The sequence below is a fragment of the Miniopterus schreibersii genome (assembly GCF_964146895.1).
Source record: "Miniopterus schreibersii genome assembly, chromosome: 5".
NCBI classification, from domain to species: Eukaryota; Metazoa; Chordata; class Mammalia; order Chiroptera; family Miniopteridae; genus Miniopterus; species Miniopterus schreibersii.
This window is the reverse complement of record NC_138106.1, coordinates 86790604-86862692: the sequence shown is the minus strand read 5'-3', so window position 1 is coordinate 86862692 and position 72089 is coordinate 86790604. Positions and strand designations below refer to the sequence as shown.

General features: G+C 37.4%; 1 pseudogene across 1 annotated transcript; it reads right to left on the bottom strand.

Moving 5' to 3' along the window:
• Window positions 1–39426: 39426 nt before the first annotated feature.
• On the bottom strand, window positions 39427–40288 carry LOC308557443 (transcription elongation factor A protein 1 pseudogene; annotated as a pseudogene). Its single transcript has one exon. The product of its transcript is annotated as a transcription elongation factor A protein 1 pseudogene (transcript).
• Between the last annotated feature and the right edge of the window lie 31801 nt (window positions 40289–72089).

The window sequence follows — 72089 nt, the reverse complement described above, 5'->3', positions numbered from 1 at the left end:
TAATCTGTATAAAGTATTTAATGCAAAGACAAGAAAAACATTGCTCATATAGGTTAGCTATTATTTGTGTTACTACTACTAATATTTGAAGCTATAAAATAACTCCTTTATATTACATAACAAAACAATGTAATTATTATAGTAGGTATGTTGGTTAGTTAGTGGGTTGGCTGACAGTAAATACAGGGTGTTCCCCAAAAAGTATACACAGTTTGAATAATTATTATTCTCAGTGGGTTAAATCTGAAATGAAAGAAACATCAATTGAGCTATCAGCTGTTAAGTGTGTACACATTTTGGGGGGACACCCTGTAGTTTCTTGAAATCAGGAGCCATATTTTATTTTCCTTCATACATGCAACATTCAACAGAGCCCTGGGGCAGCACTAAGTAAGTGAATGGCTGGATGGAGAAATGTACAGATAAAGCTAAAATAGATACCAGACTTTTCAAAGTTGATGCCAAGTGTAATTAAATAGTAAATTTAATTTAGCACATACTCAAGTGTAAACTGTAGCTTTGTCTTTTTAATTTTAATGTTTTAAACATGTTCTGCAGGGAAATACATTGAGTAAAACAGTAAACCATAGTTTCTGTTATCATAAGGTTGATGTTATAAGGTACTTGCTTCATATAGAAATCTCTTCAAATGGCTCTTCTAATGAATTGCATGCCAGAATTTTCCATACTTGAGGCCTCCTAATTTATTAAAATTTTCCTTTTATTAGAGCAATTCTTTAATATAAAGTGATGTTAATCAACTCCTTATATAAGTATTATTAATGCCTGTATCATTGAAAATCAAATATATTATCCTAATTGTTTTCAATGATTAATTTTTCAAGACAGATGAACTTAAACTCAGTCTATTCTCATATTTTATTACACTAAAATAAAATAACATTTTGGGAAAAATTAAAGAAAAAAATCCACCACCCCACAGTTATTTTAAATCCTGTGTATTTCTTTTTTTTTGTCTCTAAGCAAAACAAAAGAGAGACATATAGAATCCTACTGTTTTATAACTTCTCCTACTAGTCCTAATCCATTGTTATATAGACACAAAGAATATTTATATTCTTTTTCCCCTAATCAAGCTTTCAAATATTTAAGTAACATAATTATATTCCTTGGTGGAGCTTCTCACATTCTGGTTAATAGTATCTGGTACAATTAGAGATTAGTCAAACGTGATTTCACAGCCATTCATACTCCAGGTTGATCTCCTTTGTAAATGATCTGGTTAATCAGCTATAAAGGCATTTTTCAAAAGGGAAGTGATGTCCAGATATAACCTGTTGGCCACAAAACTTGAGGGCATTACCTACATTTTTGTTAATATAACTGACATTTTTGTTTATTTTGGTCCTCAACTGACTTTTTGTTAAAGCTTTCCGATAGCTTCTTTTTTGTTGTTTTTTAAAATTTTTATACATAATTATCTGTCAATTTAGTTTTCCACCTCTATTTGGTGAAATAATATTTTTATTTTGTATGCCTAAATTCAGAACTATTTACTTAGCTTTATTATTTTTATAGTTTATATTTTAGCTACTATTTTATTTATTGATATTATGAAATCTTGATCTCTTTATTTTAGCAGCATTTTCTAATGTCTTTTCTCTATAATTTGATTAACATAATCTCCAAATGTGTTTATTCAAATAGCTAATTAAATATTTCTCTCTACAGCATTGAAGACAATAAATGAAATAACATTTGCTAATAGCACTCCATGAATTTATACCTCACACCTGTCAGAATGACTGCTATCAATAAATCAACAAACAACAAGTGCTGGCAAGGATGCGGAGAAAAGGGAACCATGGAACACCACTCATGGGAATGCAGGCTGGTGCAGCCACTGTGAAAATAATATAGAATTTCCTCAAAAAATTAAAAATGGAACTGCTTTTTGACTCAGCCATCCCCCTTCTGGGAATATATCCTAAGAAATCCAAAACACCAGCTAGAATATATGCAGCCCTATGTTCACAGCAGCGTTATTCACAATAGCTAAGATCTGGAAACTGCTCAAGTGTCCCTCAGTAGATGAGTGGATACAAAAGCTGTGGTATCCCTGGCTGGTTTGCTCAGTGGTTAGAGCGTTGGCCCTCTAGCTAAAGGGTCTGAGGTTGGATTCGGGTCAAAGGCACGTGTACTTCTGTGGCAGGCTTGATCCCTGCCCCTACTGGGGCATGTGCGGGAGGCAGTCAGTCGATGTGTCTCTCTCACATAGATGTTTCTCTCTCTCTTCCACTCTCTCTGAGAAGCAATGGAGAAAATGTCCTCAGTGAGGATTTAAAAAAAGAAACAAAGCTGTGGAACTTTGGCACAATGGAATAGTATGCAGCTGTATAAAAGAAGAAACTCTTACCCTTTGGGACAGCATGGATGGACCCGGAGAGCATTATGCTGAGTGAAATAAGCCAGGCAGAGAAAGATGATACCATTTGATCTCACTCATATGTGGAAGCTAATGAACAAAATAAACTGATGAACAAAATGAAACTGGAAGCATGGATACAGGGAACAGACTGGCCAGTGCCCGGGGGCAGGGGTTGGGGATGAAAGGGTTAGCTAAAGAACATACATGTATAACCCATGGACATGGACACTAGTTTGGTGAAGGCCAAGGGAGGGGGTAGTGGGGGTGGGTGGAGGTGGGGACGAGCAGGGACACCTGCAATAATGTCCACATTAAAAATATTTAATAGAAAAAGAAAGGAAAGAAAAACAAGTCAAAATATTTTGCCACAATAAAAAGAAATAATTAATTGAATGTCAACCATTTCACATGTGTTTATATCAATCGATACCTCAAATTGTGTTTTAGGTAATATTAAACCAGATTTTCAAGTAACAATAAGAAAAAAGATTATTTTGAAAGGCCATTTGATTGATGATATCTCTGATAGTTTTAAGTTTTTTTCCCCTTATTGACTTTTTGATTTGTAAACATTACTTAGATACTTAATTGAAAAATTAAAAATTATTATTATTGTAATATCTAGTTTTCAGGGTTGGGTGTGGAATTTAATAAAATAATAATTGTACCTCATTAGCACAATGTCTGGCATGTACTATATACTCAATAACTATTTGCTAATATTTGGATTATAGAACTTCTGGAATGAATATTGTTATATATTATTATTTCCTTCTTGTATTTTCCTAAATATAAATTTTCCAAAATAGAATATCAGTTTAAATATTATAAGTCCTTTAGTGATTTCTGATGTGTTATTAAAATGATTTCTAGAAACTGTATACAAACATTTACTGCTACTAAACTGTACTCTAATTTTCCTCTCTCAGGTATTACTTTCCAAATGTATTTGCTTATTTAATAAGTCAAATTTAAAATTTTAAATTTCTATTACACTTGAATTATCTTACGTCTTTGCATACCAAACACATGGAATCTCCTCTTATTTAAATCATAGATTCAAGACCATACGACCATTATCAGTTTGGGTCTTTGCATTTTTCTTCTTCCAGTTTTGCATTAGATTACTAAATACAAACAATCCCATGTGGCTTAATCTAACAAAAATTCTGCATTCATTTCTCAGGAACCTTTTCATTACTCTGTCAGTAACCTATATGGTTTGCTGAGCAGTCAACCTGGGACTTCACCAAGACAGGAGGTGACAAAAGATCTTGTGAATTTAGCTTAAATCAAAATGGCCTTATAAGAAGTGCTCAGCCTAAATAGCTAACTTAGCAATTACTTTAAGTTGAGCAGATTATTAAATCTAGTTTATTTAGGTCTCCAGTTTAATGTGAAGGTTAGTCAACAAGGAGTCGTTGAAAATCCAAACATACAATGAGCAAGAGAAACAGCATAGATTTCAGGGTAGAGCAGCAGATCTTATGCTCTCACTGCAGGTTGTTACCCATATCTTCATAATGCCCAGCAGTTTGTACAGATATCATGTTCTCTGCCATCCAATGTTTTATTTCCTTGGGTTCTAATTTAGAGCATGGCATTGACATGGGAAACACTTCAAGTCATCCTAAACTGCAAAGTTAACCTACTTCAACAGGGACAATAGGAACTCACACAGTATTTTAATCCAAATGCCTAATTATTTAATTATGAAGATCAAATGAAATATATGCCAGGTACCTATGCCATAGAAAGTTTTCCTTTACAGGAGCCAAGAAGTATCTTGCAATATGCTTGAAGTGAACTCTTTATGCCAGTTACCAAGCTTCTCCTTAGATTACTATTCCTGCTAATGACTCAAGGTAGTCTCATATTTTTAAAAAGATTTTTTTCTTTAGATTCCTAATTCAGAAATTCCTAGAAAATTATTTTAAAAATTTAAATTTGCTTTCTAAAATATGAATTTAGCAATGCCAAAAAAAACACTTTGTTTTCCAGTAAAAACTCTCACCTATTATTATTAAAATGTGTTAAATTATGTTAAAGTGTAATTGTTCTTAATATGTTGAATTCACAGGCATCATCTTGTACTAAATTCTGACTCCTAATTTATATAATCCTTCTACAACCAGAAGTATTCTTTTCAAAAATATAATTATTTATAAATTTGTTGGGAAAATATTTGCTTAATATTTTCAAAGTGTTTTTGCACTGTGTTTGGCCTACCTTAAGCACTCTAAGAGAGCAGGTATTACAGTTAGGTAGGTATTATAATATAGTACATATTATAAGGTAGGTATTATCATATAGTGAGGTTTATGCAATTATAAATATACATATTATATATTATTTCAAAACACTCTGAAAGAAAATATATACTTAAAAGAAACTGACTAATAAAGATCAGACTATTAATGTAAAATGCTTAAAAATATACCTTTTAGTGACTTGTTCATTTATAAACAAATTGCCAAAATACATTTATTATATTATATTATAGGTCAGACACAGTGTAGAGGGTAGAGGAATTTTTCAAATATATACATGTTACCAAAGAAGAAATTGTCTTGAGAATTAAAATTTAAGAAATATAAGAACAAAACGTCATATGCTCCCCATGAGAAAAGTAACCTACTATTTGTAATCCATAGTAAGAATAGACTAGAAGTAATGTTCAGAACATATAAATTGGTTGACTAATGCAATATATTCTATTCAAGGGGCTATGAGAAATTAAAAATATTGATCTTGTTTTGAATAGGAAATAATGTATTCTAAGTTGAAGATAACAGAGAACTCAGGAAACAGACTGTAATATAATATGTACAAGGTTAATTTGGTAGGTCAGAGAAAATTAAAACATTAAACTTTTACAAGGCAAATATTAAGAAAACAAATTTTGAATAAATAAACAAGGATAGATCAGTAGAATAAAATATTTATGAAAATGATAAATATCTAGCATAATGTTCTATGACAATTTTCAAGGTATTGCTTTTACCAATGTTTCATAAAAGAGTTTGGGGATGGGCTTCAGGCAAATTTTCCTTTGAAAAGCGACTCTTGCTTACTGCATTTTCCTAGTCTTCTAAGTATGTAATCATTCTTCACTAATTCTCTTTCATATGAATATACTTTATTTCATTTAAACTACTATCAATCTAGAAAATTGCTTCTAGAACAGTGGAATTAATATAATCTCAGATAGTCATACTCAATCTGAATTAACTCCCGGTCATCTAACTTAAGTTTCTTTTTTTTGTTCATTTTTCAACAACATGGAGGGCTGTTCATAAAAGAAAAAATAGGTAATGAACACAGAATTAAAAACTAAAATATAGAAATGCAGACCAAACATTATTTGAGAACTTATCACTGTGTGCTCCTGAATATGTCTCCACATTATTTTTTATTTGGATCAGCAATGTGGAGACTGTTTCATGTTGACCACATAGACCACATTTTCACGTGACAGTTAAGATAATTAAAGCAAGGCTTTATGTCTACGTTACTAGATAAATTTGTTATTCTTTTCATTGTTTCTACTTAGAGCTTTATTTTTCCCTCCTCTAAAACCCTGTGTATTTTCATTATCAAATTCCTAGTTATCAATTAAAATGATATAATTTTCCTAATCTAATTTCAGTTTCATTCTAAGATACATATAAGAGTCGAGCAGTTACAGCCCTGTTTCATATACGTGCAAAATGCGTGTATTTTGTAGACTAACCCCTACCAGGTGCATCATTGGTGGACACCTTCTCCCACTAGGGGCTCCCTCTTCATCTCCATGGTGGTTTCTGTTGCTGTGCAGAAGCCTTTTAGTTTGATGTAGCCCCACTTCTTTGCCAAGCACTTTTCTACATACTTTACAAAGAGTAACCAATACAATTTTTCTAAAGTTTTATCTGTACCTTTTAGGTGAGGAAATTGAAGCACAAAGTGGTTAAGTAACTTGTCAAGATGACTCAGCTGGGAAGAGCCCGTAGGCACAGTTCAGGGAGCTGGGAGCACACAGGTCCCATGCCGGGCTGGGGCCACATGACTGACACAGCATTCCCCTCCGGGATATGCCCTGGGGCTGCCCTCCCAAGCATCTAGGATGCTATTTTATTTTCCTATGTCTGCTCTAAACATGAACTTAGTAACTTACAGCATCAGAGAGTTGTTCTCTTAAAGTTCTAAACATCAGAAGTCTACCATCATGTTGCAAGTTGTGCTCCTTCTGGAAACTTCACAAAAACATCCATTTCCTTGCCTTTTTTTGCATCTAGATGCCTTTAATCTCTATCAGCCAATATCATTCTGAGCAAAATTACTCTGCTAGGCTGAATGCATTGTGTTTAATCCACTGTCTCTATACACAGGATAAAGGGTTTTAATAAAAGTCTCATGCTTAAGGCATCTCAAAAACAGTAATAGAGGAAACATATTCTACACAGTTCAAAATTACAAAGGCTATTAAAATAAATAAAATGACTATTTTAGAAAAAAATAAGCTTTATAAAAATAGCTAGATTTTGAGAATCATAAAAGAGGAAAAGTATTACACTTACTTTCTGGAATAGGAAAATGACAAATGAAATCCTCACAAAGCTGTTTTATCTGTGTTTAATAAAATAGAAAACAATGATTCACTGTAATCAACTTATTTATCTGTGACAGTATTTGATTTTAGATCCTTATGAATCTTATTAAATTTTAATCAAATTACTTAATATGTATAAGGGTTTCAAATTTATTATGAATCTAAGATGAAAATGAAAATACAATATTTACTTAGATATAATTTGGGGGAGATAAGCCCTTATGGGGAAAAATAAGGCTCTAAATCATTTAGCTATTAAGAAACCAATTTATATAAATGAAGTACAATGCAACCAAATACATAGCTTTATTAGCATATTTGATGCTCTCCATGTGTACACTTTATTACATCTGAACTTTTGGTTCTAAAAATAGTAAAATAAGTTTGTTATCCACAAGAGACTTAAGTGTGTCTACTTGGTATCTAAATTTCATTAGTACAAACACTGTAAAGAACATTAAAAATAATGCATTTAGTTTTCTTGTTTTTATATTTGAGAATTGTTAAAACCATCGATTTTTAAGCTCTGTGTGTTATCTGCATGCCAATGCTAAAAATAAAGACCTTGAAGTAACAGCATTTCTCGACTCATGCCCCTGCCATGAACACAGCCCAGATAGCCCACCTCTGAGGCCCTGCCCTGGACTTGTGCTGACCACCGCCCTGGACTTACTGCTGCCACTGTCACTTCCATCACCACTTCCACCGTGCTGCTCCCAGCCTCACAGCCCCACTGCAAGAGGTTGGGGCCAGGAACAGCACTGAAGGCTGGGGAGGAGGTCGGAGCCTCCCCGGCCCTGGGGGCTGCTAGAACTGGGGACTGGGGGGACTGAAGAGGCTGCAGATCTGTGGGTGAGACTGGAGTGCCTGGGAAGGAGACAGGTGGCCCAGACAGTGGAGATAGTGGAAGGGGTGCAGTGGTGGAGCCTGGGACTGAAACCCCGGAGGGAGTAGCTCTAGCGCCTCACCATGTCCAGCCTGGGAAGTTTGCCCTGATTTGCATCAGTGAAAATGGTCACACAGTAGAGCTCAGGGCCAGATTCCAGCAGAGGGGATTCAAAGACACACCCGGCATTGAATCTGGGAACCCTTATATTTCTTGGAGGAACTCATGCTGATGAGAAGGGCAGGGACTAGGTGGTAGGACCAGGAAGAGCATCAGAACTGCCTACCTGGAGTTCAGGATAGGTGCCCTCTCCCCTACCAAAAGAACAGCTGCTTTTGATCCACCCTTAGCCACTGGAAGCAAGAGGGAACATCTCTGGGCTCGAATTCTGTGCCCCTGCAGGTGGCTGCCAGGCAGTGCCAAAAAGCCAAGGAGAGCTGAGGTATTGGAAGGCGAGGAAGTACCTGCCCCTCTCCTAGAACCTATGGGCACCACCCCAACATGAGTCTGATCAAACCATCCTGGCCATGACCAGGATACCCTACAGTACCCAGTTGCATGAGGGAGGGAGAACAGCTCAGAACATGGATACTCAGGGTGGGAGACCTGAGGGAGTCCCAGCCTCTGGGCTAATGAGGCTCAGCCCACCAGTCTTCTTGGGGTTCTAACCTATTGGGCCTCCTGCAGGTTGCCCAGGGCCAGGCAGGGACAGTGATTCACATTGGCTTGCGCCAGAGCATCCCCTGGGAGGCCCAGGATAGACACACCAAAGGATAAGATTCAACAATATCATAGCAAAATCCAGGGAGCTCCACAAGAGCAGATGAAAAGGTTTTGGTATACGTGGGTGTGTATGTTCAGTGTTTTCCTCCTTTTTTCTATCTTCTATTTTTTCTTGTGTATCTCTTATTTCTCTTTCTTTATATCTGTGTATCTCTTATTTCCCTTTCCCTTTCTTTTTTGTTTCTCTCTTCTTCCTTTTATTGTTATTTTTTATTGTTATTTTATTTTAATCTTCTTTTTCTCTTTTCTTTTCCTGTTTTACTTTTCCTATTCTATATTTTAATATATTCATTGTTACTACTTTTTTTAAAATTTATCTTCAATGTTGAAAGTATTACAGATGTCTATCTTTATTTTCCTAATGGACCCATTCTACCCCCACCCCCTACCCCAGGCCTTCACCACACCATCGTCTGGTTATTACTACTTTTTAAAACCATTATTACTATTTCATTTATTTTCTTTTTCCTTTTTATCCCCTCTGAGTCTTTGGTATTATGTCTCCTAGTATTCTTTTTTTTTCCTTTGCTTTGCTTTCTTTTCTCCTTTTTAGTCATTCTTGTTGTTGCTGCTTTGTTTAGTTTTTTTCTTCATGTGGTGTTCAGCTTGGTCTTCTTTTGTCTTGTTTTGTTCTTTCAGCACCTGCCTAACAGCTGGCACAACAAAGCCTCAGCTGAGGTTCACAGTGAGCAAGTCAGAGAGGAGATCCCATCCACAAATGGGACAGCAACAATCAAGTCCCAATTACAACAAGAGAACCAAACAATGTAAACAAGGGTTACTCCTAGAGCATCCAGCCCGGAGATCAGAGACTGCACCACTGGGCCCCTCAGGACACTATCTACATAAGCCCATTCCACAAAGACTAGGAGGCATAGCAATTCTATTCCATACATATAAGCAAACACAGATGGCTAAAATGGGGAGACAAAGAAACAACCCCCAAATAAAAGAAAAGAAGGGATGGCCAGAATAAGCACTAAATGAAATTGAGACAAGCAACCTATCAGACATAGAATTCAAGGTAAGGGGTTATAAAGATGTTCAAGGAACTTAATGGGAACTACAAGAAACTTTGTGAGAACTACAATGGTATGAAATAAATAATAAAAACCATGAAAAGAACCAGTTGGAAATGAAGAATAACATATTTGACATCACAAACACACTGGAAAGAATTAAAAGTAGGTGGGATGAAGCAGAGGATCAAATCTGCAAACTGGAGGGCAAGGTAGAAATCAACACCCAATTAGAACAGAAAATAGAAAAAAAATTAAAAGCAGGAGGATAGCTTAAGGGAGCTTTGGGACAACGTGAAATGTAATAACATCAGCATCATAGGGGTACTAGAAGAAGAATAATGTGAGTACAGAGCAGATAACTTGTTTGATGAAATAATGACAGGGAACTTCCCTAACCTGGTGAAGGAAAAGGGCATACAGCTCAGGAGGCACAGAGTCCTAATCAAGATAAACCCAAAGAGGCACAAACCTAGACACACCATAATTGAAATCGCAAATGTCAAAGACAAAGAAACAACCTTAAAGGCAGCAAAAGAAAGACATACAGTTACCTACAAGGGAGTTCATATCAGACTATCAACCAATTTCTCAATAGAAACACTTCAGGCCAGAAGGGAGTGGTATAAGGTATTCAAATTAATGAAAAGCAAGAGCCTAAGATATTAGTTAAAATTTAAGGTGAAGTAAAGAGCTTCTCAGACTAAAAAAAAAAGGCTGAAAGCGTACATTACCACCAAACCAGCATTGCAAGAAATGTTATAGGTGCTGCTTTTAGAAGAAGAAAGAAGCGAGATAGGACCATAGAAATGAAGAAAATAAAAAGGCAATAAATAAGTACCTATAAATAATAGCCTTAAATGTAAGTGGATTAAATGCCCAATCAAAAGACATGGGGCAACTGAATGGATAAGAAAACAAGACCCAGATATATGCTATTTTCAAGAGACCCATCCCAGAACAAAAGATTCACACAGACTATAAGTGAAAAGATGGAAAAAATATTCATGCAAATGGCAATGAAGAAAAAACAAACAAAAAAAACAGGGGTAACAATATACTTATCTGACAAAATAAACTTCAAAACAAAAGCCATAAAAGAGACAAAGATGGCCACTACATAATACTAAAGGGACCAATCCAACAAGAAATTATTATCCTTGTAAACATATATTTACCCAATGCAGGAGCATCCAAATATATAAAAAAAACAACTCTCAATGAACTTTAAAGGAGAGACTGACAGCAATACAGGCATAGTAGGGGAGTTTAACACATCACTGATATCACTGGGTAGATCTTCCAAACAAAAAATCAACAGGGGCACAGTGGCCTAAATGAAACACTAAATCAGATGGACCTAATTGATATTTACAGAACATTTCACCCCAAAGCTGTAGAATATACATTCTTCTCAAGTTGCACATGGAACATTATCAAAGATAGACCGCACATTAGGACACAAAACAAGTATATATGAATTCAAGAAGATTGATGTCATACCAAGCATCTTCTCGGTTCATAATGGCATGAAACTAGAAATCAACTACAATAAAAAAATTCAAACACTGAAATATATGGAGGCTTAATAGCATTTAGGAAACAATGAATGGGTACCAATGAGATCAAGACAAAAATTAAAAAAAAACACACAACTTTCTGGAAACAAATGAAAATGAACACACAACAACCCCAAACCTATGCAACAAAATGAAAGCAGTCCTGAGAGGTAAGTTCATAGCATTACAGGCCTATCTCAAGTAATAAGAAAAAGCTGTAATAAGCTATCTAATCCTACAACGAATAGAATTAGAAAGATAACAGCAATAAAAACACAGAGGAAATAGAAGGAAGAAGATCATAAAGATCAGAGTGGAAATAAATGACATAGAAGCTAAAAAAAACCCCACAAAAAATCTATAAAATCAAGAGCTGGTTCTTTGAAAAGATAAACAAGATTGATGAACCCTTAGCCAGACTCATCAAGAACCAAAGAGACAGGACCCAAATAAATAAAATCAGAAATGAAAGAGGTGATATAACAACTGATACCACAGAAATACAAAGAATTATAGTAAAATACTATGAGTAACTATATGCCAACAAACTGGACAAATTCCTAGAAACATGCAGCCTTCCAAAATTTGATCAGGAAGAATCCAAAAACCTGAATAGGCCAATAACAACTAACAAAATTGAAGAAGTAATTAAAAAAAAAAACCAAAAAAAAAACCACAGTTAACAAATGTCATGGACCAGATGGCTTCACAGGGGAGTTTTACCAAACATTCAAAGAACTAACATCTACCCTCCTCACAGTATTCCAAAATGTTGAAGGGGAAGGAACACTTCCAAGCTCTTTTTATGAAGCCAGCTTTAGCCTAATTCCAAAACTGGTTAAAGACACTACAAAGAAAGAGAATTACAGGCCAATATCCCTGATGAACATAGATGCTAAAATCCTCAACAAAATATTAGCAACTTGGATCCAGCAATACTTAAAAAGATCACACTTCACAACCATGTGGATTTATTATGGGGATGCAAGGCTTCTATAGTATTTGCAAATCAATAAATGTGATACATCACATAAATAAAATTAAGGATAAAAATCACACGATCTTATCAATAGACACAGAAAAAGCATTCGACAAAGTCCAGGAGGTAAAAGACCTGTATGTAGAATAGGACAGTGAAAATGAAATAGTGGAAGATACAAAAAAGAGGAAGCATATACCCTGTTCCTGGGTTGGAAGAATTAACATCATATAGACTCAATACAATCCCTATTAAAATACCAAAAGCATAATTCACAGAACTATAACAAATACTCCAGGAAATTGATGTGGAACCAAAAAAAATCCCAAATAGCTGCAGCAAACTTGAGAAAGAAGAACAGTGTTGGAGGGACCGAAATACCAGATGTCAAACTATGCTACAAAGCCACTGTAATCAAAACAGACTGGTAATGGCACAATAGGCATACAGATCAACAGAACAGAACAGAGACCCCAGAAATCAACCCAAGACACTATGGTCAGTTACTATTTGACAAAGGAGGCAAAAACATACAATGGAATAAAGACAGTCTCTTCAATAAATGGTGTAGGGAAAACTAGGCAAGCACATGCAAAAAAATGAAACTAGACCACCAACTTAACACCATACACAAAAATAAACTCAAAATGGATAAAAGACTTAAATGTAGGTCACAAAACCATAAAAATCCTAGAAGAAAACAGGCAGTGAAATCTCAGAAATCTCACATAACAGAATTGTGGCCAAAATATCTCCGAGGGCAAGAGAAACAAAGGACAAAAAATAAACAAATGGGACTACATCAAACAAAAAGCTTCTGAACAGCAAGTGAAACCACCATCAAAATGAAAAGGGAGCTCACTTTATGGGAGAACATATTTGCTAATGATACATCTGATAAGAGGATAATTTCCAAAATATTTAACAAACTCATACAACTCAAATAAAGGAAGAAAAGAAAATTTTAAAAAAGAGTCAAATGACCTGAATACACACTTCTCCAAAGAGGACGTGCAGATGGCCAACAGACACATGAGAAAATGCTCAACATCACTAATCATCAGAGAGATGCAAGTTATCACCACAATGAGGTCTCACCTCACACCTGCCAGAATGGTGATTACCAGCAAATCAACAAACAAGTGCTGGTGAGGGTGTGGAGAAAGGGGAACCCTAGAGCACTGCTGGTGGGAATGCAGGCTGGGGCAGCCACTATGGAAAACAGTGTGGGGGTTCCTCAAAAATTAAAAATGAAACTTTCATTTGACCCAGTGATCCCACTTCTTGGAATATTCACTAAAAAATTCCCCAAACACCAATCAGAAAGAATATATGCCCCCTAAGTTCATAGCAGCATTATCTACAATAGGTAAGATCTGGAAACAGCCCAAGTCTCCATCAGTAGATGAGCGGATAAAAAACATGTGTGCATTTACACCATGGATACTATGCAGCTGTAAAAAAAGAAGGATCTCTTATCCTTTGAAATAGCAGAGATGTACCTGGAGATTATTATGCTAAGTGAAATAAGCCAGTCAGAGAAAGTTATATATCATATGATCTCACTTATTTGTGGAATCTAATGGACAAAATAAAAAGACCAACAAAATAAGTCCTGAGGAATGGAAGCATGGAACAGACTGACATATCTTGGGGGTGGGGAGGGGGCAAAAACATATAAACCAAAGAATTATGTACTTATATGCATAGCCCATGGACACAGACAATTGGTGGATGCCTGGGCGGGGGAGGGCCTGGATGGAGGGGGTTAAAGCAGGGAGAAACGGGGACATCTGCAATACTGTCACAAATAAAATATATATATACTTAAAAAAATAAAATGAGTTGCAAACTGGCAGCTCTTGGAAAATAATTTTTTTAAAAAATCAATAAATAATAGGAGTTTTTCTTAAAGCTGGAGTAATTTTGAACTTAGAAAGCTTACTTTGAAAATATTTAGTTTAAATATGTGCTTTCTCTAATGAACATAGATAAAAATACCTAAAAATTTATTTTACTATCAGTTTCCAAGCACCAGCCACTGCACAATACACAATTCCCAGGGTTAAGCCACATAATTATGTAAAATGTATTCAATGAATAAAAAGATTGCTTCTAAGATTTACATAATCAGCCCCCTCAGGTCATTTAAAATAAGGTTTGGTTGTTTATGAATACATTAGTTTCTACCATAATTCTGTTGTATACAAGAGATTAAAGTGCATTAATACACTAAAATTTTCTGTGTACTTGGCACATCAGTTAAACACATGTTTTATATAGATATAAAATAATTTCACATAAAGCAGCCAGTATTTTTTAAGTGTTTTCATTAGATAGGGATTAAAATGGAAATGCTAATACAATTTTTCAGGGATTTTATGGAAAATTGCTTTATAAGACCTGATCAATCTATATTTCCTTACACTCTTAGATGCATCTAAAAATGTTGCAGATTAACATTTTCTAAAGTAGCAACTATATTATTTTTATCCTTACGATTCTTATCTTTTCAGAATGTATTTGAGGTAAAAAACAAAACAAAAAGTGACACGAAAATTATGTAAGGAACTGGGACAATAAATGAGGGAATTTCTGATAAAATGTCACTGCATAATATATTTGTTTATAAAACAGAAAATATGAATAAACATTAATATATATTATATATTTAGCCAGAAGGTTGAGAAGAAATTTTGCTTAAGCAAAGTCAAAATAAGATACAAATAACTGATATTCTTTCAAATGGGAAATAAAGCCTATATTTAGGAGTTTTTTGAGCTTAAAAATTATTTTGGTTAGAGTTGCTGTCATTACATAAAATAGAATTACTTACAATAGTGTCGTGCTTGACATTAATAATGGTGTTGCAAGGGAGGAATACATACTTAACCAAGAAATGTTCTTGCCATCCTTAATGGGGCTGAAGAAGGCATATTTGGGCAGACAACTCAATTAATATGAGAGATTTTCTGCAAAGAGAGTGCTAAATACTCAAATTAGCTGTTAACGGTCAGTGAATCTCTGTCCCTGGAGGTTTTTTGTTTCATTTTGTTTTACTTATATACCATAGTACCATACATTTCAATATGTATAATTAAGTATGTCTCTAATGTCTTATTCCACATCCCAGCCACTGTCCAATACCCAATTTTCCAGGTCATTGCTGTAGCTTTCCTCCCTTATCAAATAGAATCAGACAGTGGCAATAATCTGACTGCATTCAACACAGAGCCTGCAGAAATATCTTTGCTTTCTGAACTGCCCTGTTGTCATCTTTTTTAGATTGCATCCAGTTTCATTAAGAAACTTAGCTGCAAGGTTTTATTCAGGATATGGGACAAAAACATCAAAAGCAAAACCCTGAAATTGTCTTGAGAGACTTCAATAACATCAGTTTGAATTTGTCCTACCACAAAGCAAAACTGATTCAAAGAAGACTATTGAAAAGAAGATTTGACAGGAAATTGTTTTTCCATGAAATACAACTTTCTTGGCATGCACAAGTCACGTAGCCTTTCTGAAGTGTATTTCCACCTAACATTAGGAATGAACACTATGTAAGGAAAAGATTTGTATAAAGTATAATGTATTCTTCTGACAGATCTCAGATAGCTATAGCCTTGAAGAGCTTGTGATGGCACTGAATTTAGCCTTCAGTCCTAATATTGCTGACTCCTTCCCTGTTCACACAAGTAAAAATCTGTAGAAGCCCCTACCCAACCCCTTACCTGCTCAAACCCCTTCCCTTCCCATTCTTTCTCAGGACACTCTCTTTCCTCTTTTCACTCTTCTCCTGGCTGCTCCCAATCACACTACTACAGTCTTGCTTTATTTTGGCAGAAATTTGAATCCAAAGTCCCAAACAACCCTGCCTGTTAATTGAATTATACACAAATCTTGGTTAAAAGCATCTTAAAATTAACAGGGTGTTAATTTCCACATATGACATATGGACCAGAAATTTTTTTCATTAAATCCGAAGTCTGTTAAATAGACATCCACAAAATCAAGAGTTTAGGAGAGTTTACTGTAATAGAATCTCATCATGGGGAGAAGCCACAGAACTCCTTCAGGCTGTTTGTGTCTGTATATACATATCTGTCTGTATCTATAGATATAGACAGATATAAATATATATATATATATATATATGTACACACAAATTTTATAGACTCTTTTAAAAAGATCAAGTAAGGATTGTTAACTTTGTTTTCCATACATCTGTAATGAATGTAGCATGTTTATACCGATTCAGTGTTTTGGAGACATTGACTAGGTTTTGTAGTTGCATCAGTTTATAGAGATGAACTCATTACCAGCTGTCATTCCCAGAGATAGAGTGTGGGGGTTTCAAGGTATAGAATAAGTAAATTTATTTTAGATTCGGAATCTCTGCCTGTCCTTAAGTCCTGGGAAGACCTTTTGTAAAAAGGGCCCCTTTCTCCTCTCTATAGATGCCAAACATTTAGTGGTCGCTGGAGCAGCTCATACCAATTCTCTAGAACCAACCATTAAGTTTTCAGGACTTTTGGGAGTCAGTTGTTAAACATTAACAGAAATTAAATTATACTAACTACAGTAAAATAAATTACTTTGAGAACATGGGCAATAAATACTCAAAACTTATCACTTCCTAATGACTGGATGACATTTTACTGTTAGGCATCCTGTGATATTATTAGTGCCTGGGGTATACTGTACAATGACTTGCTGCCCTGAATAGCTCCCAGCTCCGCATTCAGTGATGTCAGTGCTTAAAATCATCCATGGTGAGAGTATTTTAGTGGTGTGCTGGCAAATGTTTAGCAAGCATATCTTTATGAATGAATGAATATGACTATCATTGAAATAATTTCACCATATCCAAATACTCAATTTGAAAAATCCCATACTGTTATTTGAATATTTTTAATTAGCCCACAAGAAGAGTTCTGGCACTCATTTTATATGCATGGCAGTCTTAGAGTACACACAGCAAAAAGGAAAGCAGTGATTAACTGAGACAAAATGTGGCAGGTTTCTCAAAAAGTTAAAAATAGAACTACCTTATGATTCAGCAATTTCACTTCTGAGAATATATCCAAGAGAAATCAAAATTCTAACTCAAAAAATATATGCACCCGATGTTCATAGCAGCAGTGTTTACAGCAGCCAAAACATGGAAACAACCTTAGTGGCCATTGATGATTGATTAGATGGAACTTGTGGAATATATACAACAGAATATTATTAGCTATGAAAACTGAGGAAATATTTGCAAAAGTATGGATGGACCTTGAAGGCATTATGGTAAATAAAACAAATCAGGCAGAGAAAGACAGATAATGAATGATCTCACTTGTACGTGGAATCTGAAAAAAAACAAAAAACTAAACAAAAACACAAAAAAGAAATCACATTGTGGCCTGTAGATACTAGAGGTGAAATGTGGGTGTGGGGGGGATTAATGGAAGCTGGTTGAAAGGAAAAACCTGCAGTTATAAGATAAATAAGTACTAGAGATGTAATGTGTACAACATGACTGTAGCTAACACCATATGTTATATAAGAAAGTTGCTAAGAGAGTTGTCCTAAGAGTTCTCATTATGAGAATTTTTTTTCCTTTTTTATTGTATTTATATGAGATGATGAATAATAACTAAACCTATTGTGATAACCATTTCACAATATGTAAATCAAATCAAGTTATACAGTGAGACATGTCAATTTTTTCTCAACAAAATAAATCCAGTGACATATAAGCATGGAACAGACTAAAGAATCTCAGAGGGAAGGAGGGGCTGGGTGGGTGGGTGAGTGGGGAGAGATTAATCAAAGAATTTATATGCATATAGGCACAACGCAGGGACACAGACAGTAGTTCAGTGACAACCTGGGGGAGAGTGGGGGTGGGAGGGGGGCCAATGAGGAGAAAAAAGGGGACATCTATAATACTTTCAACAATAAAAATAAATTTTAAAAATTTAATAATAAAGAACTGTTTGATGCATTATATTCTTCACATTAATATCTTTTTTATATTTGCTTTAGCTATTTTGATTTATAATTTTAAAATTATATTGTAAATATCATGTCTTATGGATAATAGTAAAAGACATCTGTAAGTGTACAGGGGGAGCATTCCTGCTTTGCAGGGCAGTGGATTTGTGGTGCTGACATTCATGGTTCTATTCCCTTTGAAATTCTAAGGGTCAGAGCTCAAGCATTGCTGACCCTAGAAGATCGAGGTTTAGGTAATGATTTACAAATGAGGAAAATGAGCCACAGCAAACTTACATTTTATCGAACACTCTCACATTGCTAATAATTGTTGGAGCTTGAATGTTAGACTCAGTTTTCTAATTAAAAGTTCAATTATCTTTCCACCATAGTGCTTTGTATTTGACAAAGAGGACAATGGTAAAGATCATGGAAGAGACCATGTTAGAATCATTTATGGGAGATTACTGAGGAGAGAAAAACTTAGAGCGAGGTAGACGTGTACACACTCACACACTCACACACTCACACACACGCACAGCACAGGACTTCCCGAAGCAGAACCCAAGGCGCATGTATAACTTACAGTAGCACTCAAAACCAATTTCAGTGATAACATTCTGCACTGGGCTTTTGTCAGATTGAGAGCTAAGGTGCCTTTACTTTTCAGTTCTTTGCCAAGTCTGCCAAAGCTTTAAATAAAGGTCAGTAAAATTGAGTTAAACCTTTATTGGAACAAACCTGATTAGCATTTGTGCTGAATCATTGAGCTGAGAGTCTGAGTCACTGTTCAGCCAAGCAGCCGTCCCATCCAATGACGATTCCAATTCATTTCTGAAGGCCCAAAGCAGAGGCTAGCTAGAATCTCCTCACTCAGCACCCACTCTACTCAGCTTGTCGTTGGAGACAGAGACTTCTAAATCGCTGAAACCTACATTCCTGAGCTCCACGCGAGCCATGGTTCTGGGTGCAAAATGGTTTATCAATTAGAGTCCATGTTCGGAGAGCTGGAAAGCAGAAGTGATGTACAGTCTACTTTTCTATCAGTTCTTTTCTGGTGGTAAACACAATGGTTGAAATATGAAGTATCTCTTTAGTAGCTTCCACTGTCCGTTCTTCAGCTACTGTAGTGTCAAAGAACAAACAAACAAACAGCAAAACAGTGACAGCTTCTTGAACTGATGACTAACTCCCTAGATGGCGGCTCTAATGGCCTGCTCCCCAGTTTTCCTTGTGCGTCCTGCAGTCACAGCAGCAGCTGGTGCTTCCTGAATTTCAGCACAGCTTTCTCTGTAACAGCAGCTTCAGTGGCTGCAGGGTAGCTCCTAACAAAACTAAGAAATTATCAGTGGGTCAGTTATTTTTTTCTCATGTCATTCCTGAAGGCTCTGTTTAAGGTTCTCACAATGATATATTAAGCTCTTATAAACTGCTTTGTGTTTTCTCTTTTTGGCCTTGGCCTTGAGTGATAAAATTTTTCTGTAGATATGCTAGAAGCAGGAATATTATAAAACATAGAATAAGTAAAAAGAATTACTTTAAAATGATATTTTTTAATGATTTTAAAGTTTTATTTATTAACTGATTTTTGGAGAGGAAGGGAGAGAGAGAGAGACTGAGAAACATGATTTGGTGTCCCACTTATTTATGTATTCATTGGCTGGTTCTTATATGTACCCTGACCAGGGACCAAACCAGCAACCTTGGCATATCGGGACAGTGCTCTAACCAACTGAGCTACCCAACCAGGACCTAAAATACTATATTTTTAAACTGGTTTGTATAGTTTGCCAACACATGGCAAAATAGCTCATGCCCTCTTGATCATTAAAACCACAGATTGTCAATGATTTGGTTTGCCCCTGTGGATTTTTTGATTCACTTCCAATGGCAAGTAGCAGGACATTTTTGCTCTAGAGGGTTAATTCAAATTTTGGAAATTATATTTTATAACTGAGGAAAAATCTCTACTAAATTGTGTTGTAAATACTATGTGTACAGTAAATTTCAAAGGGGAATAAGAATAGGTTAGAGTAAATGTGGAAGGCATTAAGAAAGAAATAATTGGCTTTGAAATTATTTGTACTTATTAACAAAAACAAAAGGACTTTTTATTGGCCATTGAAAACTTATAAAAAATGTGCAGATCATTTATTTAAAAGCAATTTACAATATGTAATTTCTATTTCATTTCTGAACACATTTTATGACTCATGCTCATTTTTTTATTCATTCTTTCTTCTAATTTATGCTATTAATCTTTTTATATTTTACAACCTTAAATTCAAAAAGAATTGTGTAAAACACTATCTTTTGAGAAACACAACCTTTGATATGCTTATGAATTCATAGACGAACCCTAAAATAACTTTCCATTTTATTGCTATTATCATAAATAGTACAGAGTACCAAAAATTCTGTGTATAAAAAAACTGTAAAGTATTTCAGAGAATAAAACCCTCCATGACAAAATGAGCTTTATGAAGGGTCATCATGCTATAATACTGCTATGCCTTAACTTCATCCTATAAAGAAATGTTATTCTTGTAAACCCAAACTTCTCTAAAAAGGCCTATTCATTAAAAAGGAAAAACATTGTGTTGTACTTCTGGAGGGTTCTGTGGCTTCAATGGTTTGAAAAAGAAAGAAAAACATAAAAAGCTAAACATGGACCGAAACCTTACAAGCAAAAAAGCATTATTTTGATAGAAATAGTTTCTCTGTGCTTCTCTAGATCTTCACACAGTTCTACCAGAGCAATTATCACATTGTGTTGAAATAATATTTTTTTCTTAAGCATTTATTTTTCTTTCCAATTTAGTAGACTGTGGGCTCCAGGAAGATAGAGGTTCTACCTTTTTCAGCATTACAAAATTTAGCACAGGGTTTGCTCTGGTTATTTTTCTTGAACACTTTGCTCTACCACTCTAGATAATATCCACAAATATCATCGAGCTTCAATTTCTGATAGGTTAATTGTCCACTTTACCTTATCAATCATCAATTGAGTATATTGCAATGCAAATGTGTAATCCAATCACCCACAAACAAAAATATCTTTGCCTTATATTACTTTCCTCACTAATGAATTGGAGAATGCTTTCTCACTATCCATAGGCCAAAAGTAACCCCATTACATATCAATTGTTTTAGTCTTATCACTTAGCTCTTTAAAAAGTTATATTTATTACAAGCTATGAAATCTATACAATGGAATATCATTTTCTCACTCTCAGTTAAGAGAGTGCTATAAAATAAACTATTGCATAAATTTCAAACATTAAAGAAAATATAAGGATTTCTGGGAAGAGTATAATGATACCTAGACCAACCTGAAAATGTCATAAATATTACTTGGGCAGTTTAATGACACCAAATTGTTGTCTGATACTGTAAAATGTCTGCGAGCATGAATCTTAACAATTTTAACGTATTTTTCTAAGTTGCACGGCCATAAAACTTCAACCTAATTTATTGTTGTAGAAGGATCATCACCTGTGTCTTAATCATATTTAAGATCAGACATACATCCAGTCAGAGCGAAGCTGTGAAAAGCAACACTCCTGGGAGGACCTACCACTGAAATTCTACTTCAGAACTGAACTTGATAGTTTGGTGTTACTTGTTCTCACAATAGAGTTGCATGATGGGCCTCTTGCTTTCACAGCTTGAAGGTTGAGTTTCTAGACTAAGGCAGAGCAAGATCCTTTTATAAGTGCCGTCCACAATGGTGGCATAACAGCTTTCAAGGTGAGAAAACTCACTTCCTACTTGTAAGGAAACTAATGGAATATCATAGGGATTCACCCAGGAGTGGGTGTATTAAACTAAAGATTAATCTACAGAAATAGAAACATTTTATATTTTATATCTTTCTCATGTTGAATATTTTCATAATAACCTTGCCTGTCCCTCCTGAAATGCAAATACTTTCAAACCTCCTCATTATGATAGCTCTTGAGCTCTGTTACAAAACACGGCCAATAAAGATTATCTATTAACTTCCTTGGGAAAGCCATTCATAGTTGATGTCTGCAGATGAATATCAATGATGCTGAGAAGGAGCATCGGCCTCCATAACTCTTCTACCAAGGCAGTTTTATGTGTCTTCTCTTCACTAATTATCATTTTGGAAAGCTTTCAAGTGATATCTCTTATTACAGTAGAATAGTGTTCTGATAAAGTTCTGATAAGTGTGTCCTTAATACTTGAGTTCTAAGATGCTAGGCCACAGCAAACAAAGTCAAGTTTACAAATGTATACATACCCAGTTGAAGGACTATTGAAATACCTTAGAAGCAAGAAATCCACTACCCATGGAAATTTTTTGTTGATATAAAATATGCTTTAAAAAGTCAAATTTTCATATTGATGCCAACATATTACTTTTTTTGAGGATATTTTATCCTTTAATGTTCAGATCTTCATGCACCTGGTGTTTATAAATATGCAAGAGGTGACTATATGTGAAATGAGCTTTTGATATTAGATTAAAATTAAACATGAGTCTAAGGAAAAGCTTAATCAGTTATCTTATTTTAACTTTTGGGAAATAATATATTTGAGCCATGAATTAAAGTAATACTTAACTTTTTCCAAAATTTGTAAGACATGGCTTCTTTGTCTTTCCATAGCATTTACTTCCCCATATCTTATATCTTCAAAATTTATATCCATCTTCTTGAAAAAATGTATCTTTATTGTTGAAAGTATTACTGACGTCCCCTTTCCCCCTCATTGATCCCCTCTACCCGGCATCTGCACTTGCACACACACCCCTTCAGGCCTTCTCCATACAATTGTTTGTGTCAATGGGTTATGCATATATGTTTATAAGTTCTTTGATTAATCTCTCCCCACCCACTCTCTCACCCCCACCTTCCCTCTGGGGTTCATCTATCTTTGTCTGAATTTTTTTGGCAACTTCATTATGTGTCAAATAAGTCTAATATAAATAGATCGGTTTATAGCATATTTCATTCTTTTAGTTGGTTGTTGCTGATGTATCAAGAAATTTTTAGATATATCTGATTTGTCACTATTTTAGTTTCTCTGATGCCCACATGTAGCCTCTATTAAGCCATGCTGTGTAGCTTATCCATTTATAATCTAACTATTAGTAGAATATGCACATCTTTGACAACTATACTGAATTCAGCCATCTGAGAGCCACTTAATGACATGTCATGGAATGCTTCATGAATTAATGAGGTCATTTCTTGTTTTTATTTCATCATAATGATGTATTATAACAATTTATGTTAGATCATTAAAAGTGTTGTAACAGATTCAACTTTAAATCTCAAGTCTGTTAAAATACCACGTAAGAAGAATAAACTGGCAGAACGTTTCATCTTGAAAAATACAACATGAAATGTGGACTGTGTCAAGATTCAGTCACAGGTTGATTGTTATAAAGGCCAACTGTATCCTAGGAAGTAGTCAGGTACATAAGCAAAAGTTTGATTCCTCTTTTAAATCTTTTAATTTATAGAGGAATGACTTTATATATTGATAAAGTTTTCATAAATTCTTGTGGTAACATTGTAAAGAAAACTATCCCTTTTCAAAACAGACTTTCTATATAAAAGGGAGTAACAGCACAATGTTACTTTTCTTTTCACATTTTTTGTCTTCTGTGTGCCGTTACTGATATCTTGAAGTGTCAGGTGCCTTCTCTGTATTCATCTTAATAAAACCAAGTAGGAATTTACATACCAAGACTTACAGAAATAGAGTCAATATGTGCTGTCACAAGAAGAAGCAAAATTACAAATGTCTAAAATAATTCATACTACTTACATTTAAAAACTGAAAAGCTATACAATTTATATTTACATAAATTATAAAATAATACCCCCAAATAACAAGATAATGGGTATATATGCTGAGCTTTGTGTGTGTGTGTTTTAGACATCCTTTGGTGTGATTGCTTTATTTCATTATACATTTTAAATGGAAATTAAAATTAGAAACTTGTATTAGTGGTACCTAATATCTACGATTGATGCTGGTGCCTTCACTTGGTCATGGATGGTCTTCAAGCAGCCTTGGGATAGAATAGCTTTGCTAAAATCAGAGGGGTGTTAATTTCCATTGCAAAATGTTAGCCTGTTTTTCATTTCCTTTTGGGCCCTGGACAGCACTGCCCTTAGAGTCCAGAGTTCTAGTCCCGACTGCCCGAGGGGACTTAGGCTTCCTCTCTTCCACGACTTCCGCCGCCACCATGGGGTTGGAGCCACCACCATCTCTCACTGGATTTCTGCACTAGCTCCTCAAGCTTCTTCTACTTGTCATCCTCTTGATTTTGTTCACAAACCAGAAAACAAATAATAGTTTTAAACCTGAAAGTATTATGTGACGACTCTGTTCAAAACACCCCAGTGTTTTTTCGTGTTGTTTGTTTGGGCTGTTCTATCTGCCTGGAATGTGCTTCTATATCCAATTGGCTCAGTCCTTTGCCTTGTCAATTCTTTGCTCCATCTCACAATCACAATGACATCTAGCCTTGTAACAGAATTTATAATCTGAACCCCATCCTCATGCCCAGAACCATCGATTTCCTGTATCCTGAGGACTATTTTTCCTCTCAGAGCATTTATTGCCTCCTAATTTACTACATAGTATACTTATGTATATGCTCCCCTCTAACAGCTATGAGTCTGTTTTCTGTATCTGAGTCTATTTCCATTTCATTTGCTTATTTATTTTGTTCATTAGATTCTGTTATTGCCGTAATTAGCTAGTTTATTAATATTAATAACAGAAAGAGAACAAAAGAGGGACCAAACATTATAAGCATGATCATCTAGGCTGCTTCACCAGGAAGCTACAAATTCACACTCCTCAGGAAATTCATTTCCTGCAGACCACTGGGGAAGGGATCGAACAAAAGAGGGTAGGGACCCATGCACAGTATGAGTGGGGGTGACACAGGGGAGGTGCTTGCCTGTCAGTCTAGCTTGAAAAACAATTAATTGGCTAAGGGTGTAGACCCCTATGCAAGCCTGTGAAAATTTGAGAATACATAATGCCCAGACAAAGGAGCTTTCTTTCTTCTTGCTCTCTCTTGTCTTCTGACTCACACTCACCTGCCATGTGGCCTTCAGTAGCCACATGACCCATGGCTATGTGAACCACACACAGAATGGACCACAGCTGGGAATACAAGCTAAACTAGCCACATGCTGGACTAGACTGGACTTTAATATGGAGCAGGAATTCTGGGCAATGGTCTTAATTTTAGCCCAGCTGAAACCAAGATTAGACGTTTTCCATGGCAGAACAGAGAGAAATGCAACATTGGACACCCAGGGGTTTAATCCCAGGGAAATAATTATCACTAATCTTTCTATGCGAGACTCAGGAAACAGATGGGGACACAAAGGGCATCTGACCAATAACAATTCCACATATAATAAAATCATATGGTATTTCTCTTTCTCTAACTGGTTTATTTCACTTAGCTTAATAATCTCCAGGTCCATCAATGCTGTTGCAGAGGGTAAAATTGTCTTCCTTTTAGTGGCAGAGTAGCACTCCATTGTGTAAATTTACCACAGCTTTTTTATCCACTCATTGACTGATGGGCACTTGGGTAGCTTCCACATATTGACTATTGTAAATAACGCTGCAATGAACATAGGGGTCCATATGTCTCTTCATATCAGTATTATGGGGTTTTTTTGGATATATCCCTAGAAATGAAATTGCTGTTTCATTTTTAAAATTTTTGAGGAAACTCCATACTGTTTTCCACTGTGGCTTCACCAATCTGCATTCTCACAAACAGTGCATGAGGGTTCCCTTTACTCTGCATTCACACCAACACTTGTTTATTGATTTATCAATAGCCATTCTGACATGTGTGAAGTGATATTTCACTGTCATTTTATTTTGCACTTCTCTGATGTTAGTGACATTGAGCATCTTTTCATATATCAATTGGCCATCTGTATGTTCTCTTTGTAGAAGTATCTATTCAAGTCCTTTGCCCATTTCTTAATTAGATTACTTATCTTTTTGTGTTGAACTATATAAGTGTAACAGGATATAGAGTATTAAAAAAACAAAAAACAAAACCCCACTTTTAAATAACTAACCAAGAATTAAAATAAGAATATTCTAACAAAACTTATAGTATAAAATATTAATAGTTTCATAATTAAGCATGTTATAGGCAGCAGCAGTTCCAGATCCCCTTTTTGCTGGCCTCAACTACAGGAGTATAGCAGATGCCTGTGGCTGGACAGGCTTGCAACATCCTGTCCCCAGAAATCAAAACACCCACAGAGAGAGAAAAATGCCACATGCTGTCACACATGAAAGAGAACATTGAAACCAACCAATAGCTGGAATGTAAAACTGAATGTTGCCAGAATTCCTTAGTTCCCCTCTTCCCATGATGCAGCTATAAAAGGCTCTTTGTGTACCCTGAGATGTTAAGATGGTTGCCATCTTCACAGGTTGTCAGCACCTGAATAAATCATTTTCCTTCCATCAGCACCCCTGCTCTGTGTTTGGCCTCACAGTGGCAGGCAAAAGAACGAGTGTCATTTATGCCAGTTTCAGTTTTTGCAATGCAGCCAAGAGAGCCAAGCAGAAGCCCCTCTTCCCCTCATAAGTCCATGGACTTTGAAGGGGGTCCCCTTGGCTACATCCTGGGAATGAGACATCCTGGGAATCCCTAGCAGCTACTGAATTATTTTACTTGAGGAATGTGCCTTACTCTCTCCTGGTGGAGGTTGCTTGCTACATCCAGCTGAAGGAAGGATATGGGTTGTTGGTGGACTGACAAGTCCAAGCTAGGTGCAAGCTGTATGCATGACAAGGGGCCTGTTGTCCCGCCATCTAGGTTCTTTGAACCATCAGGATCTCAGAAGAGATCAATGGGTATCACTATGTGGAAAACAAGGCTAAGTAATCAAGATAATTTCTAGCACCCCAGGGGGGGTTTGGTATGATATGCCCATTTCTGTATTCAGTTATGGGAGCTCTTGTTTGTCTGTTGTGTTCTGTTCTGTTTGAGAGCTCTTTGGGAGCTCTAGTTTGTCTGAAATGAAACTTTGGTTACAGATGTCCTTTACTCACCTTCTTATCTTCTGGGAACTTGATTTGCTCTTTGCTGTTTTATGCACTCCATCTCTGTCGTGTGGGTTTTGTGCCATTTAGACCTTGTGAAAGTCATTGGCTGCACTGATTGATGGGAGATAAGATTCTAGGGCTAGTGTCCCAGTTCCTCCTTTGGAGAGTATTTGTTTGTTTGCTTTAGATGTTGTTTTTATGTTTTGAAATAAGATAAGATCTCTTATATGCAAGTTTTCATGTTGTTGTCATAAGACCTCTACTCAGAAATATCTAAAGTGATGATTCAAAGATGGGAGAAATATCTCACTCCCCTCCCAGACAGTGAAACTCAGGAAAAAGAAAAGAATGATGAAGAAATATGTTTCTTAAAATGTATTTGCCATTCCAAGAAATGTTAATTACATAATTTTCACTAAAAAGATCAAGGTTTCTAAAAGTTAAGAATTCTAATTAAGTTGGAAAGAAACTGTATGATTTTAGTAATATAGAATTGAAAATAGGTTGTTCTGAAGTTGGTTATTTCTAATTAAGTTCAAAATAAACAAACTCCAAGAGACTAGGAAAGTTGCAGAAGGTTCGTACAAGTTGCCAAAGGTCTTTGTAAATTTAGAGAGGATTATATAAGGGAAAGAAACACAAAGGTAACATAAATGAGCTGAATAACGAATTTAATTATATAAATGAACTTAAATATCAAAAGTAAGATAATGCAGAATGTGTTTGGTTCTTTTCAGCATGTTAAAATGGGGAAAAGTTTTTTTTTCCTTCATCTGTCTAGAGAACAAAGATCCAATATAGTATTAAAATAGTTATGTCATATTGTATTGATCAGGTACTTGATACTTAAAAACCCATCTTTTTAATTCTAAGAATGAAAGTTTTGCTTGACTGCATTTATATTTTATACCATTTATTGTCACTTTAGATAAATATTTTAATATTGTTTCATAATGATATATAATCTTTTAGTCAAATATTTTGACAATCTTTTCAGGGTTTAAAATTTTTATTATTAATTTTAGAGAGCAAGGAAGAGAGAGAGAGAGCTATCAATGTCAGACAGAACCATCAAACAGCTGCCTCATGCACACCCCCTAAGGGGGATCGAGCCCACAACCCGGGCATGTGCCCTGACCAGGAACCACACTGGTGACCTTTTGGTGCATGGGGCAATGCTCAACCAACTGAGCCACAGCGGCCAGGGTCCAGGATTTAAATTTTAAGAATTTTTTTTTTTTTTTTTACCTAGAATTAGCTTTGTGTCTTTCTGGTGGGCCCCTGGAATGTCTCCAGTATTTCTCTTTATGAATAAGAAATTTTGAATTGAAGAGATCTATTTGATATGCCTGAAAATACATAGGCTGCTTTGTCAAATAAAGGAATAATAACTATATTCTATTTATATGCATATATTAAAATAAATATTCTAGATATTATATATAAATATCCAAGAGTCTACAAAGTTTTAATATACTTTCATTTATAACCTTAATTGTTATATTAAGATATTCTTACAGCCAAGCAGGAATGGATCAGTGGTTAATCATCAACCTATGATCCAGAAGATCACAGTTCCAGTCAGGGCACATGTCCGGGTTGCAGGCTTGATCCCCAGTGCAGCGCATGCAGGAGGTAACCGATCAATGACTCTCTCTCATCATTGATATCTCTATCAATTTCTATCTCTATCCCTCTTCCTTCCTCTCTCTGAAATCAATAAAGATATATTTTTTAAAAAGATATTATTACAGAAAAGAAAATTCCTTTGTGAATTGCATTATAATCAGATATATAACCATGTAAATTTAAGGTTACTTTTGTCATTTAAAGGCAGTCATTGTTTTGCTCTGATAAATTTGTATATATTCTACATCTTTAGAGAGATCCACAGAAAAAACTCTGACTTAATTTAAATTACATATCTCTAAGAATAAATTTTCAGATCATACCATTAAACTGGGTGAAGATTCCTAGAACTCTACGGAATATCTGGATTTATAGAAGTGCTGGAGGATAATTAGGATAGACAAAAATTAATTATGAGACTAAGTGAACTGAAAATGATTGTAGTTTTTGTAACTTACCATTGAAAGTATTGCTCATTTTTTTTTATCTTTTGTTTTTCAGACATAAAGAAACATATTTCTCTTAAAACAATTTGGTAAATTATACTTTCAAAAGCAGTATTTAGGCATTTATATATTTTTCTCTACCTGATTGTTCCAGAATTTGGAAACTCTTAATATTATTGTCCTCATGGCAATGTGTTTGTTTGCATAAATCTATTAAGAATCTGCTTGCTTCATAACAGGACACATAAAGCCAGTTTACAATCATGGTTTTATTAACCAAGACTTTGACTGGAATGTCATGTCTGAGAGAGACATACCTGGGCTCTGGATGTCACCAGAAAACTTTAAGGGATGAAGATTGAATTTGAAGCTGATAAAAGCCCCTTGGAGAAATAATCTGGCACCTTGCTTATTTATATGGTTCACGGCAGTCTTTCCAGATAAGGAGTGTAGGTTACTTTCCTGGGAGATAGCAAAGGAATAACCTGAAGACATTTGGGGGACCTTGAGAACTTGAGGAACTCACCTAATGTCATAAGTATTGCAAGCAAAGCCTGATGGCAATTGGGTGGCTTGGCTTGTGTCCTGTGGGACTAATTAAAGCTCAGTCTATAGATTCTTTGTAAAATTCCAGCAAAGCAGATTTAAGAAAGCTTATGTAATCAACTGTTATTCCTGTTGTGTGCATGCAAATAACCAGACCGAATTGAAGCTGGACTTAATGCAGTAAACATTGGTATTAATTGGGCCCTTTAATAAAAATATGTGTAGTTTTAGGGGTAGAAAAATTATGTTTCAATAAACATAATACACAGTTATGGACATCAGACTATAATTCAGTTAATTGTCTTCAAACTTTTATTTTTCACTTATGGATAGAACTGAATCCTGATCTTTCTAGTTTTCCCTAATAATACTATGATTTGTAACAGTTTGTCATCACCAGGTTACAAATCCAACTCGTACTCAGGGATTACCACTTCTAGGCACCATCACCACCTTCTCCTGTGTCCAGGCCTCATTGACCCTCTAACAGAAAACAAGAATCTCTTAGCCTGAAAGAAAATGTTGTCTCTCTTCACCAAGAAGCAGCTAAAGAAGAGACACTGCACCCCTTTTCCATGAAACAATTCAGAACCAAGATCCATGAAGGGAAAATATAATAGACAGTTAGACAGATAAGATCAAAGTAAGGACGATAGGCCAGATCTCGAAGGTCACCAAGGCAGAGAACCTCTAGTGCCTATGTGAGATGGAAATAGAAAAACAGGAAAAAAACTCATTGCTGTCTCCCCACAGGAGCACTGGGTACAATTGACAGTAGGGAACAAATTGATTGATTTCTCAATTAATATTAGAACCACTTATTTGATTTTAAATAGAAGAATAACTAAAATAATTCAGGGAACTGTCGAGGTAGTAGGAGTTAATGGATAGATGCAACAAAAAGGGCCTTTCTCCCATCCCTAGAATGTGAATTAGGAGATGTATTATACCAACACCTTGGCTCGGGTAGAGAAAAGCATCACTAATATTAGACAACAAGCTGCCTGGTTACAACAAAACTTAGACCATCACACTCCCCAACTTGAGGGGATGGTTACAGGAATTACTGATTGATTCTCTTCCTATTTTCCTGGATACCAAATAGCAATAAATCTGTATTAAATCTATAATAAATCTACTTTGCTACTGATAAAAGCCTTTTATTTCACAGCAAATTAGAAGAATATACCTTTACTAAGCACCACAGAAATGGAGCAATAATTGGCAGTGGGGATTGTAACAGGATACATGCTATAAAAACTTCACATTTAAATAACTAACTTACAAAGAATTAAAAATAAGAATATACTAACAAAACTTATAGTCTAAAATATTAATAGTTTCACATTTAAGCATGTTAGGGGCAGCAGTTATAGTTTCCCTTTTTGCTGGCCATGACTACAGGAGTGCAGCAGATGCCAATGGCTGGTTAGGCCTAAACATCCTGACCTCAGACATCAGCAATATAACTGACAGAAAAAACACCAGACACTGACATGCATGAAAGAGAACATTGACACCACCTAATAACTAGAATGTGAAACTGCATTTTGACAGAATTCCTTAGCTCCCCTCTTCCCATGACCTCCCTATAAAAGCCCTTTGTCTACCCTGAGATGTTAAGATGGTTGTTAAGGCATGAGCCTGCCATCTTCACAGGTTGTCAGCACCCGAATAAATAACTTTCCTTCCATCAGCAACTGTGTCATGTGTTTGGCTTTGCAGTGGCAGGCAAAAGAACCTGAGAGTTGTTTGGACCAGTGTCATAAGTTCTTTATAAATTTTGGATGTTAACTCCTTATCAGATGTGTCAGACCTTTATAGTCAATTAATATGTTTGACAAAGGAGGCAAAAACATACAATGGGTAACGATAGGCTATTCAATAAATGATGCTGGGAAAACTGGACAGATACATGCAAAAATATGAATGACCATTTTCTTACAGGTTACTATCTTCATTTTGCCTTTGACTAAAAATTTTTTAATGGATAACTCAAGGTGGATTTCCAAATTAATCTGGAGTTGATAATGACTTATGACATTAAAAAGTCTATAACCTACGTATAACAAAAATACAGCTCAATTAAATATTCCTCCAGTGTTTAAGTTGGTACCTTGATCTCATGAATATTCTGTTAAGAAAGCTTATTTACAAACAAATTGCTTGACTACCAAAGAGACTCAATCAGCAATTCTAATTTGCAATTCAATGATTTGCAAAAAAAAACTCACTAGAACTTTTCAAAGTAACAAATGTTTAATCACTTTACCTTGTAAGGGTGTGTAGCATTTTCTAAATTTTAAGAAGTTTATAAAAATGAGAATTTTAATTCCTATACTGTATCAGTCAACAGAGAAAACATGAACATCAAGCTAATGAAGTTCATTTACATACATGAAACATTTTTTAAGAAGTATATATTGTCATGAAGAATTTGCCTTTTTACTATTTTTTATTTCTAATGTATCCTAATACTATACAATTTCAATGAGAAACAAACTAAAATTATATATGCTTTTTTGTTTGTATTTGTATGTTTATATATTCATATATATGCAAATATATAAACTTTTGTGAAATACTGGGATTCTTCTGCTCTCTCTAATTTTTAAAGAGTATGACTCTAGAGTTGTCTTAACAACTTAAAAAGTTTCCTATAACTTTTGAGTTTAAAAGATTGAATTAAGAAGATTCTAGATTACTAAGATTACTAGAAATAATGTTAATATATCTAAGAAATGAAAATATTTCTCTATAACCCTGTCCCTGTGTCAATTCTCTTCCTGACCAAATAGTCGATTAATATGAAATTATTATAGAACCATGAACTATTAAATATACGGAAGAGCATTCACTTGCTTAGCAAGTATTTGGGGACTTTAAAATTAAAGATTGTTGTAAAATTGTGTCATAGAGATTAACTTCCTTTGGAGAAATTCTCCTCCCTTCCCATTAAACTTCTATCAAAGGGCTTCAGTTAATTAGTGAGGATTCCTCTGTTGTTCCACTGTTACACTTCAACCCAAGTCAGAATTTAAATTTACATTTATAAAAGCAGACTTTCTTATGGCATTACCACTTCTTTAAGGAGATAATTGAAAACAAATAATGTTTTTCTGTCTTTAAAATGAGGCTCATCCATCCATTCACAAATAATGTGGTGTTGCTACCCCTTTCCCTCTTCTATGATGCAGTTTTTAGCTTCTAGCTTTCAAATTTCTGTCACCATATGATTTACATTTACTCAGTCATATCTTCTGGATCATGACTATCCAACAGTCCTGGTGACAATCGATGCGTTAGAAAGTCCCACTTCCTCTGACAGTCATGCTGGCTGATTTCCACAGAATCTTCCTCAGCCAGCAGGGGGCACTGTGCCCCACCAGGGCAGGCCTTCCCTTCTTGGAGAAGGGTGTGCTCACCTCAGCTGGGGTTTATGTTTGTAAACAATATGCCTGCGTTCAGTTGTATAACATTTATCAGTTTCAAAGAGCTTCCATATGAATGCGTATGCTGTGTTAAGTTTCTGGAACAAGGCATGATATAACAAATGAAATAAATATGATTTTTTTCCATTTTACCTTCCCAATGGGTCTGGCAAAAATGCAGGGCAGGTATTAACTTTTCCACTGAATACATGAAAAGCTTGAGGGACAAAGATGTTACAGGAATTTCCCCAAGGTTAAATAAGTAAACAGCGGAGCTCAGATGAGCATATCTTCTGAACCACAGGCAAGACCCTAGCCTCTCTTTGCTTCTGCTGTCTCAAAATGGACATAGTCGTGAAGAATTAAAAGCTCCTGAAGTCAAGGGCATGGAATCCTGCTCTGATGCTGTTGGACTTCCCTGGTTGTGTTAATTTGGGAAAATCACTGAGCTACTTGGTGACTCTATGCTTTCTGTAAATAGAGATCATTTTATTGTGAATTTTATGGAATAGTGCTTAACCATTGTTAAGTATATATATGAATTAGCAATAATAACCCTGGCCCACCTGTTGTAAGGTATTTGTTTTCTAGGTAAAATATGTGAGAAACAACAGTAAAGGAAAACCTGAGTCACTGCAGCGCTGGTGAAGCCCCGAGCAGATCCTGCCTGGGACAGCCATGGACGGTCCAGGGTGCAGCCCGGCAGAGTCAGGGGAGCAGGGCAGGGCAAAGGCGATGTCTCAGAGGAAAAGGACACTGAGAAGGCATCAGGTGTCGTAGGTACCCTCTGCCCCGAAGCAGATAAGGGAGACGACAAGGGAGGGGCAGTGGACACTGAAAGGTCACCTCCATGAGTGATAGACAAACAAGGAGTATCTCTGGGTGTGGAGCAAAATAGGTGTGTTTCTGAATCCAGAATTAGGCTGGTTTACAAACCCAGACAGATGCACCCCCCTCCCCCAGGAGGAAAGATACAGAGGATCTGCCTCCAAAGAACCGCCCAGAAGAGGCTTGCTTCCCGCACTCTCTTGGCTCCCAGGATGGAGGGAAGGTGGGGCCGAGCCTAGCATGGTGGTAGCCTTCCCCCAAACATGCTGCTGAGAAAATAAATCACTCTACAAACCCTAGGACCAAAAAGCAAGCAACAAACCATCGATATATCTGCTGAGAAGAACAAGAGATTTCAAAAAAACAAGGAAGAAAAAAAAGCAGAAACCCCACAATAACAAAAAGACAATGTTTGAACTATAGATGTACTGAGAAAATGCGTCACAGGAAACTAAACTGAATTCTTACGTAGAAAAGCCAAAAGCACACGTAACTTCCGCACAGACAGGAATGCTGGAACTTGTGTTGCTGTGATGCGCCAGACAAGCAAGACCCTCGGAATGAGACATGTCCTTACATTCTCCTGAGTGTCCCGTGCAACAGGGCACAGGGCCTTTATTTCACCAACGAGATGGGAAATAGAGGAATTCTGTTGTCTCCCGTCATGAAAGAACCGGGAATGGATCCCAAGCAGTGGGACTTCAATTTCTCAGCAGAAAATCACACACGTGGCAGCAGAACACAATCCCCTCATTAATGTGGGTATCAAACGAATATTGAATTTGCTTGTAAAGCAAAATATAAAACTAAAGAGCATCTGATAACACTAATGGAAATAATGATAGCTTCATCTCCTCCCCAGTATAATAAATATATTAAAATACAATTTTCAGAAAAGGTAAAATCACAGCTGTCATGAAAACATAAAATGCAGCCACATCAAAAATTGTATTCGCTCATTAAGCCATTGGTAAGATGTGTAAAATGGCTGAGATCATTTGAGAAACTAGGTGCATACAGGCAATTTATCCAAAACTTATGATACAATTGCCAGGTTAGGTTATTCTTAAAGTGGCTCATATCTGATGGAACCCGCCGTAAACCGCACCGTCTGGACTGAGCCTGTCCCCTGCAGAGGGGTGAGCTGCTCGCCCCTGGACACATCCCTCCGGCTGCCCCTCGCCCTTCCCTCGTGGATCTGAACGTCGCCAGGCCCATGAGAGGTCAAGGCCACGCTGCAGTCACCGAGCGCTCAGTAATCCCTTCACCTGTTTCCCATATTCAGCAAATATTCTGGCAGATTCATGTAAACACTTGCTACTTGCTAATTAGGAGCATTTTTTTCTCTTGGTCACTCAGGGCCGTCTCTGCCACCTGTTCAGTCCTGGAGACAGGCAGAAAATGATTCACTGTTGGCCACTTGCTTTTTAATCACGCATTGTTTCGGTCACATTGTATGTGCCACTTACTGGACTGAAGGGTCTCTCCTTTACATTTTCCCTGAGAGCATCTGACTTGTTGCCTTGATCCGTGTGCAAGCTGCTCTAATTATTAAGTACAAAGGAAGTATCTAAATCTAAATTAAAATAAAATAAATAAAAACGAACAAATAAAACAATATACACAAGATCTTTTCCAAAACTTCTGTGACCTGCCCAGAGCCCTTCCGTGGGTCACTGTCACTGCCTTTGGCCTTCTCCAGGGAGCTGCGGGCGGCAGCGATCGCCCCTGGAAGCGCCCGGCCGGCTCTACTTCAGGGCCATGTCCACAGTCAGCCACAGTTTCAGTTCCTCCTACTTCCTCAAAATCTCTTACCTCTTTATTCTTCTTACATTTTCTCAAATATGTCATTTTTTTTCAAAATTTTGAAGGCTAATGGGCTAGAACCCCCCTGTACTTATGCAGTTCTGTCTTTTTTCCACCACATTCTCATTTACTCTCTGCTCAAAATTGTTCCAATGTCTCTCCATGTGAAGATGGTCCAGTTGTCCTAGTCAGTGTTCCCATTGCACTGTCACAGCCTTAAGGAACCTCTGTTTAAAAAGTATTACTTTCTTTTTCATTATAATTAGTTGCTTGTCTTAAATACATAGTACATGTTTCCATGCCCTTTGTACAAAATATGTAGTCAATATAAAGTGAATAAATGAATTAATCAATGAATGAGTGCAGATAGAATATTTGGTTAAAAAGACACATCTGCAGATTACCATAATCGTACTAGTAAATTAAATGGGTGAATTGTGCAGAGGTGTAGGTAAGGCATTTATATAAGACTTGTATGTTATAAAGTTCCAAACCCTTTTATTGTCAAGGTGCTGTTCAGGGATGACCTCCTTCATGAAGTCTTCTCTCCTTTGCCAAGGGAAACCGTCTTGTACCCTGGGGACCATGGGGTGGGTAGAGGAATGTGAGATGCTGGAACAGTGGTGAGAAAAAAAACCTGGAATAGAAAATACAGTGGTTTGTTTAGTAGAATTACTAACAGAATTTTTACTCAAGTCAAAAATTTCCAGTGTCAGTTGGGCACATTGGTCATACTCAGAATAGCTTAACTCAATTCCAAAAAGGAATGTTTTCTCAAAAATCTCATAGTTCCTATGATAAATTGCCTGTAATAAGAGATTTTACATTTAATCCAGGAGTCATCCTTGTGAATCAGTGAGTCACAATGTGAAAGAAACGATGTCTATGAATAATCCCCCCTCCCCTGCAAAGAAAAAAATCTGCATGTCTCATACTTGGCAAAGGTCGATGATGTTTACATGACCCTAAACAGGTGATTTTAGAAGATAGCTTTCTGCTAGAATTTCCAAGACAACATCTTCCCATTAAATAGTATGCAAATTATATCAATTATGATAATTAATTTCAAATGCATATTTTCTGCTGAGAAAACTTTCATTCAAACAAATGTCTTTTCCATGCCATTGGAATTACAAGCTACAGACAAGTCTAGTAATTTACTAAGAGCCTTTTATTCAGATTCAAGTGCTTGAGCCCCAGCTGGTTGTCAGAAAGATGTAACAAATACTTCCATGGAAAAGTCTTCAAGTTCCAGGGCTGCTGTTAAATGTATCAGTAAGAACTTATCATCTGATAAGCAAACCTGCCTCCCTGAGAAACTGAAACGCTGGGACCTGAAGCCTTCATGCAAACTAGCAAATCCTCAATGTGCACAGTAGAGCCTCAGGCCAGGGGGCTTGTTTATGTTTCATCCAGGAAAATCCCAGGCTCAGTTCACACCAGGCACAGGAACCCCTTTTATCTATTTGCATGAGGTGACATTTTGGTGAATTATTTGCAGTTCCCACCCCATTTTATTTAGGCTGCTGTCATTCACTTTTCAATTAAGCATACAATCTCAAAAGTTTTCCTTAAAGAGCTGGTAGAAATTTATGATGGAAGCAGAAGACATGGACCCAAGAAAGGGCCCCAAACCATGATGAGTTCAACTAATGAAAATGGATTTTGTAATTTCTGTCTCAGGCTGTGTACTTCAATCTTCCCAGAGTTCCTAGAAGAAATTGTTCTTAGGGCAGTTCACACACACACACACACACACACACACACACACACACACACGTCTTCTAGTATGCCCTTGATCTTATTAGAGTATAACTAGCAGAATCTAAGATGACTAAGACGGAAGCCGACTTCATGCTAGTGGATCACACTGCCAAGGGGTCACCAGTGGACACTGGTGAGTGGGGCCATTTTCAGTTTCCTGCCTTCATACCTGGAAGGTGAACCCTGGTTCTGGATAAAACAACACCATGTATTTACAACATGTTTCCTTAGTCTAATTTGAACCTATGCTGCATCCTGGAGGACATTACTCCATGCCACATAAACTACATGGCTGGAAAAAAACACCACCAAGAGCTAAAATTAAACACTGTTTTCTTAATGTAAGAGATTTATTCATTTTGGCCTAAGGAAGCTTGTAAAAGTATGACTACCAGTTGTCTTTGCATTACAAAATGCATATTAACAATCCAGCCATGTCCTTTTTTACTATTAAGAAAACTTTAGAACCTGGTGTTCCTGACATCACAGAAAAAGAAATCTCTCCTATTGTAATGTACACCAGTGCTAAAGCCCTACAGAAAACAGAAATGTTGTTCAGCTTTCAGTAGTAGCCTTGCTAGAGAGACTGTATTTACAATTCTCAGGTTTTCCTAGGGAAACAAAAGTTAAGCCATTATTTCAAAACAAGAAAAGGAAAATAGTATTCATTCTAGCTTTTGGATTTTATGTCTATATACCCAAATTTCAAATGATGTTATTACTTCGAGGACAATATCATCTTTTTAAATTGATATGTATAACAGATATAAAAAGGTTCCTGTTTTTATTCTTGACACAAAAATAGAGGAATTGTTCTTTCAATTAATTTTTTTTCATGTTTGCAAAAGTAAAATCTATTGAGGAGAAGTAATAAACATGTATAAGAAATTACAAGAAATGATGATGAGGGTTAATTACAAATACAAAATAATATCTAATTACCCCAGACTTGTGAATATAATAATTAAAAATACTTTCATTTCCACCCGGTCGGGCGTGGCTCAGTGGTTGAGCTTCGACCTGGAATCCAGGTGATCAGGGTTCGATTCCCAGTCAGGGCACATGCCTGGGTTGCAGGCTAGATCAATGACTCTCTCATCATTGATGTTTCTTTCTCTCTCTCTCCTTCTCCTTTCCTCTCTCTGAAATCAATAAAGATATATATATAAAAAAATAAAATAAAATAAACTTTCATTTCCTAGTTCAAATATTATGTACAATTTAGATAAACTGGTCAAGTATACACCACATTTAATAAACTTATAATTATATTACCTCTCTCCTCCTTTAATACTTCCAGGTACATGCCAATAAGGGGAAAAAATGTAATTTTCATTTATGTATTAACTGAGAAGAATAACATTTCTGCTGTGTTTGTTTCAGACTGTAAAAAAGTTAAGGTAATTTTCCTTTAAGAAGTAAAAAAAGGTAAAAATAAATCGCCAAAAGTTTAATATCAATTACTTATAAAAATGAAAAAAAATTGAAACAGATACCATACAATTATTATGTAGTCTCCCTACTAATCTGAAACTACAGAGGGCATTTATGGAAGGACGCTATGTCAAACACAAAGACTAACCCAAGGCATGCATGTTCTTTAAAAATCTGATTTGCAGAAAAACTAGTTCCTTGGGGTAGTTTTAAAGCTAGTTACAAAATCCATTTTCTCAGTGGTCCAGAGGTTTTGCCAATTCTTCTGAATCAACAGAACTTCCATCAGTTTCCACATTCATTGCAGACAACAAATATTGTCATCAGTTCATCAGCACTAGATGACAGGTACTAGAGTTTGTACCTGTGTGTAAGTACAATTCTTTTTACATTTGCCACACGTGAATAAGCCAGTCTGGGCTCTGCCTGTCTTGGCCATCTGATGTTCTCTGATGGCTTTTTTGGTCAAGTTTTTGCGCATCTCTCTGAGCTCATCACTAGCCATTTCCTCTGCCGTCATTCTAACAAAAGTCAGGAGGAATATTCCCACACAGTACACTTCTCCTTAAACTTGGATTCTTTGCATCCTTAAGATTTGATATTCTACTTTGTGTTCTGTTTTTGTATTTTATGTCTGTATTCCTTATTTCTTGATATATAGCTTCCTCAGTCTGAGGCCCTAATTCTTCCTCAGCAGCTCCAGTAGCTTTGTCGTCATCTCCTGTTCCAAGAGCTGCAGCAAGCACATTCCTCCCCTTGAACCCTGCAGAACCAGAAGCGCTTGGTGCCCGAGGAGATGACAGGTAAGTGCTCGAGCTTTCCTCTCCTTCTTTCTGCTGCTTTCATTGCCACTGGAGCTACTTTCTCCTCTTGCTCCAGGGCTGTTCTGTGATGTAATTGCAGTACCTTTTGTCTTTTCTTCAGGATCTTTATCAGTTGCTGGTCCATCTAATAACTTTCTCCAGGATTGGATGAGAGGCTTTGCTAAAGGTGTAACTTCTTCATCTGTACTCTGCTTGCGAAGAGCATTTGCTGACATTCCAGTTGTGGACTGGAGGAATCCCAGGGTCATGGGGATACTCAGTTCCTTCAGCAGATCCAACGCTCCGGCCGCGCTCTCCTTCTGCACCACCCTGTCCAGCTCCGTGGGGATGCGCCCACCTCCCTTCCATGGCCCCCGCGGGCCTGCGGCCAGGAGAGGCCCACCCTGGGGCAGGGACCCCAGCGGGGCGCAAGCTGAGCGCTCAGGGAGTCCAAGGAGGCGGCCCGGCCTAGGCCCTTCCTCACGCACCGAGCAGGCCTCAATCATTCCTAATTTTAGGGTAAAAAGTGACTACTATCCTCAGTTCTGGAGCCCTCTCCAATGCTAACACTTTGGTATATATCTTTCTAGACTTTGTGCTACATTCTGTAAATATATAAATATTTAAATAAAGAATAACCAATAGGAATGTACATCTTTGATATCTATATTGACATATTTATGTCTACCTGCTCCTCTTTGTAAGGAAATGACTCCTTTTATAATCCTGGTTGAAGCATGTTGCCAGGGGTAGTTTCCCAACTAAGGTAGTTTTGCTCCTATCTAGTAACTTATTTAAAAAATATTTATTGAACCGGAATCATATTCTGGGAATTATGGAGCAACTGAATATATGACTTGGTAGCAGGAGTTTGGAGAGAAAGTCACAAAGAAGAGAGCATGAGAGTAACTGAGTCATATTAATGGTCGAAAAATTGTAAGAAGTTTGGAATAAATTGAACCTAAGTTTGCCTTGGGTTCTGAATAAACTTTGAAGTTCAACTTTCAGCCAGATGAGTTTGTATCTGCTTTAAATAAACATGTGTTGTTTGAAGGTCTGGCATCCATTTCCAGTCCTGGTGATGGAATCTCTATTTTCCGTGGGTAGATCACCTCCTCTTCATTCTCTGTCTGTGTTGTTTGTATGGTTCCGCCCTTACTGCAAACTCTTGTGATCAGCACTCCATTGGGGCTGATGTCAGTACTCTACTGTCCCTACCACCTGGTTCATTCAAGGATGGGCATGGGGCCGATTTTAAGCCAAGGAGGGTTAAACCCAAAGAGAAGGCCCAGCCTTTTTTTATCTTACTTTTATGCTGAACTTAGAAACAATAAAGATATAACTGTGTAGTCTTTGGCAGACACCTTGCCACCTCAGTTCAAAGAAATGCTTGAGAATAAAACCAACTCTTCAGGAAAGCAGAGCTGAGAGGGAGGGAGAGAGAGAAAGAGAGGGAGCTGAGGACATTTTTAAGGCTCCTAATTTATGCACTCTTAAAGCTAAAATATCTCTAGAATTTCAATTTTGTCAGCCAAGTATTTTTTAATTTCTTAAGCTAGCTTTTAAAAAAACTTTCCCCTTACAATTTAAAGGGTATGTTCACAATTCTTTCTGATGTGACTGTTAAGCTTTTCTTAGTTAAACTTTGTACATAAGGTAATCATATAGCATCCAAATCAGGATGACTATTTGAGTGAGAGGGAGCTATTAATAGTTGCACAGGATCTAAGATGCAAACTGACTTTCCCCAGCAACCCCAGAGGAATGGTCACAATAACCACACAGCAAAGGTTGGACAGACTGGCCCAACTCAGCTCCTTCCAATGAACTTCAGCAAAACTAGGCCAACGCCTTCTTGGGACCCTGGCTCTAAGCATGTATAAGACATCTACTATGTATGAGATATATTAACCAAAGTAATTGGAGAGGATACGAAGCAGGAAAAAATATTGGGCTTATTTTAAAATATTGCTCAACTGCTGATGATTATATTTTCTTTTTTTCTGGTTCCTCTACTCCACTAACTGTACTTCCTTCTGAAACTCATTTTGCAGATGCTCTGTCTCTTGGTTCTATCTTCCTGTCTTTTTATGTTTTTCTGATACTTTCCATCTCTTTCAATAAATAAATTCATCAAAACTTTTTTTGTCTTTCATCAATGGATTTTCAATTTTAGTTGCTTTGCTAATTCAGATTTGTTCATCATTTCCATGTTGTTTGATTTTGTCAAGTGTCTTTTGTTAGGATAGTCTGTTTTTTTTTATGACTCTACTACAGTATTTGTAGCTGGTGTGGGCTTCCTCTGCAGTTGGGTTGATTTGTTTCCTACGAATGGGGATGACTCATTTTGATATGCACAGCAATCTTGGAAAGACACACAGCTCTGGGTAAGGAGCAGGCAGGCAAATGGAGATTCCCGAATTCTCTAAATAAAGGAAAGCTAATTTTCAGGTTACACTTCACTGATAGCTTAAATTCCGTTCTAGAAAAATGGGGGTGTAAGGAGACTGATCCTGCTGGGACCTGCCTTCCCGACCACCTGCAGAGCCGGTGCAGAGCAGGGCAGGGCAGTGTGCAGTCCTGGCCCCCAGAGCAGCCCGTGTGAAGCCCGAGGCCAGCGAGGGGGCGGCCACGGAGCTCCGTGACTCAGGGCGCAGGAGCAGAGCGTGTGCTCTGCATTGTTCCATGGCTAGCTTCAAGGCGGAGTAGAGGTTTCTAAGCCACATTCAACTTCTTTCCCTTTTAAATATACTTTTTTTTAGAGCAGTTTTAGGTTCAAAGAAAAATTAGAGGAAAGCACATGTCTCTCGCCCCCCCCCCCACACACACACCCTCCCCTACTGTCAGCAGCCCCACCAGGTGGGGCATTTGCTAAAACTGATGAACCCACGTGGACACAACATTAGCATGAGGAGTCGATAGTCCCGGTGAGAGTTCACTCTTCGTGTTGTACAGCTTACAGATACTTAAAATTTTTGATTTATTGATTTTTAGAGGGAGAGAGAAACATTTATTTGTTGATCCACTTATTGATGCATTTATTGGTTGTTTCTTGTATGTGCCCTGACTGGGGAATGAACCTGCAGCCTTGGCTTATCAAGGTGACAACGTCACCAACTGAGCACCTGGCCAAGGCCCAGTTTATGGATTTTGACAAGTGTGTAATAACACCCACCCACCATGGTAGTGTCACACAGACTAGTTTCACTTCCCTAAAAATCCTCTGTGCTCTGCCTGTCTGCTGCTCCTTCCCCCTAAGCCCTGGCAAGTACTGATCTTTTCACTCTCTCAATAGTTTTGCCTTTTCCAGAGTGCTGCCTACTTGGAATAATACAGTATATTCAGCCTTTGCAAATTGGCTACTTTCACTTAGTAACAGGCATTTAAGGGTCTTTCATGTCTTCTCCTGGCTTGATAGCTCATTTCTTCTTAGCACTGAGTAATATCCCTTTGTCTGGATGCACCACAGTTCATTTTTCTACCAACCCAGTGAAGGACATCTTGGTTGATTTCAAGTTCGATAATTATGAGTAAAGCTGATATAAAAATCCATGCACAGGTTTTTTGTGTACTTTTTTAAAGTAAGAAACAACTAATTGTCAGAAGGCTCTGAGTTTTGGAAGTTTGTTTGTTGCGGCAGCTAGAAATAATTATATCCACCAATACAGCTGACCATTAATTATGTTGAAAAATCTTGTCTAAGCACCTCATTTTTTACAAAGGAATTTTAATATTAGCTATTAATTTAATTTCCAAAGTTCAGGAATTTGATAGTCTTCGTAATGTTTTTTAATTAGAAAATGCATTGACTTTATAAATTACCAAATTAAATATATGCAGTAGTAAAAAGCTATAGATAAAACAAAAGTGTATGCATTTATTGTTTATAAACAGAATGATAAGATGGCCTCTGCTCGCCAAGTGATTTGGATCTGATTGAATTGACTGATTTGATGTAAATACGAGAAGGTATATACTTGTGTCTCTGAAAATGTTCACTAGTAAGGTATGAGGAAAAAGCTTAAATAAAAATGCATTTGGAAATCATGCCAATTACCAAACATAAAACATAAAAGTTGCATGAACTTCTACAACATTTGTGATGTAACCAGTATCATTTGTTTGATAGCTACACTATATTTAAAAGTTAAACTCTGTCAATGTTGTCAGTCATTGTGCTTGACAGTCAGATGTAAGGATGAAAACCCTTGGGCCCTACCTTCAAGTAATTCGGTCTTGCAGGGAAGGCAAATATAAACAAGTAACACAATGCTTTGGGTGTGATAAGGTATCAATAAATGCCTGAACTAGATGATAGCAACAGCACAGAGGAAAAACACAAGGTTACAAAGTGTATAATTCTTTCTAGTGACTGGGAGGCCAGGTGAAGAAGTGAGAAAACAGAGGTTTCTGATGACAGTTTCCAATGATCAGAAGTTCAGGTCTTCTTTCTGTAAGTAGTACTATTTAGGATGTTACAATGTGCATGCTTCCCTTGCCAAAGCTTCAAAATACACACATATAGATATTTTATTTATCAGATGGATAACATTATTAAGGTTTTGAGAAATGCACTGTTTAGAGCTGGTATCTTTGGGATCAGCTAAGCTAGAAGGACACACTCCAGTTTCAGTAGCTGGTAATAGCTACTCCGATTTCTTTCTTCTCCACTTCTGACAACATGATTTTAAATACAATGTCCTTTAGGGTTCAGTGGACCATGAAATAGTCTCTGCAGAAGTGCCCCTGTTGCTAGCACCGAGATAAACATTCATTCTGGCTGTCAGCTAAAAGAACGTGGAAGAAATGAAGCACATTTATTATGTACTGATATATTCTGACTAGATAATCCTTTTAGTTGGAGGCACTATAAAATCAAGTGCAAAGTACTGTTGGCAAAATAGTAAAAAATAAAATTCTGTTGAGCTGCACCAGTTTTGCAATTTCACAGCTGGGTAATTTTCTTTATAAACTTCTATTAAAAAGTTTTGCTGGGAATGAGTATATTATTAAATAAGCAATTTATAATATAGTAAGGTCAGATGAATCAACAGATTCTCAAAATAATAATCTTTTATATTTTCAAAATTTTATGTTTTTTTAAGTGTTATGTGATCAGTGCAGTTAAGTAACTTAATAAAGATAGGAATTATTAGCATGAAAATGCACTTATAGTAAACTTTATATAAACCACTTTATATTAGGGAATGTTAAATAACTATTTTTGTGCCTAGTGCAACCACTACGATGACATCGTGGCTCTCTGCCTGAAGGCCAGGGAAGACCTCCTCAAGGGCATTGTCTGGGGTAATCACAAGCTACTGAGAGATAAACACACCTTTGCCAACACTCATCTGAGAGCTGCTTACAGCTGTGCATGTGATGCCAAAATAAGCTTCTTGGAGGAATGATTATGTGTGTTGTTTTTTTTTGAGGTCTAGTATGAACCTCCACAGTAAGTTTTTAATGTGTCACATAGCTTGGATTCCAAACTAGGCTCTTCCCAACTTAGCCTACAAAATTTGGCAAAAAATGTATTTAACAACTTTCCCATGATTAGAGTAAAAGTGAAGAGACATTTTCAGCTCCCAGGAAATTGGTATCACCCAAGATTTCCAGCGCACTCGTCCAGCTGGGCTTAAAGCCTCCCGCACCCTTCAGAGTCCAGGCCCTGGCGGCGGGGGCCTGGGGGAACGCGGGCTGCGCGGCTCCCTCACCTGTTTCAGGGCAGGGCACCGGCGCGGGCTAAGCCTGCTGCGAGCTCACCTGTTGCAGGGCAGGGCACCGGCGCGGGCTAAGCCTGCGGCGAGCTCACCTGTTGCAGGGCAGAGCACCTGGGTGCCAGCTAAGCCTGCGGCGAGCTCACCTGTTGCAGGGCAGGGCACCGGCGCGGGCTAAGCCTGCTGCGAGCTCCCCACCACTGAAGCAAAGGCAGAACGGGGAAGGGGGTAAAACGCTTGGAGCCTCGGAAAGGGACGCACTTACTAGATTTTATTTAAAATATGTTTTTGTTGATTTTAGAGAGAGAAGAAGGAAGAGGGAGAGAGAAACACCAAACATCGATGGGCTCCCTCCTGCAGGCCTCAATGAGGGATGGGCCCCTCCTGCGGGCCCCAATGGGGGGACGGGCCCCCTCCTGCAGGCCTCAATGAGGGATGGGCCCCTCCTGCGGGCCCCACTGGGGACGGGCCCCTCCTGCGGGCCCCAATGGGGACGGGCTCCCTCCTGCGGCCCCACTGGGGGACGGGCTCCCTCCTGCGGGCCCCAATGGGGACGGGCTCCCTCCTGCGGCCCCACTGGGGGATGGGCCCCTCCTGCGGGCCCCAATGAGGGATGGGCCCCTCCTGCGGGCCCCAATGGGGGGACGGGCTCCCTCCTGCGGGCCCCAATGGGGGATGGGCCCCTCCTGCGGGCCCCAATGGGGACGGGCTCCCTCCTGCGGCCCCACTGGGGGATGGGCCCCTCCTGCGGGCCCCAATGGGGACGGGCTCCCTCCTGCGGCCCCACTGGGGGACGGGCTCCCTCCTGCGGCCCCACTGGGGGATGGGCCCCTCCTGCGGCCCCACTGGGGGATGGGCCCCTCCTGCGGCCCCACTGGGGGATGGGCCCCTCCTGCGGGCCCCAATGAGGGATGGGCCCCTCCTGCGGGCCCCAATGGGGACGGGCTCCCTCCTGCGGCCCCACTGGGGGACGGGCTCCCTCCTGCGGCCCCAATGGGGGATGGGCCCCTCCTGCGGCCCCACTGGGGGACGGGCTCCCTCCTGCGGCCCCACTGGGGGATGGGCCCCCTCCTGCAGGCCCCAATGGGGGACGGGCTCCCTCCTGCGGGCCCCCTGCGTGGGGTAGAGCTCACAACCCCGGGCTTGTGCCCTGACGAGGAAAAGAACTGGGGACCTCTCCCTGCATCGGCTGATGGTCAACCAACTGAGCCACACTGGCCAGGGCTTACTAGCTTTGATTAAATCGTTTATAAAGAAGTAAATTTTCTTTTAAAGAGATAACAGTTTACATAAATGACTGAGGAACCTTTTACAATTGTGTGTCTCTTTCCTTTGAAAGGAGGCCGACGGTCAGTGTGTTTCTGTTCCACGTTTAAGAAACTCGTTCTTTGCTTCTGAAAAGTTAATTTAGTCCTATTTTATTTACCTTCTAATAACATTTACCACCATTTCTTAAGGTTATGACTAAACAGGAAATAACATTATTTTAATATTTCAGAGTATTAAAGGTCAATGTTCAGAATTAATTTTTTTATTCTATTACTGTGACAATACCTTTGGAATTCTGATAGGGATTGCTTTAAATCTGTAGATTGCTGTATGTATTATGTACATTTTAACGATGTCAAATCTTTCAATCCATAAACACAAAGTATCTTTTCATTTCTATGTGTCTTCTTCAATTTCTTTCAACAATGTCATACACTTTTCAAAGTACAAGCCTTTCTCCTGTGTCAAGTTTATTATTTTTTGTTGTTGTGATTGTAAAAGAGATTTTCTTTATTTCTGTTTTTGATAGTTTATTGGAAAATCAGGCACATGAGAAAGATTGTAACTATAGCACTACCTCATACCACACACAAATATGAAAGTAAGACCCAAAACAATGAAATACATAGAAGAAAACATAGGCAGGGAGCTTCTGGGCTTTGCTCCTACTGATGTTTTTGTGACTTTGACTCCAAAGGCAAGGGAAACAAAAACAAAAATAAACAAATGGGACTACATCAAACTAAACATTTTTGCACAGCAAAGGAAAGCATCAACAAAACAGAAAGGCATCCCCTTATAGGGGATGATGTTTGCAAAGGGGTTAATACACAAAATATATAAAAGAACTCATACAAATCAACAGCAAAAAAACCCCCCCACACACAAATAAACAATTAAAAACGGACAGAAAATCTAAATAGACATTTTCCAAGAAAGGCAAAAGATGGTCAACAAGCACATGAAAGATGTCCAACATTGCTAAACCAAAACAACAACGAGATATCACCTCACATCTGTGAGACTTGCTGTTATCAAAAAAGAAATACCAATGGTTGGAGAGGGTGTGGAGAAAGGGGAACCCTCATATTCTATTGGTGGGATTGTAAATTGGTGCAGCCACTATGGAAAACGGTAAGGAGATTCTTAAAAAATTAAGAATAGAACTACCATACATTCTAGTAATTTCTCTTCTGGAGGCTTATCCTAAGCATATGGAAACACCAATTTGAGAAGATGTAAGCACATCTATGTTCATTGTTTCCTTATTAACAACAAGCAAGATATGGAAACAGCATAAGTGTTGATTGGTAGATGAATGAACAAAGAAGATGTGGCATCTACAATGGAATATTACTCATCTATAAAAAAGATGAAATATTGCCATTTCTACAACATAGACAAATCTTGAGGGAATTATGGTAGGTGAAATAAGACAGGCTGAAACTGTATGGTTTCATTCACATTTGGAAGATAAACAAAACAACACAAATTAGCATATAGATCCAGATAATAGATTGGTGGTTACCAGGAGGAAAGGGGAGTGTGGGGAGTATGAACTGGGTAAAGGGTGTTAAGCATATGACGATGGGTTAAAATTAGACTGGGGGCGAGCATGCTATACTGTATACAGACATTGAATGATAAAGTTATATAATGTTATTAACCAATGTTACCTCAATAGAAAAAATGGAATATTTCCTGTACTCAAAAACTGAGGCAGTCTCATGCCATCTCTGAATCTCTCCTTCCTCCTTTCACTCTAAAATAACCACTCTCTTCATAACCCTGTTTTTTAGTTTTATTTTGAACTTTATACAGATTGAAAAATACAGCAAGGCTCTGTGTGTAGCTTGTTTTGCTTAACAGTATACTTTTGACTAAATACATTTTATTATGTGAATTGTATCTAATTAATTTTTATCACTGTATAGTATTACATTGATAGAATGAATATACCACAATGTATCTATTTTGTAGTTGCTGCAAATTTGGTTATTTCTAGTTTGAGAATAGTCTTAATAATAATTTTTTGAATAATCAATTACCTATGTCTTTGTCATCATATGTTTCTCGGGGCAAATGTGTATGTGTTTCCATTGAATATGTAACAAGGAGTGAAATAGCATAGTTATTGGACGTGTGTGTATTCAGTTTTGGGTGACACCACTCTGTTAATTTCCAAAACGATTAAACTATTTTTTACTCTGATTAGCAGTGAACTAAAAGTTTGGCTTGGTTGCTTTATGTCCTTGCCAATAGTTTAATTATTAGGCTTTTTCACTTAGGCCCTCTGGTGTATGAGTGCTAGTATTTCACATTTAACTAGTGTTTTATTCTAAATTGGCATTTTCCTAATTACTAATGAGGTGAACACTGCATATTTTCATAGTGTTTATTAGCTTTTGGATATCTTATTTTGTGAAATGTCTATTTAAATATTTTGCTCATTTTTCTATTTGATTATCTGTGTTGTTTTTATTATTTGTAAAAGTTCCTAATGTATTCTGGATACTAACGCTTATATTTTACAAATATATATCCTATACTGTGGTTTCTCTGCATACTTTAAAGGAACTTTTTTTCTTTTTCTGTTAATATGTCTTTAGTGATTTCAGAGACAGGAAGGGAGAGGGTGAGAGAGAGAAACATCAATGATCAGCTGCCTCCCGCACTGCCCCTACTGGGCACTGAGCCCGCAACCCCAGCATGTGCTTGGAACCAGAATAAAACCGTGATCTCCTGGATCATAGGTTGATGCTGAAACTTGGAGCCACGCTGACCAGGTGGGAGTTTTTGATTAATAAGTTGTTGTTTTTTAAATTTATCTTTACTGTTGAAAGTATTACTATTCCCCCATTGATCCTCACCACCCTGCACCCCACCGCAGACCTTTGCCACACTATTGTCTGTGTCCCTGGGTTAGCATATATGCATATAAATTCTTAGGTTAATCTCTCCCACCTACCCACCCACACCCACCTTCCCTCTGAAATTTGTCAGTCTGTCCCATGCTTCTATGTCTCTGGATCTATTTTATTCATCAGTTTATTTTGTTCATTAGATTCCACATATGAGTAAGATAATATGACATTTGTCTTTCTCTGACTGGCTTATTTCACTTAGCAAAATACTCTCCAGGTCCCACTGTGCTGTCTCAAAGGGTAAGAGATCCTTCTTTTTTACACCTGCAGAGTATTCCATGGTGTAAATGCCTGAGAAGATGCTTGATATGATTTCAATTGTCTTGAACTTCTAGAGACTTGTTTGGTGTCCTAACACGTGGTCTATCTTTGAGAATGTCCCATGTGCACCTGAGGAGAATGCATCTTCTGCAGCTTTGGGGTGAAATGTTCTATAAATGTCAATTAAATCCATCTGATCTACTGTGTCATTTAGAGTTACTGTTTCCTTGTTGATTTTTTGCCTAGAAGATCTATTCAGTAAAATCAGTAGGATGTTAAAAGTCCCCTACTGTGATTGTATTGCTGTCTATCTGTCCTTTAAAGTTCTCCAAAAGGTTTTTGTGGGTTTTTTTTAATCAGCCTATGTGATTCTTTTTCTCTGAGGTGGGTCTCGTGTAGACAGCATATATTTAGGTCTTGTTTTCTTATCTATTCAGCTGTCCTATGTCTTTTGATTAGAGCATTTAATCCATTTATACATAAAGTTATTATTGATAGGTACTTATCTATTGCCATTTTATTTCTTTATGCCTATGTTTCTCTTTTCCTATATTTCAACTTCTTATTACAGCAGTCCCTTTAACATTTCCTGCAATGCTGGTTTGGTGGTGATAAACTCCTTTGACTTTTTTTTTCTCTGGGAAGCACTTTATTTCACCATCTATTTTGAATGATAGCCTTGCTGGATAGAGTAGTCTTGGTTTCAGATCCATACTTTTCATTACCTGGAATACTTCATGCCATTCCCTTCTGGCCTATAGAGTTTCTGATGAGAAATCAGATGACAGCCTTATGGGAGCTCCATTGTAGGTAACGGATTGCTTTTCTCTTGCTACCTTTAAGATGATCTCTATCTTAAATTTTTGGCATTTTAATTATGATATGTCTGGGTGTGGGCTTCTTTGGGTTCTTCTTGCTTGGGACTCTCTGTTCCTCCTGAACTTATGTGACTTTTTCCTTGACCAGGTTAGGGAAATGTTCTACCATTATTTCTTTAATTAGGTTCTCTAACCCTTGCTTACTTTCTACATCTTCTGGCATCCTATAACGTGAATATTGTTATGTTTCTTTTGGTCCCACAGCTTTCTTAAGCTGTCTATTTTTTAACTGTGTTTTTTTCTTTCTTTCTTTTTGATTCTCTGATTCAGTGATTTTTTTTTCTACCCAGTCTTCTAATTTGCTGATCCTACCCTCAGCTTCCCATAATCTATTGTTTATTCCTTCCATTTTTTTTTTATTTCTACTATGTCATTCTTAATTTCCTTCATAGTTTATGTTTCATCTCTCATGCTGTTGAGCATCCTATGATCAGTATTCTGAACTCTGTATCTGATTGACTGCTTATCTCCATCTTATTTAGCTCCTCTTTTGGAGAATTATTTTGTTTTTTCATTTTGGGGCTTGTTTTTTTTTCTTTTTTCTTTTTTTTCTCCCCATTTTGCCTGCCTGTCTGGATTTTTTTCTATGTATTAGGTAGATCTGCTAGGACTTCCAGTCTTTTGAATGGTCTCTGATGAAGGCCAACCTTAGATGCTGTGACTGGCCTTGAGCACCCTGTTTGAAGTTTTCGACACCCTGCAACCTGTGGTTCCCTCTGCTGGGACTGGGTGCATTTGGAAAGGACAGAGATGTGCATCAAGTTCAACTTTCCCCAGCCCTGGGTCCAGAAGCAAATCAGGCAAAGGCTCAAAACACCCAGAGGCTGATTGTTATTCAGTCTCTTAAGGAGCCTCAGGCTGGGGCAACTGGTTTTCCAACAGGGTGGGGCAGTTGTTCCCCCTACCCCAGGCAAAAGCTGCTTGGATGGTAAATGTCTGCCTGAGAAAAATGTCTTCTGCCATATGGGAGAATGACTCAGCTCAGGAATCCAGATGGCTGCCCTCTGAGCTCTATCCCTGGAGCCAGCATCCTTGGATTCTCCTCACACAGCTCTAGCCCACACTGTCCTCCTTCTGCCAGAGCCGAAGGTGAGTGGCTACACATGATATTTTGTGTGTTGGCTCACTAAGAGGGGGCCTGCATTTCCAGTCTTCCTTTCTTGGCAGAGAGAAATCCTACTGCTTTCCACAGCCACATGTCATGTGGGCACCTTTCTCAGTCTTGGTGCTCTGGGCTGCAGAGCCCAGCTTGGGGTTTAGACCCCAGAGTTCTCAGTGGGAACCCCCCAAGGCTGAGATATCTCTCCGGACCTTCAGCTGCTACCTTTAAGAGTCCAGCCAGCCCTCTCATGCCTACCAGTCTCTTTGTGGTCTCCCCTTTAGGTCCTTGGTGATGAGGGACCTCTCCAGCTTGTCTTCAGTTGATTATTCAGGATGGTTTTTCTAAGTCTTAGTTTTAATTCCAGTTTGGTCCTGGCAGAATGTCAGTGTAGCTTCCACTCAGTCCCCCACCATCTTGGAAATCTCCCAATAAATTTTTATTTTATTTTTAATGTCCAGCTTATTTTCTTTATGGAAAGTGTTTTTAGTGTCCCATTTGTTTTCTTTTGTTTTGTTTTTTTGTTAACTTTTTGGTAACAATGTTCTTTACTGAGCTTTAATATGTATATAATTAATAAACATTAAAAAAATGAATATATAAAAGAACAATGCTAAATAATGATCTCATCACCCTTTCATACATAAATATGTTGTCGCTTTAACACATTATGTAAAGGACTCCCTTATGTAGCTTTCTTTTGGAGCTTCTCTTTCATATATTTCTCTGCTTCCCACCAAAAGAGAGAGAGAATGAGAGAGAGCTACGTACTTTATTTGCTCAGGATGCTACAACATTAGGGATTTTTTACCTTCTTCATCAGGGACATATGTATGTATATTTTTTTCTTTCTCTTTTCCTCTCCTATGGCTTAACTAATTTGTCCTTTACAGAGTATTAATGACTTTAGACCTTTGAGGTCACAGATTTTTCTTATATTGTCTCCTTGTTTTATGTATCTCTCTAGGTGGTCACCTCTCCAGCATAACACTGACAGGGAGACCTTTCAGCAGCAGGAATCCTGGTTTGCTGATATACAAGTCAGTTTACAGGAGACACCAGGAGAGTGAACCTTTACCTCCTTCCAGATGTGGTTTGTTTTAGGGGGAGATGCAAACTAGTTAATAGAACATGTAAAAGACCACAAATATCACTATGTGGATTTATTTATCGATTACATTGGCTGACCATGGTGGATAGGCAGAAAGTTTGCTAATATCTCACAAGTTCTTAAATATATATATATGTAATTTTATTTTTAATTACAGTTGACTTTTAATATTATTTTATATTTGTTTCTGGTGTCAAATATATATACTTTATATTTATATACTTACATTTTTTTTCCTGTTTTCATTCTTACAAGGTATTTTCCTGGAGTCATTTTACACCTGGGGAGCCGAGTAATGCACCCCAATCCTATATTAAAACTAGGCATGTACATCCAACTTCTTGTGTGACCAAATCATGATGATTTGTGGACTATTTGCTCATCTAGTCTTCCCTGTTTGACATTCATATGGTCTTCCCTTGGTAATAATCCAAGAACTAGTTTGTTTTCTTTTAGGCATGTACTATCCATATAATGTTTAGTGATCAAAATATACAAAGATCCAGATATTTACTAATGATTATAATAGGCACTAAGTAGAGTTAACATCACATGTTAAAAATTATCTTTGTTCTTTGTTTTTGTGTTTTGGCGAAAGTCTTTTACTTTCCTTATTAAAGTAGTCTTAGACTTAATTTAAAAAAATATTTTATTTTCAGCATTGCAATTTCCCTGAAATCAGTTTTGCAAATACTCACAGTGTATAAAAACAAACAAAGAAACAAAATGACTGAATTATTACCTTTCCTACACAAGCTACTGATTTCCATCTGCAATTAAATATGCCAAAATTTACCCTGATTGAAAAAGCTCTACAGGCACTTAATTCTCTACCTGGGAAGCTGTCAAATCTTGTAGATTCCATTTTTGAAAAATTTCTTCTTTTCCATTCTTTTTTATGAGACCCAAATTCAAGAATTTAGGGTTCTGACTGGGACACTTTTCAAGTAAATCAACATATTGTTGCTAGATTATCCTTCCTAAATTCACAAATCTAATCATAGCATTTTAATTCTTAGAACTTTAATAACTCCCTATTACTGACAAATTATTGATGAATATTTTTGATTAAAAATGCTACCTAACATATTTTTATTTACCTTTTGAATATATCAGTCCCTACCCAGAATGCTTTATTCACTATTTCTCAGAATTACTGTAAATATTGTTGGCTGCACAGTTTTGTTTCTCCTACTTTTACTCTTAGAATGCCATATGACATTTGCTCTTTTGCAAAAGCACATTTATTCTTCAAAGCCATTTTCAAGTGCCGCCTCTGTTGTGGCATTTTCCTGCCTTGGCTGTGCTTTAGCAGGTTATTGATGCTCCTTCTTTGGCCTTCACATTGTGCTCTCTCCTAGACTGAGTTAGCATATCCCTGAGACTTGTTTACGAAGTAGTGCAATCACACTGTGTTTGGACAACCATCCTAAACGATGGCCCCTATACTGAAAATCTGACCTGCTTAGATTTCCTTGGATCTCTTTTCCTGTTTCTGTGCCCCTCTTCCTCTTGTGTTCCCAGTGCAGTGTGCTTTCCTTCCCAACAGCCCGCCCTCCCAACTCTTTACCAGAAGAGAGCCCTCAGGCGGCTGGAGCCTGCTTGTCTTGAGATACAAGCTGTCAGAGCTGTAGCTGCCTGGGAGTTTATATCCCCTTGGGAAACAATTAGCCAGTGGCCAAACTGATGCTAAGGTGAGAAAGTCCAGCTCCCTGCATAAGACAGTTCCCAAGTGCCTTACCCTGTAGTTTCCCGAGGTCGGGACTGCCTGCAATGGCATCTCACTTGGCTCTCACTCCTCTGTCCTTTCTCCACTCCCCTACCAGTTATCCCCGGGAGCACTTCCTTAATAGCATGTACCCAAATGCTTCTTTGAGGATGTGCTTCTGGAGAATCTATCTTAGACAGCCTTGTAAGAGCAGTCCAAATCCCTCCAGTTGTTTCCCAGTTTACTCTAACTAGACATAACTAGAGGGATAAGTCAAATTACTTAAGACTCTAATTATCAAGTGCAAGATACCAGTGCCCTGGTATTTTGAATAGCTTCTAGTGTATGGTTGCTGTTGGCCTAGCTTTAAACCCCTGTGAGTTTTTTAAAGGGGCTGTTAAAGAAGAGGATAGCATTTTTCATTATATTTGCTGTGATAAATGAGGGCAGACGTGCTTACACATATGAGCATAATGTTTCCGGTGGAATTGGCTATAGTTTGTAGCTGGCTTGATGAGTTTGAACTCCCCTGAGCTATTAAAGGCTGGAATTTGATTAGTGTTGGCCAAAGTCTAGTCCCTTATCAGCTATTTCTGCAACATATCAATTCTGTGTCATTCAGCAATGTTTTTGCTGGGAAATAATTCTGACAACCTGGTCTATTTTAAATGTATCGTATAATTTCATGCAGCCTAGTCTTAGTGGATTTTCCACTAAAATGCTCTATATATTTCTCTTGACAAGCTTCATCTCACTTTCTGTTTAGTTGTGATAAGCAGCTAGTGTCTAGCTAAGAGGCTATTGATTTCTGTATCTTCAGTTCTGAGGGTTCTATCAAAATACTCGAGATAAAGGAAGAGCTTTATAGAACACCATTAAACTTTACCATTTACAGAGATTGTTTAGATATTGCTAAGTTAGCCTCTACTATTTTCATAACCTTGTTTCTTGAAACCAAATGTTTCTCCTATTTTGTTCTTTACAACTCTTATTGTCTTTTATAAAATGTTTGGCTACAAGACATTTATAAAACACAGGAGACCAGTAATTCCAGTCACTTCATTTTATTAGTTCCTTGCACTACATCTACATTCACAGCACTGTATTTGTTCACCTCACAATTATCATTTTTATAGCATGCTTTGCAGATAGAGAGCCATTGTGGATACTTTTTGTTTGAGCTGGTTTATATTCCCAAATGACTTTAGTTCCTTTTCACTGTTGGAAATTATCTTTACTTCCAATAGGAACTCTAGATATGTTAGAAACAGGCATTTTGAACTAGAAGTGTCAACCACATGAGTCAAAATCTTTACTCTTTATGCAAATACAAAATTTACTGATACAGAACATAACAATATGTAAAATTTTGATTTATTGTAATACATAAAAAACATGTTTTTATATGCAAAATACTCATCTGCCAGTTAAGAGTACTTATTTGATAAATGTTAGTAAGTATTAAGGACACATTTTGTATTCTCAATAAGGCAAAGCCATTGAGCAAATATAATAATTGCTCTCGCTGCTTTGTTTAGTCTTAAGAGGATGTAACTCAGAGAGAGATAAGCTCTTGCTTCTGATATAACAGCCTTCGGAGAAAGAGGAAAGACTAGTGAAAAGCTGGTACACTATAAAAAATTAGAGTTGGGGTAAACACTTAAAACACTTGGGCTCTGCACATAGAAGTAAGTAAATATACAGTTATGAGTAAACATTTCCATTAGGGCAACACATTGAGTCCCGATCACGCTATGCTAGCTCTAGCGACGGGAGGATGATTGAGACTGATGCAGATGCTTCAAGTGAACCCGTAAGCTACATGTTCCTCCACAGAGGGAGGCCTGGACCTGAACGTCTTCGAGTGGGCACCATGTGTGCCGTGGCTACGTTTCTGTGCCTCGCTCACCTTCTTGTGAACTGGCTCTGCCCACGTCGCACTTGAATGAAACTCGGCCTGCTTGCTTTACTGTTTTCCATAAGCAGTACAGCCACACTTAGCCGTGTTTAGAAACAGCAACCTTATTCTCAACTCTCAGGTACAGGGTAGAATCACGGACGCTCTGCACAACCTCAGCCACATCACGACCATCAGCCCTGACTCTCCTGCCTCCCTCAGCCCAGCGCCTCCTGGTCACCTTCCAGACACAGGGGCACCCTGGACAGTGTGTCTTTTTTCTCTGCTCTACTTTTTTCCTCACGAGATTTATCCTGTTGCCCTACTCTCCTTCTCTACTGCCCCAGGAAGTTCTGCCTGTCTAAACCCCTCCGAAGTTCAGATAAATTCAACTTTCTCTAATAATAATAAATCACTAACGTATAGTATGATGCTTGCTGGAAAACAGCCTTGAAGAGATGGCTATGTTAACAGAAGCAGCAATTCCTCGTCAGGGATGGGGGAGATCAAGTGACTGAGTGAGATCTTCTAAAAAGAGTTTATTTTTGAACTGTTACTAAAATAATTAGTTGGATATAGGAGATCTAACTGATAAAGAGAGAGAGAATATTCTATAAACGTAAAGCAATTTTTGAGATGTAGAGTGCTTTTGAAAAATAAATCATTGTGACTCATTTCTTAGGTCGGTTTTCATGAGAGACAGAATCTGAGTTGGAGGTTTGCTTCAGAAGGTGTATTGGAAAAAGCTCTCAGGAACAACATCACTAAGGAGAGAAGCAGGACTTGGCCAAGGGAAAAGTTGAACCATGGTGTCCGGAGAACTTCGGAAACTCTGGAGCTGGACAAGCCCTCAGGATTGTTCCCAATCAAGGCAAGGAAGCTGGGCCTTTGTACTTCTGTGCTGACCGCCAGGGCATGTGGGCTGCCTCTGAGAAGAGCAGGTGAGCAGGAGCATGGTCCTCTTCTGGGGGACAGTGGCCAGAGGCAGCTGGGAGAATGCACGTCCGACCCCTGACAGAAACCGGGCAGGCGCAACACAGCATGCACCACCCTTGGATTTATGTATTCCTTGGTCATCACGTACAGGCCGTTCTCTTTCTGTGCTGACTGGAGAAAACGTAGCAAATCATGTAACTGTATACTTTAGTAGAACTGAGCTCTAAGTACCAGAAAATTAATCATCTTCAAAAGAGTTTATATTAACTTTCCTGAGATATATAGAAAGAAATAATGCTTAAAATTTTCTTGAAAAGTAACAACCAAAAGAAGATATTAATACTGCTGTAATTTAATCCAGTTATTAAATTACTGGAAAGGGGCAAAGGGAAGACCAAAGGTTATATGTCATTTTTGCAGCTTTGCCAGGAAGCGGCAGTTTAACACTCCCCAGGGAAGCCACCTTTCCCAAGGAGGAAGGGACTGAACAGAGTGGAAAATAGACACATGCCCAGTAAAATCTGGATGATATAGGGAAGGTACTTGCCTGTCAGTCACACCCGGGACTAGGTAATTAGCCAGAGTAGGCATGAACACTGCAAGTTGGGGAAGATTTAAGATATTTAATCTCCTAAACAAAGGAGCTCACTCTTGGTTAGTGCTCATGTGCTCTTGGGATTCTTGTTGCAGGGGGCACACTCTCTAGGCTTTCTTGCGCTTGTCTACATGGCCCACAGCCACATGGACCCCGCACAATAGACTGATGGACTGCAATTAGCCTAATGCTAAGCCAGACCCAGCTCCACCAGGGAACAGAAACTTTGGACACTGGCTTTGCTTTTAGCTCTGCTGAATCCCCAGCTGCATATCTTCCAGGACTGGATTAAGGAAAATGGGACTTTGGAAACCCAAGGATGTAATTCCATGCAAAAAAAAAAAAAAATTCATCTTCTTGTGCCAGTTCAGAAAATTCTTTTTCTCAAGATATCATAAGTATCTGACCCCCCAGCACCCAGTAGGGAAGGGGACACCTCACTTTCACCCATAACAATATGTCACACAACCTTTACACTGGCTAAAAATTTGTAAAGTTTATGACAACTCACTAGAGGATTTTAGGCACTCTGAATAGGTGGATTTAGGGTTAATCTTGTAGAGGTAGAAAAAAAGATCTATATGACTTAACTTGGGTCTAAGTCACCCTAATTTTATACTGACATATGGTTAAATCTTATAACTGAGTTAGTCCTCCTGAGAAATGCCAAATGCTAAACGTTGCTTTTCCAATATGGATATTATATTTAACACAGTAAGATCACAGGTCTAAAATTATAGATAAGCTTATAATTAAGCAACACTATCAAAAGCTAATATTTCTAACATGTTGTATCACCATTTAATTTTTTGTATCACTAAGCAGTAGATTGTTTTACATTACAGTTTTTACAGGACAATGATTACAGTAATTAAACTCACTGGAGCCTGACTAGGTATAAAGTGTAAAGATGTATGAATAAACATAGCCCACTCATCTTTGTCACATGAAAAATGCATACTCATATTCTTGAAGACTGGGGCAGTTCATTAGGAATGTTTCTAATTTTAAATACATGTTTTTGACAGGCTGAAAAAGTAAAGTGAGTTAACTAGTTGAGTTGGAGTGGAAAAGTATTAATTATTTAAGAAAATTCATACTATATGTACTTACATAAATTAAGCTATCAAATGGGCTAAGGAGAATATCAGATGATCATTTCATTTAATAACCAAAAAAAAAAAAAAAATACAAAAAACTGAGCAAACTAAGAATGGAATAGAAGTTTGTCAATCTGGTAAATGGTATCTAAGGAAATTCTACATCAAACATAACACTCAACAGTTATATATTAAATGCCTCCTCCAAGATGAGAAATGAGAAATAGATGACCATTCCCTCTTCTTTTAGTTAACACACTGGAAGTCTTGGTCAGGGCAATAATGCAAGGAAAATAAAGGCATGGATCCTGGAAAGGAAAATACTGAAATTGAAAAATGAATTTAATAAGGCAGAACATATACTCAATATATAAAATTTAAATGAATTTTTTATATTCTAGTGACAGATAATTAGAAAATAAAAATTTTAAAACCATCTTTTACAATGCATAAGAAAACAAACAAATAAACAAAAACTTAATGAAAAATATGCAAATCCCCTCTACAATGAAATCCACAAAATGTTTCAGAGAGTAATTAAAGAAAATCTGGGTAGATAGGGTGACCATAACAGATTTATGAACAAGAAGGCCATACTATTGAGATGTTGCTTCTCTTTGCATTGGTTTTCTAGGGCTGCTATAACAAAGTATGACAAACTGGTAGCTTAAATAATAGAAGTTCACTGTTCACATTTCTGATGGCTAGAGACTAGAACTTGTAGTCCTTGTGTTGGCTGTGAGAGATACCTGTTCTGTGCCTCTCTCCGAGATTCTGCTTACTTGCTAGAAATAGAGTGTGTTCCTTGGATGGTATATGCATCACCCTAATCTCTGTGTTTTCATTGTACATGGCATTCTGCTTGTTTGTATTTGTCTATGTCTAAATCTCCCCTTCTTATAAAGAAACTATCCACTCTAGCCCAACATGGCTCCATCTTAGCAATACATCTGCAATGAACTGTGAGGCAAAAACAAAAGATCTGATATTCCTATCAGAGCCCCTGGGGAGAGGAAAACGGAGTGAGACAGAACAGTGTTTGAAGAAATAATGGCTGAAAACTTCCCAAATTTGCTCAAAGACACAAACCTACAGATTCAAGAAGCTGAGAGAACACCAAGAAAGGATAAGTTCAAAGAAGTACATAATCTTAACTAAACTTCTGGAAAATAACGACAGAAAAACCTTGAAGCAGGCAGAGAGAAATGGCACGTTACCTAGAGAAGCAACGATTTGAATGGCAGGTCTGAAACCAAGGAGGCCGGAGAGCAAACATTTCTCCAGCGCTAGAAGAACTGTCAGCTTGCCAATCTTAGGTCCCATAGAAGTAAATCCTACAAATACAAAAACAAAGACATTCGCAGTCTAAGGAAACTCAAAGAATTACTCCTAAAAACTGGTTAAAGATAATTCTTTAAAGAGAAAGGAAATGCTAAAAGAAAGAATCATGGGCCTCAGGAAGGGAGAGGAAAGAGTGGAAAGCAGAAGTATGGGTACGTACAGCAGGCGACTTGTCCACCTGCATTTGACACATCATATTTGATAATTTAAAAAAAATTTTAATACCATATAATGTTACAGACGGTGTGTGGAATTTTCATTCAGTTGTTGAATAGAATAAGCTGAGTGACAGTGTGAACACGCTAATGTTGCTAATATCAAGACTACAAATAAAAATATCTATAAATGTTTTGTTTGTGGTCAATATTCCAAAATATTTTAAGAATAATCTACAATTTTGTTAACCTAAGAAGTTCTAAGAAAAAGCATATGTTTTCAAATGATGAAATTTATGCTACTATTGATTTTTACGTATGAATATATTGTGTGCTTTCTCAGGAATTATAAATAACAGTCATTTAAAAGCATAAAATTAAAAAAGAATATACTACATCACATTTAATTAAAGCAAGTAATTCAGAAAAATATAGTTTGCTGTAGAGATTTTATGACATTACTTGGAATAACTTAAAGCTCAAAAACTTAGTAACTGTGGCTGCATGCCTTATTTGCTTAGATGAATTTTGTTGATTTCGTTTAAACATATGTAAGTCATCTTTTTAAATAACTATATTTGGGAAAAGCTAATCTGAATTAACTGAAAAAAATTTCTATCTAATGTGTATTTAATTATTTTAAATTAAAAACAGTAAAACAACCTGAGATATTTATTAAACACTCAGTAAGACTTCAGATAATTCTATACCAACCCCTATCTTCAACATAACACGAGTTTTCTGAGGCAAAGTATGTTTTATTTGAAAGTGGGTGTGTGTTCAACTCTTGTATTCATCAAAATTAATAAGCCGTTAACTCAGGAAGCACTTAGTGGGTATCTGCTCTAGGACAGAGTAACAGCAGCAGGGTGCAGGGCACCACCTCAGGATCCTGTTCATATTAAATTCCAAAAAAGAGTTGTAAACCTTTTAAGTTATAAATGTGAACTCCAGGCCATTATTGTCTAGATGTTCTCAGTTGACACACTGGAAATATTATCATTACACAAGGCACTGTAGGGAGAATAGAAAGGCAGGGTGAAGACCTGGAGTGTCCAGTCTTTACTGTGTCTTTATCGGCGTCGTGATTTACTCTGTGAAGTGTGCTCTACTTCAGTGGTTTAAGCAAAGGAACTGTCGCACATTTGTAATTATCGTAGCTAATTTGATTATTTAGATTTCTTCATTTCTGGGTACAAGCACAAATCCTGGCATATAATTATATTTTCCATACTATTGTTAGTAAAAAACAATATGGGAAGCAGACCGATAATTGCTATTTTCTGTTTTAACAATTTTGAGTTTATTGTTCACATATTTTAACAGGAGCATTTTTGTAATTTATTATTTTGCACAATGACCTGCTTGAAAGTATCAATGTCTCTCTCTATAAAAAATAAATAAAAGTGTCTCTGAGATAATAACTGTCTTTGGACTGGGGCCAACACCAGGACACCCCACCGCGCCTCTCTAAGGCCGTTGCCGACTTGATTAGACCCCTGCAGGAACGGGTCAGGCCTTCTCTTTCGCCTTTTCCTCCCCCACACCTCTCTTCCGAAACACACAGACATGCAGACAGACACACAATGATCCATGGGATAAAAAGTATCCTTGACAGTGACTAGAAAAATGTAGTCACAACCAGTTTTATTCAGGTGCTGAACGTCTTTATTTTGAATCACCCTTTCCTGATTACTTGGTAATTTTTTAGAAGACATTCTCCAACGTTCATTAGCAAATGAGAAGAGCTTTGCTCAGCAACATTCACCTCCCAAATTCTAGAAAAACAGTGCCTAATTCTCTTACTCTTTTCCAAATGTTTCTGGGGGACACTAGTGAGAAATAAAATGGTTTACAATCCCCATTGCAAGTCTGGGCCCGCCTATTCTACTCAGCCGCTAAATGGGATGCACTCACATTCAGTGTGCAGTCACACTTGTCCAGTGTTTGAATGAAGATGAATTATAACTGTTGGTAATTAGTTAATTGGAAATTTGCTCATCTGTCTCTATATTGCGTTTTCCCCCCACATCTGTTTTATTACATTATTATTATTATTATTTTCTACAGATAAGAAAGCAAATTTAGATTCAATATCAGCCCTGAAATTCCCAAGTAAATAACAGCCAAGCAGCTTTCAGTGCTTAGGAAATTAGATTTCACTTAGAAGTGAGTGGGAAGAGGCAGGAGGACATCTAAGACCCACCCAAAGTAAAATGTAAGGTTATATTCTGAAATAGTGAAAGAGTAGTAGGTAAAGTCATAGGAGCAGAACATAGGTTGGACGTAGAGGATGTTCATCCACCACATCCATGGGGGACTGACCAGAGGTGGGTTGGCTACATTGCGCCAGCTAGGATTCGTAAATGCAGGCAATAAAATCACTTTGCTAGTGGAAGAAGAAAAAAGTCATTAAAGGATATTAATGTGACACTCAGGATGGCCAGAGGATCAGACCTGGAGATTTTCCAGCAAGAATGAACAGCCGCGCCTCACTGCTCTGGCTGCTGCAGGAGGCCCAGCTGCTGGCCGGGCACGGACAGCCCGGCTCTCGGCCTGACCCTGTGCACCAGCTGTCGCATCCTCAGCACAGAGCGTGACACACCCGATTCCTGCAGGGCCCTCCGCCCTCACGCAACTTTTCTAAATCAGGGCCTTAAACAGCTGCATTTGCATTTCATTGGTACAGCCTAAGGTGAGTGCCTGTGCCCTGTGTTCAGGAAAGCTGAGAGCCTGGCTGGTGTGGCTCAGAGCTGAGCGTCAGCCTGTGACCCGGGAGATGGCGGTTGGCTTCCTCATCAGGGCACATGCCCGGGCTGTCCCAGCAGGGGGGTGCAGGAGGCAACCGATCGATGACTCTCATCACTGATGCTTCTGTCTTTCTCTCCCTCTCCCTTCCTCTCTCTGAAATCAACAAAAATGTATTTTAAAAACAGAAAACAAACCAAAAAAAAAAAAGAAAGCTGAGAAAATGTTTCTAGCTTCTACTTTGGGCATGTAGGAATTAATAATGTAAATATCTTAAATATGGGGGGACAAGTGTTCAAAAAATCTGGGTGACCACAAAATTTGATAAATATACACTGTTGTTTCCTCTATGTCAATATTATGTACCCTTTTTTTCATTCTTGACTTTTCAAACAGAAGAATAATCCCATGCAAGTTGATACAAATCTAAAAAAACCCCAAGAATATATTCACGCCTGAAATGGTTGAAACCCCTGATTTCCAGCGTCGATGAGTACTGCATCCTTACCTCCTCAGACGTCTGCTCTGTAACCTAGCATAATAGGTAAGGGAAATCTCAAAATTTTACTTAATTGAAAATAGTACAGAAAATGATAGCAGGGTAAGAAAGAAAATTAGTTAAAATTAAAGAATATATATATATATATATATATATATATATATATAGTGCGGACAGTATGATGTAAGAATAAATGTTTGTTTAGATGTCAGAGCCATTTTTGCAAATGATCCTGGAATTACCGTCTCTCTATGGACTTGGCTCTCCACTGTCTCCTCTGTTTCCGTTGCCTTCAGCTAGAACTGCAGCCTTCTCAGAGCCTTGACCTGGCTCTGTAGGCCAAACATTAATTCCTACCAAACTGATGGCTCAGTGGTCTTGCCTGTCAAAGTTTACTTTGATCTTTTCTTAATATTTACACAGATCCCAAAGTGCAGCCCAAATTCGAAACACATTCCTCAGCAACCGTTGGAAAGCAAACACATTATTCCGCGCCGTCTTCAGGCTCAGTCTGTCCAGGCCACATTGCAGCTCATTATCTCATCCGTTCTGTGCTATGAGAAATCTATGAATAGCAGGTTTTTAGCAATTTTGGCTTCTAGTCAATGGAATCCATGTTTTTTTCACTATACAGAGCTATTTCTTTCTTGGTTTTCACGGCAGAAACCCTGCTGGGTGTTTATCACATTGCTTCCTTTTTCAAGACCCAGGGGAAAACGTTTCCCATCTTCTTTGCGGTTTGACTAAGACCGTGTGACCGAGGTTTGGTTAATGTGAACTGGTCAGAGTACCATCAGCTGTTTCCAGATTCGGTTCTTAAAAGGGTCCCATTAGAACCGCAGCCCTTTCTCCCCTTCTGCACTGGAGTTGGAGGCCCCCCGTCGTAGTTGTGCTTACGAGGTGGGAAATATCACCTGATCTGCATCGGGCTGTGGTAAATGTATGTGATATAAATCATGTTTGTCATGCCAAAGAGGTGTAATTATTTATTTTTTACTGTAGTATAAATGATCTTATTCTTACACTTACTGGAACTAAGATTTCTAACCTAGGAGAATTCAAAAGCATAAGGATAAAAGATATATTTTTTAATGAGCCAAACAAGTGCCTTTCCAAATTTCACTCCTTTGCTGTCGGGTGCACACATTTTGGTGCAGGGAAAAGTACTACATTATGCATTAGTTACTGTTGCCCCGGTCAGATGGGGCAAGTAGGATACCACTGCTGTTGTTTTCTGTCCTTTAGTATAAAAAAGAAATCTACCTCAATTCTGGCAGCTCAATCTCTGATAAGATTTAACTGCGAAGAAAATGAAAGTTATTGCTGGAGCTAGAGAAAAAGAAAGTAAACTAAAATTAAAGTGTTCAGAGGTAAATGTTTAAAACAATAGTCTAAGATTACATAAATGTATTTGAGAAAAATGATGGTTTGATATAGAAAGAAGTAGAGTACTCAAGGACAATAACATCATCAGCAGTGTGACTGCCATAGATATTATTAATTTGTCAAAATTCAACCATCTTATTCGTAAAAGACTTTTAATGCTAACAAATTTATAAAGAGTAAATGGCCCACTTATTTAACAATTACTATATAATATTTAGATAAATGTTGAGTCTCTAACAAGAATATGACCACTTTTGCTGTATTTCTGGGTTAATTTATATATTTTGGATATATAATAAATGTTTCCCCTCTTTTTTGCTCCTGACTAATATTTCTTGTAAGTGGAAATATGGTGGCACAACCACTTATAGCCAGACATGCAACCAGTGTTGCAGAAATTTCGGTATCCTGCTTCTCCACCTATAAGGCAAAGGTAATAAACAGTGATAAAATTCAGAAAAAAATCTGATTGAAAACAGTTTTTCGGCATGTGTTAGAGGCCATACTTAAATTAGCAGAGACACATACAGTGGAGAGGAATGGAAGTTTTTGTACTTAAAGTTGAAAACACCCTTTTCCCCAGTAGATTCAAAGGCTAATGAAGGAAAGAGGAGTTTACAAAGCAAACAGCCCTCTCCAGGTGCACAGGCCAGCGTGCATTCCTCTTTGTCCCCACTCCCCCTGGAAGCCTGCTGAAGCTCCTGTCAGCTTCCACTTCGAAATATAGTTTAAATATGAAACTCCCGTCATCGGAAACTGTTACCATTTCAGACCAAATCATCATAATTTCTTGCTTGGACCTGCAATCAACGCTGTTTTTCCTCCCATTTATACTATTGAGGCACACGTAAAGTACAGTGAACTGCCCATATTATTGTGTATAATTGGATCAGTTTGGACACGTGTATACAATCATAAAATTGTCGCCACAGCCAGGGTGGTGAGCACTTGCACCAGCTCCCAAGTTCTCTCTCACCTGTCTCTCCCTCCTGTTTATCCCCAGGTAGACAGAGATGCACTTCATAAACCTAAAAGTTTGAATTTTCCAGAACTTTATAGACACAAAAGCATGACTTATTTGCTTTTATTAAAACTTATCTGCTTTTTTCTGGCTTATTTTACTTAAGATAATTATTTTGAAATTCCCCATTTGTCGAACACGAATACTTCATATGGGTAAACTGCAACTTGTTTATCCATTCACCTGTTGAGGGACATTTGGTTATTTCTAATGTTTTGGCCACTGCAGTGAGAGCTGCCGTGAACATTCACGTGTAAGCGCTTACGTGTACATGTTTTCTCTTTGCTGAATGCCTGGCCGAGTGTATGAGAGCATCTTTTCCTCCACGTCCCTGCCAACATTTGATAAAGTCAGTCAGTTTCATCATAACGCGTGTGTAGTATATGGACTAAGGGTGCTGGGCATCTTTTCATGTGCTTATTCGTCATTCATAGATCTCCTTTTGCTATATTTGTTCAAATATTTTGCCCATTTTTAAATAAGGCTGTGTGTTGAACTGAGAGATTTCTTGACCTTTTCACGGTACTTTATCTGCTAAGTGCGGCGGTTACTGCCTGCCGCTCTGTGGTGCAGCTGACTCCTAACTGGTCCTCCTGCTTTACTCTTATACACTGAAAAGAGCAATAATTTCAGGCCCCTTCCCTCCTTAAGGCCTCAAAAGTTTTCACTTTGCATTTAAAATAAATTCAAACCTCCTCACCATTCTCTACAGGCTTTACGTAAGCTGACTTCTGCCATGTTCCTGGCTTTGTCTCCCCTGAGATCTCTCCCTCCTTTTAGCCACGATGTCTCCTTTCTGTACCTGGCACACCAGATTGTCCCTGCCATTCCAGTGTCTCAGCTGAAACACTCAGCCCAGATCTTCCCTGACATTTCCTTCCTCTCATTCCAGCATCTGCATAGATGTGAGGTCATCACTCCTTGCTCTAAATTAACCCCATTATACCCCAGGCATCCTATTTTATTGATTTATAGCAAATCCTATTTTATTGATTTATAAAAAACCTGGTATTATCTGTTCTTTATTTGTTTTCTGCCTGCTCTAACTAGAATGTTAGTTTAATAAAAATAGGGACCATTTCTGCTATGTTCCTCACATATCTTTAGGCATCTTCAATGATATCTGTGATAGGAGAAATTCACAGAATGTTTTCTAAGTGAATGAAAATTAATGTATCACTGTATAACAGTCACTTGTGTGCTGGATGGAGCTGGTCCAGACTGGCTCCCTGAGCCAACTATGTGCACCTTTCCCCAATCTCCATTCACTGACTTGGTGTTGTAGCTCAAAATAGGCCATGGTAGAAATATTTACAACACAGAAAACAGCAGTGCCAAAAATCAGGGCCTGTTTTGTGCTTTTGATTTCTTAAGAGTCATTTATTAATTAAACATTTACTAGCATACCCCAGGTTATAGTTATTCTAGTGTATGTGTGCTGACTCATCGTTAATGAGTTCTAGTTTGACTACCAAGGGTGCTGGTTTTGACGATAGGGCCTTGGAGTTTGCTACCAGTGACAGTGTGAGGAACAGAGCAGCAGAATTAATGAGGCCCCAGCTATTATCAACTTTTTGATAGGCTTACTTCTAATCATCCAGATTTTTCTAGCCATTTCCCAGCAGAGCCCATCTTTTCAGGTCTCAGTGCCACACTTACTGCTTTCACATGTAAAGACTGTGTATATAAACTGAGCCATTCCAAAATGGAATCAGAGCCACCCACCCCAGAGAAATCACATTGGAGGTTTTAGAACTGGGCAAAAATAACCTTTTACTGAGCCAAAGCAACTGTTTATAAAGGTAACTGGAGAGCAGACATCCTGACTAGGAGGACTTAAAACTAAGGACATTCTTTAAAATTAGCAACACCATATATTGCTAAAGAATAACTCATTTATTAGCACCTACAGAAATGTCTTTCTTAGCTTATGAACACCAACAGAAATTCCTTACATTTATTCATGTAATTATTTCCCCTTCCTTTTGTCATATAAAAAACCGTGCCTTCACCTCATAATTGGAACAGGATTTAGGCTTCTGCCTGAATCAGTGCTTCCCAGAATTGCAATCCTTTTTTATCTCAAATAGATGCCTGTTGAGTTTCAATTTGGTTTTTAATTTTTTGGCTAACAGGCACATTGGTAATTGCCACTGTTGCCTGCTACCTACCATAGTCCTGTTATGAGCTCCACGGCTCAGATTCCAGACAGCAAGGCCCAGCTCACCGCACGAGGGCTGCCTCGGGGTGCCCTCTGCCTCCTGCTATTCATTTACTCTTGGCTGAGAAAACGGCTTGCTCCCACTTTTAGAACAATTCTCTCCTTTGTGTATTTTCAACTGCAGTTTATTATAATCTTTTCTCCTGTCAGTCCCAGTGTTTCTGAATTCAATAGTTTGTGAATCCCTCTTAGGACTTTTTTCAGTGCCTTGCACTGATAATTTTATATACGTTTTAAGTCAAAGGGATAGACTTAAAAAGTCTAGGGATAGGCTTAAAAGGGTAGAAGGTGCATGTTTCTGTGTAGTGGGCATATGATTCTATGGGGTACTTGACAATTTTGAAGTGGGAATGGGTAAATTTGTCAGTGATGTGTAATACTTTATAGTGTATTACACTATTATATTACTTAATGAGAAACTACGTTTCTCAGTGGAAGCACATAGGTGAGCTGAATGGCTAGATTTTATGCTCTCTAATTTCCAGGTCTCTTCTACAACAAAAATGTAATTCACTTTAAAAACTAGAATGAAGCAAATTTATGTGATATCTTCATTTTTTTGAAGTTTTGGTGTGTGTTTTTTTAATAATGAAAGTAGTGGATATAAACTTAAATCTGTTATTAGCTCTTTACTTTCAATGACAAGGAAAACAAGGAAAAAGTAATAATTGATTGCTTAGCAAACCACAGTAAAATGAAACCGCTCAGCTGTGCAGCTTATATTACCAAGTGCAGCCCATGGTCCCTTCACCACCATCAACCGAAGTCATTTTAGTATACATGACAAATACGCCCACTCATTCGGTTTCATGGCACTGTTAACAAAAACTTTTTAAGAGCTGTATTGAATTGAATGAGAAACTTTTTAAAAAAATTTAAGGTGTGTGGATCAAGATTAAATGCACAAGTGCACCGGCTAGGGATGTGAATAATATCTGCAGAAGAAGGTCAAGATAGTTTTCTGATTGAAAATATGGGAAAGTGTATATTATTTTAAATTGAAATTAAGGTAAATGTATATCTGTGCAATCAATTATCATGTAAAATAATATATAGAAGGATCATTCTAGTAAATACTTAGGTCTGTAATTAAATTCTATTTCAAATTATAAATTCTTTATAATTTTGTAATATATTATAAATCTCTTTTATATTCAGTTATATTAAAAACTAATGCTCATTAAAAAGACCTTAAGAAAATAAGATTTAAAAAAAGAATTAAAAGTATTATTAGTCCTTCCATCTTTTAAAAAGACAACACATGAAAATTGTAACATGTTATATTTTGAATTTCTTTTCTGGACACACTTAATGGCTTAGTTTGTTTTTTCTTTCCTTAAAAAACTGAATCATCTTGGAACTCTGGCCAAATTTTGTCGTGAAATCCAACCAGTGAGACTGGGTAGGTTTTTTCCAAAGCATTGCATGAATTTTAATACAAAATTAAATATGCTAAATTATAGTAAAATAGTTTACCTTTATTATTTGTTAGGCAGTTAGAGTGTCAATTTCTCTTATAAGTTCATTGTGTGTCAAACTCCATCATGCATAATTTTCTTAATGAAGATTATTCTCAGAACTCTTAACCAGTTAGTGGTTGTGAATACTATACTTTACTGGGCAATGTAAAAATCACCTGATACCATTAATTTCCCTTTATTGAGTTCTTACTGTTGACTCATCTCTGTTTACTAATGTATACCTTCAATAATTTTTCTTTTTCACAAATCATATATTTATAACTGTATCTGAAATAGAATTTCTGATGTTACACAAATAATAGATGAACTGTGTGTAAATAACTGTTAACCACAGACGACAAGTAATATAGTTTAAAATGCTATAGTTCAAAAACAATGTTGATGATTCTCTATAATATTCTAAAAATTTAGATATGCAAAGGAGATATTGTTGACCATGTTGGATTTTGTATATAACCTGTTTTGGTTTTATGTCACTCTTTTCTCATTAAGGAGGAAAAGGTAAATTTTATAAATTTTGTAAAACTTAAAGATCATTCAACCAGAAAGTAACAGAAATTTACATACAAACTGAGATCAGCTGACTCAAAATTCATTGCAATTTTTAAAAACTTATAATTTTCTTCCATTCCCCTACCCCCCTCCACTTTGGCAACCATCAATCAAACCTGTTTCTGTTTTGTTTTATTTACTTGTTTTGTTTAGACCCCTCATATAAGTTAAGTCATACCATATTTGTCTTTCTCTGTCTGACCTATTTCACATGTAGTGAACCTATAATATGTAAAACTAAACAGTTGCTAATGCAAACAATGTCGATGTAGATGTATATGCATTGGCATGGACTACTGTCCAATAGTATTTCAGTACGAAAAAACAGCAAAATTATACAAAATATGCACAGTATAACCACATTTAATTTTTAAACTTATAAAATAAAATGATAAATTTAAGATGTATATACATAGAAAAACATTAAGAATATGTATACATATATGTATATATATAAATTGTGGTGACTACTTAGGAGATGTAGAATCATGAGAGGTAAGCTGGTAGAGAGGAAGTTTTCCTATATTAGTTCACTCTATTTTAATCTTGTAACTTGTAAAAGTAAATATTTCAAAATAAAATATGTAAAATAATTTTATATAAACAAATAAAACAAGAAAGTGAAACACATTCCTATAAATGGCTGTGAGGAGTCGCATAGAAAGAAATGTGATGCAGAGAGAGGTGATTTGGCTTTTAGGAAAGAGCTGGGTATGTTTGCCTTTTAAGAAGAACATATTGGAAGCTAATGGGAATGAGCTAACATAGAGTAATCATGTAATGCAGAGTACTAATGCGATGGTTCCTTCCCTCCCTCCCCCCTCCCTCCCCCTCCCTCCCTCCCTTCCTCCCTTCCTCCCTTCTCTCCTTCCCTCCCTCCCTCCCTCCCTCCCTCCCTCCCTCCCTCCCTCCCTCCCTCCTTCCTTCCTTCCTTCCTTCCTTCCTTCCTTCCTTCCTTCCCTCTTTCCTTCCTTCTTTCCTTCCTCCCTTCCTTTTAATATTTAGCTATTAAGCCAAACTAATAACATAGAAAATGCAGAAGGTAAGCTACCTACAAAGATGAACTTGATGAAAGAATAGGAATGAAGTATTTAGGAGGAAGGAAGGTGAGAAAAAAATTATTGCCAATGTGCCCTTCCTTATGATGACAAGTTCAAAATTTAACCATGGCAATATATGGCTGAGCTTAAGGAACAGAAAAAAGTCATTGCACATAAGAAGTTCAATA